The sequence below is a fragment of the Ursus arctos genome, unplaced genomic scaffold (assembly GCF_023065955.2).
Source record: "Ursus arctos isolate Adak ecotype North America unplaced genomic scaffold, UrsArc2.0 scaffold_21, whole genome shotgun sequence".
Taxonomy (NCBI): Eukaryota; Metazoa; Chordata; class Mammalia; order Carnivora; family Ursidae; genus Ursus; species Ursus arctos.
Window position 1 is genome coordinate 12,496,559 of NW_026622886.1, and position 69,180 is coordinate 12,565,738.

At 39.8% G+C, this 69,180-nt stretch overlaps 1 long non-coding RNA gene across 2 annotated transcripts; it reads right to left on the reverse strand.

Annotated features, from left to right (window-relative positions):
* Window positions 1-5,683: 5,683 nt before the first annotated feature.
* On the reverse strand, window positions 5,684-59,869 carry LOC125282667 (uncharacterized). 2 transcript variants are annotated; one of them, XR_008960790.1, is made up of 9 exons: window positions 53,825-59,869; window positions 53,632-53,699; window positions 50,922-52,787; window positions 50,132-50,218; window positions 38,155-38,256; window positions 18,870-21,337; window positions 14,479-14,726; window positions 12,730-12,823; window positions 5,684-6,308 (listed from the first exon to the last, which is right to left on the reverse strand). It is a non-coding gene; the product is annotated as an uncharacterized LOC125282667 (long non-coding RNA). The 2 variants fall into 2 exon arrangements; XR_008960789.1 differs by having other exon boundaries at window positions 50,922-59,869.
* Between the last annotated feature and the right edge of the window lie 9,311 nt (window positions 59,870-69,180).

Below are 69,180 nucleotides of genomic sequence, written 5' to 3' on the forward strand. Positions count from 1 at the left end.
CATATAACCTCCTCTTCATGTGACTGAAGCTGTCTGGAGATGTAGTGAATGATCTCAAAGACATTGTCATCCCCTTGCCTGGAGAGAAGGAAAAACATAGGCTGGACCACACATATTGAGGAAGAACACTAGCCCTGGGTGGTTGAGGAGGCCATGACTTCTGACTCTGAGAATCTGAGATTCCAGCTGACCGAATGAACTTCCAGTCACCCAAGCTGGAAAAAGCAGGAGGAAAAAGCAGACAAGCAACATTACTGTGAGCTGTTGTTCAAGCCTTCTCAAACTGTGGCCTTTTTCCCATTGGAAAGGGAGTCTTGGTTTTACGCTCAAAAGGACAACATGTGCTTGGCCTCACAGTCACCTATGAAGGCAAGTATCAGTTGACCTAAGTTCACACAGAGATTTATGTGTGGGAAAGTGCTGTGGGTACTGTATGAAGCCCACACTTCAGATTCACAGATGTTCAATGTGTAGTATCATTCTTCTGTGTGGTGGAAATTAAGAAAATGTTCCACTCCTAACTCAGGGTCTAAGTGGAGTCACCCAGCAGGAGGCACGGCCCAAAGAGAGCCCACGGACATGGGAGGTGGGCCAGGCCTGGACAGAATCACTCGTGCAAGGGAATGACAGCACAATTAATAAGGCTCTTCGTGCTGCACACAAGGTGCAGCAGATTGTAAATATTATTACTATTATTATTAGATGCCTTCATTTCTCCTCTCACTCCAGATTTTGTCTTTTTCAATAAAATATAATTTTTCTTCCATAGTACTTAAGATGAGGCAAGCAAGCAGGCAAGCAACAGGTTCCCATCTGCCTCTACTCCCTCCCATCCGTCAGGCACGGTGCTGAGCTGGAAAAGGGAAGCAACAGGGAAGATCCCAGGTGGACTTAAGAGGCTGTTTGCGCTCACTCAGAAACAGAGGACTGGGTTAAGGTGCCAAGAAGAATAAACCAGAATGTGCTTCCTTCCATGACCCCCGTCCTTTAAATCCAAGCTTCAGTTCAAATCAGTGTTTACTAAGCACCAATTCAATATCCTGACTGTTATGAACTTCGTGTTTGTGCCCCTCTAAAATTCATATGTTGATACCCCAATCTCCAATGTGATGGTATTTGGATATGGGGCCTTTGGGAGATAATCAGGTTTAGAGAAAATCATGAGGGTGGAGCTCCCATAATAGGATTAGTACCCCTATAAAAGAGGAAGAGACCAGAGCTCTCCCTCTCTTTCTGCTAAGCGAGGACAGAGCCCGAAGGTGGCTTGCCCGAACACCAAGCACCAAATCTACCAGTGCCTTGATCTTGTGCTTCCAGCTTCTAGTACTGTGAGAAATAAGTGTTTGTTATTTAACTCACCCAGTCTATGGTATTTTTTTACAGCAGCCTGATCAGACTCAAACAGGGACTGTACTAAAAAGCAAAAATCAAAAGATTAATTCATTTATTGATTGATTCTACAAATATTCATTGACTGCCTACTGTATGCTAGGCACTATGATGGACATTGGGAAGACAATGTTGAAACAAACAGATGTAGGATCTATGCTTTTCATGAATCTTTCCATCTGGTAGGTAATAGAGATACCATATTAAAAGTAATTTTAGCATTTTAAGAAATATCATTATACCGTTCTCTTTCTCATGAAAGTTCTGAATCAGAGAGGTGGAGGTCACAATGCCAGCTTTATGACTGATAAAATTGTTTGGAGCCTGTGGCTTACCTAGTCACGTAGCTTTCTAATATTCCCTTGAGCTGAATTTTCTCTATAAAACCACAGGACTTCTTCACAGTAGTTTAATCATCTGACTGAGAGTCCCTGTGGGAATACAGAGCCAAAAATCATTTAGGTCCTCTGCCAGTAGCATCCACTGCAAACAATCTACGACCACCTTCACCTTCTCCTATCTGCCCAGTAGCTAACCCAGGGTGGCCCTGCCAGTTGGCTGGTCTCCTCCATGGAAGGGGAGAGCCACACTCCCAGCTAAGCCCAGTGGTTAAGGGTACAAGAAGCTGGGAGGGAATAAGAGACCAAGGTTATCACCCTAATGGAGATCCCTCCACATAAAGCCAGAGAGTGAGGGCTACACATATTCCTTATAATTATGATGAGTTCTCAGACAGGGAAGCTCAGGGCATTATGGGAGAGCACAACATGGGGACCTAACTTATTTCAGGGATGGGCTGTGTGATTAAGGCAAGGTTCCTGTTCTCGGGTAATTTGTAGGTTCATTAACAGGGAGAGAGAATAATCATAAAATAATGAGGATAAATTCTGTACTAGCACCATAAGTTGGGTACACAAGGAGCACTGAGGGGGAAACAATTGATGTTTGCTAACCATTGTTTACTGTTCTTTTAAATACACCTCTTATCCCTATTCTCTCTAGTGTTAAGAGATAATGTCATGCATTATTTCAATGTGAGAATAAATCAGTTATAAACTAAGAGTTCAATTATATTAGGGACAAATTTCAAGTCTAAGTGTTTGGAGGTTTGGTTTTGTTTTGTTTTGTATTTTGCTATTAGATCTGTTGATTTGTCTAATAAACTACCAAATCAATTGAGCTTTATGATACCATGTAAACAAAATCCTAAATCCGCCACAAAGTGCAAACACATCTGAAAATACTTTTAAAAAACTGTTTTTTATTATGAAATTAGTGAATATTGGTTACATATTTTAGAAAAGCCAGAAATCCCATTATTCAAGCTCATCCATGGTTACCACCTTGATGTACTGCTTCCTTTGCTTTTATTAAGTTTTTTCTTCTACCGACTATTTATTTTGTTTTCTTAGTTTGTTTTGTTTTGTATGTATAACCAACTCTCAATTATCTGCAGTGGGTCAGCTAATTTGTGGATTGACTATCATTCAGTCTAAGACAAATAATCGTGAGAAAATATTAAGACTATTACAAATCAGCAAAAAAGCTTTATTCAACAGATATCTAATGAATGCTTATTCTGTGCCAAGCACGTAACTACAGAGCAATCAGCTGCTACGCATGGAGGTGACTGTAACACAGAAAGCCCCATCTCCTCCTTCTCCTACCAGAAAAGGAGCCACTCCAGAGCAGGGCCCCTCTGCCCCTACACTCCCACAGAACATGGGTTGGTGGCTCAACAAAGAAAACACGGGAGGATTATATAACCTCAAGGCTAGAAATGGAAGGATTATGTAAAAAAGAAGAGAGAGGAAACACACCTCAAACCCACTCCAATATTTGAAAAAAGGCAAAGCAGACCTTTATTTTTATTTTATTTTTTTAAAGATTTTATTTATTTATTCGACAGAGATAGAGACAGCCAGTGAGAGAGGGAACACAAGCAGGGGGAGTGGGAGAGGAAGAAGCAGGCTCATAGTGGAGGAACCTGATGTGGGGCTCGATCCCGTAACGCCGGGATCACGCCCTGGGCCGAAGGCAGACGCTTAACCGCTGTGCCACCAAGGTGCCCCCAAAGCAGGACTTTAAATGGAATTTAATGGGATCCAAAAACAGAGAAGTTAGAGTTTTTACTACTTTGTCATCAGTTAATGAGTTGATTACACAATTATTTTAACAACTATTTTAATTACAATTAAAATAAATGCAGTATTGAATTGGATACCTCAACTGGTTATTTTTACTAATTTTGGGCGTCAAGCTTATGAAACTTTACAGATCAGTTAGGAAACCTTTCACTTTTTCATATGCACAACACTTTGTTACTAGTATAGGCATTATCTTTTCTTTAAAAGCCTGAAGGAAATTACCAATAAAATTATTTGGCCTTTTAGCCTTTTGTGGCAATTCTTTGATAACTTCTCAAAGCCTTCACAGGTATTAATCTTTTGATGTTTTCTCTGTCATCTTGAATTAATTGTATTAATTGATGTTTTTGTAAAAAATGTTTATATTTCATTGAGGTACGTAATCAGACATTGCGTTTATTTTAATTGTATTTGAAATAGTTATGTAAAATAATATCTAGGTCAAACTCCCTGTTTAACTGATCTTAATGCTTATCTCCAGAGTTTATATTATATTTAATTCATGATTATGTTTTTGATTTTGACTCATTTTTAGTCACCTAGCAAAAATCATTTGGGATTTTTTTTTAAGACGTGCACAGAGATCGTATATTTTCTAAGCCCTTATATACTGGAAAATTTTTTAGCTGTGGAAAATTTCTTTTGTTGCTTCTCATATGAATTATGACCTCATTATGTATAAAATTATGGGTTACACTTTTCGCCTCCAAAATGTACTGTCCCATGAACTGCTATTATTTCACACCCAAAGCAGAAGCCAAATAGCAGTCTAACTTTTGTAGATTTAAATGTGGCAGATACTGACTCAATATGCATTCTCCTTCCTTACTAACCTTTCTTATTAACTAAACCCTAAGTCAGTTGGGTGTAGAAATAAGCACAGCGAAAATTACACTTCCCAACCTACTTTGCGGAGAGGGTGGCCATGTAGCTTGGTGCTGGCCAATGAACTAATTATAGGAGTAAGTCCCCAAATGGGGGCTTCTCAGAAAGGTCCCTAAAGAGGAATCAGCTGAACCCTCTCCTTTGCCTTTTCTAGTCTTCCTGCCTCCACACAGTTGCTGGAGTCCTGGCAGCCTTTCTGAGAGGATAACTTTAAAGCTTTCAGAGAGGAAAGTTAAAAGGAGACTGGGTCCTTGCATGGTCTCACCAAACTTTCTGGCATTACATGCCAGAAAAATAAACCTTATCTTGTTTAGTCATCACTGTTTGGATTTTCTGTCTTAGGTAGCCAAACAAGTCCCCAACTAATCAGTGGATAATTGTTTTTATTGTCACATTCTTTGTCAGATTCTCATTTATACTTGTGTGTATATATATATATATATATATATATTTTTTTTTTTTCTTAAATATTGACAAGCATACATTATACAATGCCAGAACCAAAATACTAGAGTAGCTCCCCACTTTCTCCTAAGCCTGAGGATCTTTACCTAGGGTACTAGTTCCCTCTGGCACGCTGGTTCTTTTGCTTATCAAAGTCAACTTTCAGGAAGAGAGCCAAGGGTAACTGTCATAGATGTGACAATGACTGAGAGTTGATAGTTAATCTTTCCACTCCTACTTACATTTGCATTTTAATAGGAACAATGTTTTTAAACAAAGGGATTAGAATTTTTATCCTGGAATTTTAAATCTTCTTGGAGAGTTTGTGAGGAGTTCCTAGATGGGGCACAGATTCTTTCCGGCCCCCTTTCCTTAAGCCTTCCCTCTTTTCTACTGAATTCATATTACGTGGACGTCCATCAATAATGCAGACAACTAAATGTGGATCCTGCTTAAGTCGTTTGCTAGAAATATGTTTTAGGACAAATTATGTAACCCATCTCCGAATTTCACTTTGATCACCTGCAAAAGTAGTAAGGACTAAATTAAGTAACATATAAGATGGTCTATCTGGCCCCTGATGTTAGTTCTTCATCATTCACGACAAGCATTTATTTTCTAGCAATGACTTGAGTGATTCTAATATCTACCCTACAGCCAAAATAAAACTGTGTCCACGGTCATTAATTCATTCTCCCACCAGCATATACCAACAGTTTGCAACGTATCTTGTGTTAACTATGGCGAGAAATGCCAAGCAAATTCATGTTTGGGATATTAGGCATGACTTAAAAAAAGAGGTTCACAATCTTGGAGTAAGTTTTTATATTTGTTTACTTGGAATTTAGAGGGCCTTTGGAACAATGTGCTGAAGAGATTTTCTAGGCCAAGAAAGTTCTAAGTATTTTTGGTTTGACCTCTGTTCTCTGCCTTCTGTATCCATCAGCTTCCCTCGAAAGCATAACTGGAATGCGATCAATTTGCACAGCTTCCGGCCAGTGTCTACCAGGAACTCACCTAGATCAGTTCTTCCGGCCCACAGTGAAACGGTTGCTACCTTTGTTACTCAGGTCTCTGAAACTTGGAACTGCCTAAGTTGTGCTTTTACCCAAGCTGCTGGTTACCTGTTGCTGAATTCCCGACAACGCTTTGCTTGAGGGAACTCTACCCCCAGAACGCACAGGCACCGTGGTAACACGCTTACCACCACCGCTATCACCACCATCCCATAGCTGACTCTCCTGCTTTCTGGAAGGAACACTCTGCAAAATGAGATTGAAAGATGGATCAGAGATACAACGGTGTCTTCACTCAGGCTCCTGTAACAACTACCATAGACCAGGAGTCCTAAACAGCATTCATTTCTCACAGTTCTGGTGGCTGGAAGTCCAAGATCAAGGTGCCAGTGGTGTCTGGTGAGGGACTGCTTCCTTGTATCCTCACCTGGTGAACAGCAAAAAGAGGAAGCAAACTCACTCAGCTCTCTTTCATAAAGGCCCTAATCCCATCGTGGGGGTTCTACCTTCATGACCTAACTATTTCCCAGAAGCCCACTTCCAAATACCATCCTATTAGGGCTTCACCAGATACATTTTGAGGGGACACGAACATTCAGTCCATAGCAGATGGGGAGTAAGACAACTATGGCTTCCTCAAAACATAGCACTTACCTAATTGAAGCATGGCTACCTGTTTTTTTGATATGTAAAAATCTTGAGTCAATGAGCCAGAGGGCAAACAGTGAGGAAGAAATGAAATATCATTCTATCTGTCCCAGCAGTCTAGGATTTCTTAGCCTTATGCGTGTTGCATTGGTAGGCTACTGATTGATTTTTCTCAATCCAACTCCACTGACCAGAAAATCTATGGAAAATTATCACAGATTCTGGCACTACGTTGTGTCAGTAGCCATGTTCAATGTTGTGATTTTCTTTTTTCTCCAAGCACAACTCCACATATTTTTATACTGTTTTTCCTTGTAAAAAATATACCCCCACTTTAATGTTGTGATTTCAAATACATTGTATAAGGTGTCATTGTGCTTTTAAAGTTGGAAGAGACTTCAGCAGGGGCTGTAGAATTATAAACCCATAAAAAGAACCCTGTAATAATTCACAAAGTAGCATCCTATTTTATTTAGTCATTTAGTTAAACATTCAGATTATTTATAATTTTTGTTACCACAAAATAATCCTAAATAGTACCATATTGTTTTTTTAAGAAAGATTACCCAGAGTGAGAAAATTGGGTAGAGTTCAGACTATGTTTCAGGCTCTCAACATATGTTAAAGACAATTGATTAAGCATGTATAAAACTTATTATTTCTTATCACCTAAATTCTTCTTGATTTTTTGCAAAACTTAGGGGAAGATGAAGTCTTTCTTGGCTAGTTTATAATTCTCCTTTACTTAATTTAATGTTCTTAGTAGTGTCATATGATTTCTACGTACTACTCTCAGATAAAGAAATTGTGGTTCAGAGGGGCCATTCGTCCAAGATCACAGAATAAATAATAGCAAGTTAGAGACAACTGCGTTAGAATTATCTTGGGAAACCCAATCTCTTAACCTCAAATCCAATGCTCTTCCACCCCTCTATCCCAAGTTTTCCAATATCCTTATTTCAGAAGTGAAGAAACGAGATAATAGAGTAGATTCAGTTCCTCAATTCTTTATCAAGAACATGATACTATATTCAGGGTCAATTTGTAATAGCAAACAATTAGAAATCCTCTGAAGAATGAGTCAAATACAGTTCAAATACAATCCGCTGAAACTTTGTGAATTACGATGGCGTAACTATGATTGTGGTTCTGTAGCCCTCAGTGCAGTTCCAACCCCTCCCAGGGCACTTCCGACTTCACCTTTCTTCTCTCAACAGAACATCACAGAGTTTTAATTTATCCTCCATCAGAGTTCAGAGTTAAAGGATGGGGCAATCAAGAAAACAGTTTTCAATGACAAAAGAATGCCGAAAAGGAGAGCATCTTTCCTGTGCACCGTGTGATGGGCCAGTCCCACAGCTTTGTCAGTGAAATATCTGTTCTTGGAACATCCCCTCCTACAACAATGACTGGCTTTCTCATCTTCTATTCAAAACTCATTTACTTGTCATTTTTATATGACTATGGCTGGGGTTGGGGGGTGGGCCTCAAGGCATTTCTCTCTTTATCTTTGGACTCTTTCTGTGTTGTCCACACCGTGCTTTGAAAAATTAGATTCCTGTTGTAACGAATGGCCATCAATTCCAGAGGAGTTTTCATAGTTTCCCAATCATAAAACATAATAACTTTGCTATGCAAACATCTTTACAAAGACATAAATTAGAAGGCTAATGTCACGATGACCGGATCCACCCCCACTCCTTTTCCCATCTTTACATGGTTAAAGATAAAGAGTATCAGTTGTACAAAAAAAAAAAAAAAAAAAAGTCATCCAGGAGGCCACAGCAGTTCTGATCAAGGCTACAAGGTAGAAAGGGGATTCCCACGTCATAGTTAAGAGTTTGGGTTTTTTTTTTTCTCTCTCTCTAGGACCCGCCCACCACTAGCCTAACGTACTCCTTCTGTCCCCCCCACACAACAGATGCTGCAGCCACACTGGGCAACTTACTGAGTGATTCCCATGCTTTCTGCTTACTTTCCTGACTCCTCTGATCCTACTAAATCTCCCTCTGAAATACCCTGTGGTATCCACCGAGCAAAATCTTACCGGCCGTGATGCTCAATCTCAGTGTCATCTCCTCTTCCAAGTCTTTCTTGAAACTGTCATAGAAAGAACTAATCATTTCCTCCTTTATAATCTTGTTCTCATGGTTCACACAAAGAGACATTTGTGCACTCTACTTGCTTTTGGGTTTTTCCCCCATTCCCCACCCTAGTCTGTAAACTCTTTGAGAACAGGAACAAAGATGTGTGCCTCTTGGTACCTTGCACACCTAGCGTAGCAAACTTTTCTGTAAAGGCCACATAGTAAATATTATATGTTCTATGGGCCGTATGATTTCTGTTACAACTACTCAACTCTGCTGTTACAGTGAGAAAGCTGCCAGCACATAAGCAGGCACGATACACAATATTTTGTAGCAACCTGGAAAATCAACCCAACCTATCGTCGTCCTTCTTTAGAATTGTGAGTTGTAAATCAGACTACCGCATCCAAACTGGGGCGGATAAAAATTAATTTGAAAATGGTATTCTGTTAGGGTAGCAATTCTAAGACAGATGATTGACATTTGTAAGGATGCTGTGAAGACCGACATCCATTCCTGCTTGAGTTGAAAGATGGTTGTGACCCCCCGACACTGGGTAGTATGGGGCAAAATTCCCAACCACAGTGGGGTGGAAGCCATGGCTGGGAAGCCAGCTCTCACATCATGGAATAACTAATGATAATGACGATGATGATAAAAACAGTAGCAATAATGATTACAGCCATAGCAAACTCTTCCCGAGGGCTTACTACGAGCCAGGCTCTCTTCTAAGCACTTCACGTGCATTAATTCATTGAATCTTCACAAGAATCCTTTGTAAAAGTTATTACTTTTACCTCCATTTTATAGATGAAACTGAGGCTCAGAGAGGTTAAGTAAATTATTCAGGGTAATACGGTTAGCAAGTGGTGACACTGGCGATCTAAAATTGAAGGGCCGTGCGTGCGACATACTGTGGTGCGTAAACGCGGGTCCATGGCCGAGATGTACAAGAACCACCTATGGATATAGACTTCTAGATACCACCCTCAGAATGCCCAAGGAAATCTCTCTCTCTCTCCTTTTTTTAAAGAGCTGCTCTTATGATTCAGATGTAGCTGCAGTGAGTGGAATGGTGTTTCCCAAAAAGATATGCCCACGTTCTAGTCCCCAAAACTGTTGGTATTACCTTATTTGGGAAAAGTTTTTTCAGATGTATGAAGTTAAGAATTTTGAGATAAGGAGGGCCCCATATTATCAAGCGGGCCCTAACTCCTACTTCAAGTGTCCTTAAAAGAGGCACATGGAAGAGACAGAGAAGAAGAGGTAGCAGTGTGACCCTGAGGCAGAGATTTGACTGATGACAGCTGTTAAGTCAAGAAATGCTGACACGCACCGGGACTGGAAGAGGCAAATGATGGATTTTCCCTAGAGCGTCCATAAGCGTGGACTGCCAGCATCTTGATTTTAGACTTTGAGACTCCAGCACTGTAAGAGGACAAATCGCTCTTGTAAGCTACCCAGTTTGTGGCCCATCCCTATGGCAGCCCTAGGAAACGAACTCAGAGCCACTCTCCGTTCCTCTCCCTAATTCCTGAACCCATGGTTGGGGACAGTGGGGACGATAACACATGTCACCGTTCCTGATTTGAAGTGTGTATCACACCATGTAAAACAGAACTCCATCCTTCCAGGGCTTGTCTCTCGGCTGGTGCTGTGATCAGTAAGCCAAAGACTTTTCGGTTACACCAGCGGGTTCCAGATGATGGAAGTGTGCCGTAAGCCCAGTTAATTTCATGGGTAGAAGCTATTGCTGCGTAATTTTTTTGGTGTGAAATGACCTGCTTAGTCAGACATCATACTACACAGGATACTATGATGGTGGTAGATGAGACACTCTGTTAGCCCATGATTAGTGTGGTGGTAGAAGGCATAGGAAGGTAGAAGGGCATGGAAAGCAAATCCATACCCAGAATATACATCTATTCCAGTGCAGTAAATCTCTGCCCTTCCCATGAGAGAAGTTCAGTGGAAGAAATCCAGAAGAAGTAGCTGTGTCTAGTTCTGTCTTACAAAGCAGCTGGTCAGTGGTCTCAGCCAGTGTGGCCAAGGAGCTAGCTCTCCAGGACTGGACCCCTTTCTTCTATGTGGTATTGCTAGAAGAAAGCTTTGCTTCTTGTCTTAGGGTCCTTATAATAGTTTCCAATTGATTCTTTAATAATTAACACAAATTTATTGGCTTAAAAACACAAATTTATTATGTACAGATCTGTAAGAAGTTGAAAATCAGTTTCACTGGGCTAAGGGTAAGGTTTCAACCTCTCTCCACCTGATTTCTCACTACTTTCTTTCACACACCCTTTGCCTCAATACATAGTCATGCAGTCTGGCCCCTTTACAATTTGTCACACTATGCTCTTTTTCGAAGACCATCCTTTGTGCTCACATTCCATATGTCCCAATTCTTCATCCACCTTAATGCCCAATTCGAATGCTACAACCCCCCAGCTGAAAAGAATCTTCCACTCCTTCCAGCTGCCATTTAAGTCCTCTCTAGGTCCTGGACTCTGAATCTCTTGAGAACAGGAACTATATCTTGTTCATATCTTTTGTCCAAAGCAGGACTGCCATGGATGGTTGTGCAGGTTGTACATTGTGGCTTTTTTACATAGGAAGCACTTGATCATAACTCCCAATGAATGAGAGTTCTTTGATACTGGTATTGTGCTCAGTTTCTTTTCTTTTCTTTTTTTTTTTTTTTTTTTAAGATTTTATTTATTTATTTGACAGAGAGGGCACAAGCAGGGGAAGCAGTAGAGGGAGAGGGAGAAGCAGGCTTCCCACTGAGCAGGGAGCCTGCTGTGGGGCTCAATCCCAGGACCCTGAGATTGATGAGGTTGTGGGATATCGGTGAGTTTCAGTGGGGTGGGGTGAGGTGGAGTCTGGAGGCGACGACCAAAGACGTCTTTGGTGCAAAATGGTGGTTTATTAAAGCACGGGGTCAGGACCCCGTGGGCAGAAAGAGCCGCTGCCCCAAGTTGTGAGGGGTGGCTGATTATATACTATGGGGTTGGGGGGCGGAGGTTTCAAGAAAGTACTTTCATATGTTAAAGAAGACTCACAGGATACAAGAGGCCTTGCTATTGTCAAGCTAAGGTTGTTTACCCCCCTAACAAGGCCTTAACAAGAAGATACCTGGGAACTTTCCGGATACATTACACTCTGCCAGCTTCAAGTATCTGTGGGCTGCAGGTTATAAAGACATTTAATTGTATTTACATTCCCTTCTGGAAGCTAGGTTATTGATAGAAATGCTTTGTTCTCGTAGACTGCTAAAATGTTTGTAAACTGAGGGAGACTCAAGTCTTGCAAGATTGTGGTCTCTATAAGGTTAACTATTTCTTTTTCCTTTAGGGCAGCCAGGGGTGCTTGAGGAATATCACATACATTCCATGGCGGGGGAGGGGCTGCGGGGTGTCAGTTTCTGCTTTGTCCTCAGCCTGCCTTTTGTTCCCTCATCAATATCATGACCCGAGCCAAAGGTCACCTAGGCACTCCAATGCTCAGTTTCTAATGTAACGAACTCAGATCTTAAGATGCTGAAAAGTTTGAAGTCAGAACTTAAGGAGGAATATAAAAGAGAGACAACACTAAATAGGACTTAAATCCTTCATCAGATGAACTCTGAGGTCTGGACCCCCCTTTTAAAAGAGAATCTGCCTGGGTGGCTCGGTGGGTTAAACGTCTGCCTTTGGCTCAGGTCATGATCCTGGGACCCTGGGATCCAGCCCTGCATCTGCTCCCTGCTCAGCGGGGAGACTGCTTGCTTCTCCCTTTCCCTCTGCCTGCTGCTCCCCCTGCTTGTGCTCTCTCAAATAAATAAATAAAATCCTAAACAAACAAATAAATAAGAATCTGATGAGAGCACACCTCCATCATTCTCTCTCTCTCTCTCTCTCACACACACACACACACACACACACACACACACACACACACGACACAGTTTCTCCTAACTTTGCCTTCGAGGACTACTGTGTAGGGTCATGATAGTCGCGCATTGTTTATGTGTCTGGGACAGGCCTGGGACTGGCCCCTCGGTTACGCCTTTCCCTACTCCATCCCATCCCATCCCCCCGCCAGGCAGGATCCCTTTACATGAGTACATCTTACCACTCAGTTCCTGAAGCCAGTGCCAGGAAAAATGCTACTAGAAATGACATCCAATGCCAACCACGGGATTTCTTTTCATGGGAACCTACCCTGCCTTGTGAAGAAAGAATTAGAATATATTGTAATAACAATAGTGCTTCATTGCCCAGAGCTCAGATTCTCAATAGATGGACTGTTTAGCTGGATGGCTGCCCTGAAGGACAGCTTGCTTATTCAACAGAACTTTGCCCCTGAATAGGTATCACACTCAGCAGACAGGGAAAACCTAGGTAGATAACAAGCCAGTGCTTTCCAAATGAAACCAGGCCCCGGCCACTTTTGTTACCACTTACGTAGCCAACTGAGATGAGTAAACAAACCAGGAGTCCTGATGGGTATGGGTGTCAATTCACATCCAGATAGCCTGAACAGTTAGTTCCCCACCTCACTGTTCTCTTCCTGACCTCAGGGCCAGAATTAGGACTGCATCTACCCATGCAGACAAGTTACACAGCACCCAGGATGAGAGCAATATTGCTTAGCGTCATGGATTACCAGGTGTTGTAGGTTACCGACTTGGGTTTGAATTCTGATACGTTGCTCACAGGGAAAGTTAATTTCACTTTCTTACACTCCACCGTTTGGGAATGTGCAGTCATGTGATGGGAGGGACGGAGCCAAATTTTCCTTTGTGCTCACAGGAGAGAGTAATGGTTACAAGTAGTGATTCTGGAGCCAGACAGGCCCAAGCTCCACCCCCAGCCCTGTGACTTTCTACTTAACTTCTCTAAGCTTCAGTTTTCCCATCTGTAAAATGGGATTGCTTATCATGGCACTGAATTCAAAGGGTTGAATATAATTTTGGTAAAATTATAGTACAGAGTAAGTCCTCAATAAGTAATAGCTATTATTAAGGAGGGGGAAAAAATTACATGCAATGTTACCAAATTAGAACCCATGTTAATTGTCTTTTACCCTTCCTGACTAGCTTTTTTAAATAATTATTTTAAAAGGTAAATAGATCCTGTCTTTCTAAAAATTTTTATTCAGCTCACATGGTTTGGGTACCTACTGTGGGTCCGACCAGGTAACACACTTAACACATGGAAGCTCTTTTATCCTTACTACGGTTATATATTGGTGAGGCAGATATTATTATCCCCACTTCACAGTTGGAGAAATTGAGGCTCTGGGGGTCTAGTTGACTTGCCAAATTCATTAAGTAGATATATTTGAACCTGGGAGTCTAATTCTGAAGTTTCCTTAGTCTAAGACAAATTTATGCTCTAGTAGCCAAACGGAAACCAAAATATCAACTTTATCAATGACCTAATAAAGCAGAAATTGAGATTATCTAGTAAATGGCATTGGAGAACACAAAATGAGACTTTCTACTTTATTTCTAAATACAGACCTGGGAGCCCTGTAGAAAGAAGTGGGTCCTCAGATAGCCCTTCAGTCTACATAACCAGCCAGTCACTAGCCCACCTTAACTCCCAGCTGACCACAGGAGACAGCAGCCAAAAGAGGCTGGTGAAATCCCCACCTCCCCTGGAGAGAGAGGAAACAAGGATCAAAGGTTGAGAGTGCTTCCTGCAACAACAGTAGGAGGAGGCGTGGTCAAGGACCTTTGACAGTGACTCCACCCATTAGCAAAAACAAGATGGCCTAGCTTCTTTTCAACCAAATTTGCTACTCCTCCCCAAAGGACTAGGGGGTGTATGAGTAAGCAAGTACAGAAAACAACTGAAAAGTTCAGCCATGACTCACCATTTTTATGGAAACCTGTTGAAGAAGTAAGGGAAGGTGAATAAGGACACTTTCCTAATGATTCCATTTCCAAAGCTCATTTCAAGCCGTCCGTCACATCTGCCTATTATAGGATTGCATTCTTCTCAACGGATAAACCCCTTCCTTACTGCAATTTATACAGTTATCAGTGCAGCTGTCAAAGTAAACAAAGTCTTCTCTTGGTCAATCTGCCCCATGGGAATGCCATCAGGATCTTGAAGAAACCTCTGAAGAGAAGAAAGGGAAAAGGTGACTTAGAAATACGCACTAAATAGTGTTTTTATACCCCTGGATTCACCAGATGGGAGCCCTGTTATCTTTTTTTTTTTTTTTAATTTCTTATTTAAATTCAATTTAGGTAATATATATTGTATTATTAGTTTCAGGGGTAGAATTTAGTGATTCATCAGTTGCATACAATACCCAGTGCTCATTACATCAAGCACCCTCCTTAATGCCGATCATTCAATTACCCCCCCCTCCCCCCCCCCCCCAGCAATCCTCTGTTTGTTTCCTACAGTTAAGAGTCTCTTATGGTTTGCCTCCCTCTCTATTTTTGTCTTATTTTATTTTTCCTTCCCCTAAGTTCATCTGTTTTGTTTCTTAAATTCCATATATGAGTGAAATCATATGGTATTTGTCTTTCTCTGACTGACTTATTTTGCTTAGCATAATACCCTCTAGTCCATCCACGTCATTGTAAACGGCAAGATTTCATTCTTTTTGATGGCTAAGAAACATTCCATTATAAATATATTATGAGCCCTGTTATCTTAAAAATTGGGGAACTAGATTCCTCGCTGCAAATTATGAGGCTTTCAGTGTTGTCGCTAAAAGTATTGATGTCATTGTTAGAGAGATCTGGTTTTGAATTCTGATTCTACCTCTTAGATGTGCAGAATCATTCTTTTTGACTGGCTAATATCCTAAATCTCTTCCGATGTTTGGAAAATGCCCTTCCATATATGAATCTTCATGGGAGGTAAGGCCCACCTCCCAGTATGGAAGCCAGATCCCATCTCTCCAACCCTCCTTACAACTACAGTATAAGCAGAAGTTCTAGGATTTGTGTCATCTTCAATTTCTTTCAGCAATATCTCACAGTTTTCAGTGTATAACTCTTTCACTTCCTTGGTTAAGTTTATTCCTTAGTGCTGCATTGTTTATTGCTGTTTTTAATTGGATTGTTTTCTTTATTTCTTTTTTAGGTAATTCATTGTCAGTGTATAGAAATGCAACTGATTTTTTTTTAAGATTTATTTATTTTAGAGAGAGAAAGAACAGGGGGAGGAGCAGAGGGTGAGGGAGAGAGAATCTCAAGCAAACTCTATGCTGAGCACAGACCTCAACACAGGGCTCAATCTTACGACCCCAGATCACAACCTGGGCCAAAACCAAGAGCTGGATCACCTACTGCACCACCCCGGCACCCCAAAATGCAACTGATTATATATATATACTAGTCATGTATATATATGTGACTAATATTCAGCCATAACAAAAAGGAAATCCTGCCATTCGTGACAACATGAATGGACTTTAAAGGCATTATTTTACATGAAATAAGTCAGAAAAAGACAAATACTGTATTAGCTCACTTATATGTGGAGTCTAAAAAAAACGGAACTTATAGAAACAGAGAAGAGATTGGTGACTGCCAGGAATGGTGCATCAGGAAGGGGGTGGTGAGAAGAAATAAGTGAAAATGATCAAAGAGTACAAACTTCTAGTTTTAAGAATAATTTCTAGGGGTGTAATGTATAGCATGGTGACTATAGTTAACACTTTATTGTACATTTGGAAGTTGCTAAGAGAGTAAATCTTGAAAGTTCTCACCACACCCACAAACACTGTGTGAGGTGATGGCTATATTAACTAACATTATTGTGGCAATTATTTTGCACTGTATACATATAGCAAATCATTATTTTATGCACCTTACACTTATACTATGTTATATGAAAACTTATCTCAATCATGATAGAAAAAATAAAATAAAATAAGTTATAAAAGTTAAAAAAGAACCAATGGTTATTTTCTAGTATCATATGGAGTGATCCTTGTGTTTTATAAGTTTTGGGGAAAGAAATTAAAAGACTTCTTTCACTACTACTATGTTCTGGGAATATACCTCTTACCAGTAGATTATAAATATATATTTTTTCACTTTTCATTCACATTTATAAAGCGTTCAGATTTATAGAAAGATTTCCATATAAATAAAAATAGTATATCATTTCAAAATGCTTTCCTTCTAATTAAAGGAGACAACAAACCAGATTCTTAAATAGAGAACAAGCTAGTGGCTACCCAGAGGTGAGGTGGGTGGAGAAATGACTGAAACAGATAAAAATTAAGAGTGCATTTATCTTAATGAGCACTGAGAAATTCCTAAAACTGTTGAATTATTATATTGTACACCTGAAACTAATATAGCACTGTATGTTAATTATACTTGAATTGAGAAATAATAAAAAATTCAAAAAAATAAAAAATAGAATGCTTTCTCTTCCCTGCAAGCAAGAGAAAACAGCAATTTCAACAGCTCGGCATTGTTTCTTCCACCTATCAAGAAGTCTGTCTAGGGCGATGGAGGTGTCCAACTACACTGTTGTGGATTTGACAGGTTTTTATCATTCTGCTGCACTTTTCTTAAAGTGATGGTATCATGGTTGTTGCCTCATAATCAAAAGTTTGCTGTTGCACCAACAGGAATAAAATCTATCTGCATTTCAGATGGTAAGTAGAAGGTAGGAAGAACTAAATGCCAAAGAACCATGGTTTTTGAGTATAGTCCTTTGAAATAGTTTTTCCTGGTGTTCCATCCAGTGTTTCCTCCTAGAGCTCATGGAGTCACACAGGCATACCTAATCAAACCTCTGAAAGCTTCTAGGAGAGAGCAAGTTGCAGATGGGGTTGTGTCCAGCACACTACAGTGTCTGCCACAGGTAATAATATAGCCAAAACTGAGCTATATGAAAATATGCCATAAAAAAAGAAGGGTTGGAACCTGCATTTATAACAAAGCTGAAGACAATGTGTGAGGAATAATAACAATAACGTAATGTAGCTAGCAATGACTACTATTTATCTGGGACTTCCTATACACCAAGCACTGTTCAAAATACTTATATACACTACTTCATTTAATGCCTCCAACAACCTTATAAGGTAAGTGTTATTATTATTCCTATTTACTTATGGGGAAACCAAGGCACAAAGAAATCGTACAACGTGGAGGAGGTCCCTCAGTGAGTAAGCGCTCAAGCTGCAATGGAAACACAGCGAGCAAAAACTCTAACCCAGGTTTGCTAAGAAATAAGAAAGGGATCTTTTGCTTCCTTTGCCTTGTCTTTATAATAAGATTTTTCTTAGGAAATCAGCAAATGTTTAGCCAATGTAAGACTGAGACTTAAATTTCTGAGTCTCATGACCAAAAATATCAGAATAAGAGTATCAGTCAGTGCATTATTTAGCATAGAACATACCTGATTTAGTATTGATTATCCTAAATGATGGCCCAGGGGGTGAACTTTGCCTTGACGATGAAATTACTACTGCTACTAACGTTAGCAATGTTCTAGGTGTAGGCCTTGTACACCTATAGATAAGAGTACATTTTAGAGCATAGCAGATACGGCAAAGGAAGGGATCCCATCTATGAAAGTGGCCTGAGTGTAGGCATCATCTCCTCACTACCAGAAGAAACAATCCATATGGGCTAGGGAGCCATAACTCCCATTAAACAACACCAGCAACAAAAAGTCCAGATATAAGCTCACCTCTCATTGGTTTAAAGGAGTGTTTCTCAACCTTTTTTCATTATTGATTCCTAGGGAGCCTGTATATATATATATATATATATATATATATATATATATATATATATATATTTTTTTTTTTTTTTTTTTCCCTAATTACCCCCACTATGACATTTAAATACCACAAATATACTGTGTATCTATCCATGTAGTGTGACCCTTAGGAGAGCTTAGAGATCTAATCTTTTTCAGCCCCCAAGAACCAATTTGCAACCCCTTGGCATGATACTGCTCTTGCTTAAAGTGCCTGAATTATGACTTTAAAGGTCATTCTGAGAAATAGAGCTGGCTCATGGCCTCACTAACATTCTAACAATGGACGAGTTACTCTAAAATACTTCAACTATAGCCTTGCTGCTCTTGATGTAGTAGTTATCATTGCTATCAATACTTTCGTAGCACATAGGAAGACTGCACACATACTCCCGTGTCCCTGTGTGGTTTGAGGAGGGCCACCTGTCTGCACAAAGAGTTGTAAGTGAAAGGATCCCATATCACTTTCAAATCAGAATGTTCTATTGCATTTTGGAAACTTAGAGCTCTTGTTACCTCTATGCAGTGAGAAGCAACTTTCAAGATGGTAACTGACTTGTCAGCCTGCGTTCCAAAGTGAGAAGGTGTGGAGTAGAGCTTCCAGCTGACCTGTGATGCATAAGAAATAAACACGAATATGTGAACATTATTTGTTATTACAGCACAGCCCAATCTACCCTGACCGATACACTGGGTCATTCATTTACTCATTTAAATGAATGAGAGCCCACTATGTGCCAATGTCCTAGGCACTCATGATACAACAATAAACTAGACAAGTCCTTGCCTTCCTGGAACTTATATTCTAGTGAGATCAAACTCAGCAACTCTTCAGCCCAGAAAGGAAGACATCTACTGTAGAAGAAAATTAACCCTTCTCTTTGAAGACAAGGCTAAATTTAGGAAATTCCATCCTCTGATACACTCTCAACAATCTTTTCTGAAATGAAAGTAAGTCTGGAGGGCGTTGGTCCCTCTGCTTTTCCCCCAGGACAACAAAGGGATGTTAAAATCCTATTTTAATTTTGGATTTTGAAGTTCAATGATTTGGGAAGGTTACAGAAGGGAATCCTTGGAGAAAGAGCAGCATTTAATAAAGTGTGAAGGTGTGGAGGAGTTTTCTAGATTGCAGAAAATAGCAGGCACAGAGATGTCAAAGTGCAGATACTTCTCACTCAAACCAAGTGGACCACAGAAGCACCAAGATATAGGATGAATTAACTCACCAAAACATCAACTTGAGCTCTTGAAAAAAGTAATTTTATTTTGTCTAAGACCCTATATTACTTACAGAGAGATGTTCATTTCCCACAGGATGAAGCCCATTCTTCCTTGAGAGGAATCCTGGACAGATACACAAATAATTAAACTGAAATAGACCATTTTAACCCCACTGCAGTTCAAACGCCCCAGCCATCAAAGCTGGCCAGCCCAAACCAGCTGCTTGGGTTCATCCTTTGAGGTTCAATGAACTAGGGCTTTGTTAGACCAAGAGTGAGAAAGGATTTCAAAGACAAGGGCCCTCCTTGGGAAATGATTTCCTGATGACCTCGTCGAATTACATGCTTTTTCTCATAATACAGTTAGCCCCCTAATCCTTATTCCCTCCACTGTGAATCACTCCTAAGCTCCTCAGCCGGGCTAGAAGAAAATAATGGGAAGAGTGGCTACATCTCCCCAACTCATGGCAAAATTTCCCTGATTAATCTTACACTCCATAATATAAAATGAACAGGAGACAAGTTTTCCTCTGTTTCTAACTGCAAGTTCTGGATAACTTGAGTTTGGGTCTTTATATAATGGTTCACTTCCAAAAATGAAAAGATATTAAATTTTAAGCCTTGCAATTACCTCCTTTTCAGATACCAACATCATTGCCACTGTCTACTTTAATAGCTCCATCTACAGCTATTTCTGAAGATTTTTAATACTTTGGTAATTCTGGATTTTTCAGCTAGAAACAAACACAAATTTTTTGAGTTTTATATCAGATACTGCTTTTTTTCTTCTAAGTTAATAATAATTTTTAAAGGATACATACCATAAATTCAACCGTTCAGCTTTGAGCTAGGATGATTACTATTGTTCAGAAATTTATCAAAGGGTTTTTTACCTAAGGAGTTAATATTACAATACTAGACGGGGCGCCTGGGTGGCACAGCGGTTAAGTGTCTGCCTTCGGCTCAGGGCGTGATTCTGGCGTTACAGGATCAAGCCCCACATCAGGCTCCTCTACTAGGAGCCTGCTTCTTCCTCTCCCACTCCCCCTGCTTGTGTTCCCTCTCTCACTGGCTGTCTCCCTCTCTGTCAAATAAATAAATAAAATCTTTTTAAAAAAAATTACAATACCAGAAGGAAAAAGAATAAGAGTAAATGAATATGAATCAGTTCGTAGAAGCAAACACACACCCTGAGACTCAAATATCAATTATATCAAGAGTGTTCATAATAATCTGTTGTTGAAAAAAAATGCTTGCCCAGAAAACAGGATTGGGAGAGAATTCTGTTTTTTGCCATTAGCTGGTTAAATGGTCTCAGGGAAATAACTTTTGCACTGTCTTCCAGGCATCATACACAGCATTTTTTATGAGTTAACTCATTCATTCTTTATGTCATAACCTTTGTGACAAGTATTATTATTATTATCCCCATTTATGAGATAAGGCATCTGGTGCACAGAGAAGTTAAATAACTTTCCCAAGTTCACAAGTTTCCAAAGCAGAGCCTTGCCCTTAACTCTTTCATCTACATAAGTTCTTAAATTCGTCAAAAATATTTTCTTTTGAAGACTTCAGTCTAAAACCTTAAATGAAATCTTGGGTTTGGGTTAAAATTTTAAAAGAGAGGATGAAGAATGAAGAAGGGGCAAACCTCACTATTTCTTGAACATTTGGCCACAAGGGGATCACTTTTAGGTCTATGCAAGGTTTTACTTACTGATTGTCCTTAAGGGGATTGGGGCGACATCTATCCATTGGAAGAAGCTTGAAGAGATGGAAACCAAGAATTTGACATACAAATATTTATTCATTCACTTATATTATATTGTGTTTTCAAATAGCCCCATTAAACCAAGAATGACCTAGGACCCAACACATCTCATTTTCATTTTAAAACTTAAAAACCGGAGGCATTCTATCATGGTGACTCAGCTCGAGGACTCTGGAGGCAAATGCCTAGTTTAAAACCTGTCTCTCCTTCTTCGAGTGTGGGGATGTTATTTAACCTTTCTGAGCCTCAATGCACTCATGTGAAATGGAGACATTAACGTGTTCTTCTCAAGGTTGTTTTGAGGAGAGAATGCTACAGGATACATATTAGGCACACAATATTTAAGTGATGGCTATTATTCTAATTATTTTATAATTATGAAAACCCATTGAGAGGCTCTAAAATCATAAACTTGTAACTCTCTTGAAGCAAGTATTTTCTTTCATTAACTCTACATACAGGAAAATTAATTATGTAAGAACGATTTTTGAGCATTTTCCCTAACCCAGACAGACACTATTCTAAGTACTTTAAAAGTATTGTCTCAGGGGTGCCTGGGTGACTCAGTCAGTTAAGTGTCTGCCTTCTGCTCAGGTCATGATTCCAGGGTTCTGGGATCGAGCCCTGCGCCAGGCTCCCCGCATAGTGGAGAGCCTGCTTCTCCCTCTTCCGCTGCTGCTGCTCCCCCTGCTTGTGCTCTCTCTCGCTCTCTCCCTCTATCCCAAATAAATAAATAAAATTTTTTAAAAAAAGTATTACCTCAGATAATCTTCCTTCCAACCCCACCAGGTGGGTACTGTTGTTATACCCATTTTATAAAAAAAGTAATTAAAACACAAGAAGATTAAGAAATCTACCTAACATCACAAAAGCAGTAATTAATTAAACTAGGGGTCAAATCCAAGCCCTTGGTCCCACAGCCCCAGCCCTTCTCTGCTCTGCTCTGAACACCCAATGCCTTCTTTGTACCTACCCGCCACCTGACCCCCATTCAGGACCTTTGCATAACCTGCTTCTCCTGCCTGGATAATTCTACCCTTACCCTCCCCCCAGGACTCAGCTGCTTCCTGTACCACCTCTTCCTCCCTACCAGGTGCTCAGGAGCCCTTTTATACCTCTCCTAATGCTCATTTCTAATCTAGCAGTCACTTTCCAATATAACTGCTGTGCTGCTTGCCATGGTCCCCTGTAGGTCTGTGATCTCCACAAGGGCTGGAGCTGGGCCTTAGTTTTCTTGGCGTTTAGTACCATAATACCTAGGAGCACAGGGTAGGTGCTGAATAAACATGACTGATACCAAATTCATTCATTTATCTCTTTACTGAGCATCTACTAGGCACCTAGTCTTGTACTAGGTCCAGGGAATATATTAGTAAACAAAACATAACGCACAGAATAGTAAAGAAAGGCTTTTAGAGAAGTGGTAGACTATGTATTTTATAACTTCCCCCCGCGGCTTCCACACACACATGCACACACACACAGTGGATTTTAAAGCCAGATTGCTTGGGCTCAAATCCAAGCTCTACCACGTTTTGAGAGTTTGAGCAAGTTATTTAGCTTCTGTGGGCCTCAGTTTCCTCATATATACATATATGACTTTCGTAGGGTTGCTCTGAGGATTAAAAGACTAATTTCATGTCAAGTGTGTAGAACAATCCTGGTCCTTAGTAAGGCCTCAGAAGGTTAGCTTTTACTATGGTTAACTGTCATAGACTTAAAGTTTCACGGGTAGGGCAGGGGAGAACAGACACATCCTGTCCCCAGCTATAATATAATGGGATAAGGAGATATTTGGTTAAATGATATAAAGTTGTAATTTTTGTAGATCAAAAATGGTTAAAAAGAGGCAATTTTACAGGATACAAATTAAAACGCTCACAGAACATAGAGAAGAGAGAAATTAATTTTGCTTGGAGAAGTAAAGGAAAGACTCACAAAGAGGTTAGACCCCGATGGAGCCCCTCTGGGTGGATAAACAGTCACTGAACAGAGAGAAGGAGAGATGATATTTTAAGGAGAGAAATAGCAGGACCAAAAGTAGTGGACATGAGAAAGCATAACCAATAGATTCTTATGGCTGGAATTCAGAATCCATTGTAGGGATGTCGGAATTGAGACTAGCAGGAGCCTGATTATGGCTACCGTACTTAGCTTGTTCACATTCTGGCCTCAATGTTTTAAGAGATATTAGTGGGTTTTAAAGAGTTAAGAAGGCACTGTGGCATAAGGAAAAGAATATACATAAATTTTGGTGCCAGATAGACCTGCCAGATAGACCTTACCACTTACTGAATGAATGAGCTTGGCCAAGCCGCTTAACTTCCACGAGCCTCAATTTCCCTATCTGTAAAATGGGTTCAATGGAACTTGCCCTGCGGGATGGTTGGAAACATTACAGATGATGTATATAAAGCACTTAGTGGATTATCTGACACATTAATAGTTTTCAATTAGGAATGACCCTTATTAGCAGCATTAATAGTATTCATGTCTGATAGGAACAGATTCACTGGCAACCTGCAGGAACTAATTGCACTAATCATAGTATTCCGGGCAATTAAAAGTAAATACTACAATTCTTCAACCAGAAGACTTTTAAAAAGCCAGGCATTATTGTTCTGAGAAGATGCCTAATCCAAAAATTAACAACATTAACTAATATTTGCATTAACAAATTTCCAGATGTGAAGCACTCTCTTATGCATTCACTCATCTGCTAATCTCAGCAGCCCCATGAGAGAAGTTGACATTAACGTCTCCATGTTAGGAGAAATAAATTTTAGAGAAGTCCTTGCTCAAGGTCCCATGATGACAAGTGGCAGAGCAGAGAGGCTCAATATAATTGAAAAAGTAGACTGTGTCTTTGTCTTCCTTATAAGACTGAACACAGAATTTGTTTTGAAGGCTTAGGAAGTTGTAACCTGATGGACTCAGTTAAAAATGATAATGTGGAAGATTACACAACCATAAAATATTGTGTGGGGTCCATCAACAACCCTCCCTCCTAGTCTTCTCATTTTACAAAAGAGAAAATTGAGAGAAAAGCAATTAAATGACTCTTCTGGAGTCACTTTGAAAATTCATGGCTGTGCTTCTAGTTAGAGATGGCAGATTAACATATGCTTTACATTATACCCCATCTCCAAAACCCACTAAAAAGACAGTAAAGAGATTGATTTGAAAGACATTAACCCATAAGGACAAAAAGAGTAAGAAAGAAAACAACAACAACAACATTTCAGAAGACAGAAAGCAGATGGTTGAGTGGTAACTGGCTTAGCAGAACCATGAAGCTGAAATTTAAGTTGCGGGTGGAGGGCGGGGGGCGAAGCCCAGAAGCAACCCTGATTTGTGCTGCAAAACCCCTAAAAGGTTCAGAAATTGGCAGCAAGAAGCACCTCTGAAAGTGGGGATGCAGCTGAAGATGATACAGGATTTTCTGATAGTCTATTTGGGAAGAAGCCTCCTCCCACTCCTGGCAGAAGACTGAAGACTTATTCTCCAGAGAGGCTGTATCAGAAAAATCTTTGACAGAGGGATGACAGCCATTACTGAAGACAGAGATATTCTATTGAAAACAAAGAGATTCCTTGAAAGTACGAATTCTGAATGACGAACACAGCAACGTCCTGTCCCACCTCAGCTCCCAGAACACTAACAACCATGCTTTCAGTCCTTGGCTGAAGACTGAATGATTTGGGTCTGGGACTCTGACCAGCCCTGCAGTGAAGACCTAAAGATACAAATGCTCAGGCGTCCCCTAATGAAATGGTTCAGCCACATCACCTTGGTGACACCCAGGAGTCAATGAGCTCCGCCCTTGCACACAGAGTTTTCTGCAGCTGCTTTGTGCTCCTCATTTAAGATAGCCAAATTTAGAAAATACAAATATAATATTTGTGACATATTTATGTTAAAAATGTATTCATTGTTTCATAAAATTCAAATTTAACTGAGTGTTAACTTATCTGGCAACTTTATCCTCTCTTACATAAGAATGGACATCCAAGAATCACCAAACATTTGAGGAAAGCCTCAACATGAAAGACAGTGACTAACACATACTAATGGGAAAAAAGGAACATAGACTAAAGACCAAAGAATGCAAAGAAAAAAACAACCTTCAGAAATAGTGCCATTTGTTTTCTTAGGAAGTTAAGAAAGGACATTGTACCTTTGAAACAAGATCAGTTTGTTTTAAAAAGAAATAGTCAAAGAACATTATAAAGAGTTATCATTAATGTGATGATAGCAGAAATGAAAAATTAAACAGTCTGAAGGGAAAGCAGAATTGTAGAAAAATAAAACAATGGGAATGGAGAATAAGAAATGATCAAAGAAATAATTCAAGAAAATGTCCCAGAACTGAAGAGCATGCATTTCCAGAAGGAAAATACCCTCTGAACACAAGGATGACAAAATGCCCTCAGTAGGGGAAAAGTAAAAAAGGAAAGACAGAAGGAAGGAGAGAGGGAAGGAGGAAAGAACTTGAACAGAGATACACGTCTGTTTAATTCCAGGACACTGGGGTGAAAGATGCCTGAGAAGTATTAAGCAATTTGTTTATAGTTGCTTTAGTCTGGAATTAACACAGCAGTTCAGTAAACCTACCAAACTAAGAAATGAGGTCTTGGCACTCCTGGCTGGCTCAATCAGAAAAGCATGTGGCTCTTGATTTGGGGTAGTGGGTTTGAGCCCCATATTACTTAAATAAATAAATCGACTTAAAAAAATTGTTTCTAAACTAAAAAAAAAAAATGAGGTCTTATAGTAATAACGGTGAACGTGAATATACACGAGGTAGTGAGAAGAACTGAATCAGAGGCACACGTTCTAGTCCTGTATCTGTCCGGTGTGACTTTAGATACATCACTTCACATCTCTGGATGGAAGTTTTATCATTTCCAAATAGTTTAGATATAAAATTATATAATTCTATTTAATTACACGGTCATGAAATATACGATATTAACATGATTGAGTACATAACTAAAATAATTTTTAAAGCCCATATCCCAATAATACTTGTCAAGCACACCAACCTCTTCTTTCTCAAACTGCATTTCCTCCTTTTTCCTTAGATATTATATATTATTTTATTTTTAGATAATAATGAATTCACATTTCCCTTAACACTCCACAAGATTCATTCATCCAGACAGTCTCAAAATTCTAATTGATGCTATTTACAGGTGTGGGGTATATATTAATGAATTATACAGTCATGGTACCTGTGCTCACGAAGCTTTCATTCTAGTGCAGAGTGAAAAAATACGTAAAGTAAAAAAATAAAATAAACAAATACATTTCTATATGGGATAAATGAAGGGAAATAGCTTCTATGAAAGAACATAATAAAGGGAACCATTTTTAGAGTTGGTGATTGGCAGAAGAATTTCTGAGAAAGTGTCTTCCAAATGAGGATGAATAAAAGGCAGGTGAAGAGTGGGAGGAAGAGCTTACCAGGAAGAGGAGGAAGTACATATGAAGGTCTTGAGGGAGAAATCACACCTTCAAGGAAATGGAAGTTTGGCCAGTATGGAGGCATGAGATTCTCCAGCAGATGAATGGTGTGAGATGAAATTGGTAAAGATGCGGAGTCTAGATTATACTGAATCCATGAATCCATGAAATATGGTTGGATTTTATTCCAAGGGCAAGAAAAAGAGATTGAATTATTTTTAGCATTAAAGTGACTTCATCTAATTTACAACACATGATCCTTCGTGCTGTTATTTCATCTTTTTTGATCTTGGATACTATGCTTGGAGGTAAGCAGTGAAGATATACACTTCTTTATTAAGAAAATGAAGGACAGGGGCGCCTGGGTGGCACAGCGGTTAAGCGTCTGCCTTCGGCTCAGGGCGTGATCCCGGCGTTACCTCCGCTATGAGCCTGCTTCTTCCTCTCCCACTCCCCCTGCTTGTGTTCCCTCTCTCACTGGCTGTCTCTATCTCTGTCAAATAAATAAATAAAATCTTTAAAAAAAAAAAAAAGAAAATGAAGGACAAGGAGTTTAGGCGCCTGCCTGGTGATCAGGCCCAGTGGTTAGTATGTAGCAGACCCAGAGCAAGACCCTGGGTTTTCCAACTCTAGTTACCTTTGTACATTGCCTGACATATAATAAGAACTCAATTAATATTTGTTCGATGAATGCACATCACACTAGGACACTCAAGGTACTGAGATCCATGGGTGTTTTGGTAAAGACAAATGTGTTAAATCAGCCACCAGAGGGAGTGTATACTTCCCCCATGTAATAGAAACATTGACCTTGGCAAAGACAACTGGCTGAAAAAAAAAAATCTTTAACTGAACAAAGTGCTTTCTCCAGTTTATACCAAAAAAGATTTCATGAAATAGAATTGGCAACATCACAACAGACCCTTTGTTATGTGTTTGAGCCGGCCATCTGTCCGTGAGGCTCAGCTATGGACAGCCTCCTGACTTAGAGTTCTCCTGACTTTGTTAAAAAAAAAAAAAAGTTCCTCCAAAGTAAAGTGTAATGAAATGGAAGTAGCAATATTTCCTGACACGATTCAAACTGTACATGCTGAACAAAAGACTTACTTTTTCTACCCAACTCTGCTGTTTTGAATTTCCTTGAATTTGCTTCAAAATAAAGTTTGGGAAGAAGAAAACTTTGCCTGTAGCACAGAAATGGTCTGAGATGGCTAGAGGAGTTTACCTGTTGAAGAGGGCTCCAATTGCCCCAAGTGAGATAGGACTGCTTGTTTCCACTCTGCAGGCAGGGAAAAACATACAAGTGCATCTGGAAACACACACACACACACACACACACACACACAGTAAAAAACAATGCTTTGAAAAAGACTTGGATCCCATCTGCCAACTACTTTTTATTCTCATTTAACAAAGCTTGAATTTTGTCAACAACCACTTATTTGACAACATTTTGTCTGGTTAGTTCTCAGACAATATATGGCTCTAGACACAGGTTTGGTCTACACATGTCAGCTTTCACTTGGATTGAGGGATCAAGGAAAGTTTCCGAAAGAGTCTCTTAGAAGTAAATCAACTGTCTATAATTGATCGATGAGAACTGGTCATTCACTATGTGCTCAGAACTGGATTTAATCCTGTGGGAGAAATAAACAAGGTACTAACGCATGGTCCCTGCACTCAATAACCAATTCTTTTTGTTGTTGTTGTTGTTGTTAGTTATTAAGGGTATTTTCCAGTTATTATTATTATTTTTTAATTTGGAGGGCTAATATCCAGGTAGTTGACTAAGTTTAATTTTTTCCTCTGGATGTATAGGATCATGAGGTAATATGCAAAGACCAGTAGGTCTAAATTATTTAAATAGGAATTTATGATCACTCTAAAAATGTTGGTAAGAGTAGTAATCTTTGAGCAGAAATGAGTTTGTTGTGAAAATGTTTATGTGGCATAGTTTCTAGTATTTTCCAGTTAATAATTAAAATAAAAAATAAATAGAAGAAAAATGTTAAGATCTTTCCAAAACAAAATACAAGAAATTAATTATAAAGTTTCTAAGAATATAATTTTTTTAATTCAACATTCAACAAATATACATTGGGCCAACTATGTAAAAGGTACTAGCCCAGGTACTGTATGAGATTCTAAAGATGTCTACGATATACTCTTTTCCCACAAAGGTCTTACAAACTGGAAAGGAAAGAAGTAGTGAGGCCAAGCTCTCAAAACAGGTACTCTTAAGCTGACAAAGGTCAGCTCAAAACAAGGAAGCTCAAACTAAGTTGTGCAAGGATTCAGAGAAGTGATAGGTTCTACAGCATTTGAACAAAAGTACTTTTGGGGGTATTAAGCAAAAGAAAGAGTAGGGACAAAAAGACAAAAATTGGAAAGCATTGGGCATAACTAGGAAATGCCATCTGGTTTGACTAGAAAATAGGTTAATTATAGGACAGTATTGAGAATTAAGCTCGAAAAAATCTTTTAGGACCAACATATGGAAAGCCTTGAATAACATTTTTAAGAGTACAAATTTAATTGAGCAGAGAGGTGGAATGATGAAAGACTTTCATTGGAAGTGGGCTTCAGGAAGATTGACGTATGTAAGACAAATAGAAAAGAACACAAAGTCAAGGACACAACCACCCGAGAGATTACCGCAGCAGTCCTTATGAGGAAGAGAATGCGTAAACTTGGGTGATAACAATTGCAACAGAAAGGAGGGAGAGAGGCCAAGATACAATTCAGGAAACAACAGAACATAAAAAGTGAGTTAAATAAACAGAGTGAGGCAGAGCAAAGAGTCAAATATTTTTAGTTTGCATGACTAAGGTAATATTCGCACTGTTTACAAAAATAAAGAAGCAGAAGGTTGAGTAGGTTTCGAGGAGAACAGGATGGTTTAGGTATTGAAAACTCTGTGCTGAGATGCCAGCAGGACACATAAAAGGAGACATCCAGCAGATTCTTAGAATTATGGGTCTGGAACCCAGGAGGCAATTGAGTTTTTTGGAGGAAAGGATTTGGGAATTGATTCTACAGATAAGTGTCAGTCACTGAGTCCATAGCAGTGGCTGACCCTGCTGAGAGAGAAAAGGGGTGGAGTGGGGTGGGGCAGGGAAGGGAGGGAAGAGGAGAAGGGAGGGGAGGGATGGTGCAAAAGAATGGGAGTAGAGGTTAGGAATCCTGGGAATGCTTTTCTTTCTCAGCCAAGGAGAAGCCATTTAGGAAATGAGAAAACTTCGTTGCTGCAAGAGTAGAACTACCACCAGAGTGTACAGGGAGTGTTTTAACAAGAAAGGGGATGTCAACAGGGTCGTATGCCCTGGAGGGGGGAAGGGTGAGGCTGAGATGGAGAAAGAAAAAAAGAAAAACAGCTGACTTTAATGTTTGAGAGTCAAAGGTGAAATAGTTACTTCACCAACTCTTGTAAGGCTTTCAATAACATCGCTCCAGCAGAAGTCAGCTTGCAAGGGTATAAGGAATAAGGAATGAAAGGGCTGAGAAAGTGGAGCCAGTCAGTGGAGGCACTAGTTCAACAATGCCCACGAGGACAGGGAGGAGAAAGACGTGTTTGATGATTTGACATGTTGGTTAAGGACTTTCTTACAACATGGGGAAAGATAACTGTTAGAAAGGATGAAGTGGCCCCCAAATGGAGAGATTAACCAAGAGATAAGATCATGGTGGTGGGGGGGGTGTTTATATTTGATCATCAGCCCTAAGGGGGGGCATTCGGTTTGGTGAGGAGGACAAACCCTTCCTCTGAGGGCAAAGGAAAAGAAGAGAGAGTGCTATCAACAAAGGGACAAAGGAACAAAGCTTAGAGGTAGAGCGTAGCGGTGAGTGGGAACCACAGATCTTAATTCAGTGGGTGAGCCTGGGGCTTTTTTGAGAGTCAGGTGAGAAGGGTGGGTCTGAGGATTGAGACTCATAAAGAGGTTTTAATGCAGCCACTAGGGTGGGGTCAGGGGGCACTGTGGGAGTAAAAAGTGGGGAGTTAAAGGACTGCTAAGCAGCAGTAGATTTCTTTCTCTCTTGGTTCCTGGACTGTTGGCCTCCTGTGAGCTTTGACTTTCAGACCTGTGACTGCCTACCCCTTGCCTCCAAAGCCACAGGGTTGGAACTCATAGCTTGGTAATTCCGGGCAGTGAAACCATGCCACCTGAGACTCCTGTGAGAGGCTTTTCTAGGCCCCTCCTGAAAGAAAAGAGAGGCCAAGAAACAAGGCAAAAAAGTACCACTGAAAAACAGGATTGCACACCCACCATCTTTTTACCCTTCAGTGAACTAACACGTCGGAATCAGGGAAATGCCAGGCCTCCCTTCTTGGGAAGTGTGAGGTGTATATCAAAATACGTAAATCCTAAAGAGCTCATTGTGAAGAGCAGAATCCTAATAATTTGCATTTTGATCACTTTTAAATATTTTTAAAGTGAGCACTTCCAAGGATAAAATAAATAGTCCCATTTTGTGGGGCATTTGATTAAATTCCAAACATATCAATGTTCTGGGGTGTGCCTGGTGACTCTGATACCTTTTGGCAGGTCTGCCAAGAAGGTCAAATCTAAGGGGAGCCCCAGGGAAACAAGGAAACTATTCTCCCAGGAGCAGGTTGCAGGGCTGTGCAAGGGAGAAAAGCTCGGACTCTTGTCTCCCCCGTGACGAGGAGATTAGAATGGAATAAGTTAGCAATGTGGGCAAGAGCTGTTATTATATAACAATAACACTTTGTGCTCCATTCAAGGGACTCCAAGCCCTTTAACAGGACTCTTTGGACTCTAAGAAGGCACTTGCTAAGCACATCCCAGGTCCAGAAAGAAGTGTGTCTCCCATAATATTTTTGCTCTCTGCTTTTTTTCAACCAACTTCTTGCCTTCTTTCCTTTCTGCTCACCTCTGTCCATCCTTCATAACTACGATATCTGCTTTTGTCTGGGAGGAAGCAAAACTGTACTGAGTATCCACTTATAGTAGCAATAGAGACATTCATTTATTGAGATCAGTGTGTGATCATCACAAATACTGTACGATATCCAAGCAATGGTCAAGGAAGAGAAGAATGAAGGGGTGGTAAACAGAAGGGGGAATGAACCACGAGAGACCATGGACTCTGGGAAACAAACCGAGGACTTCAGAGGGGAGGAGGAGTGGGGGACTGGGATAGGACGGTGATGGGTATTAAGGAGGGCACGTATTGCATGGATCACTGGGTGTTATATGCAAATAATGGATCATGGAACACTACATCAAACATTAAGGATGTACTGTATGGTGACTAACATGACACAATAAAAAATTTTTATAAAAATATATTTACCAATAGATTTCATTCAGCTGCCAACCAATCAGAAGTGATATGGAAGTTGCACTGGATCCAGCATCAGAGGTACCCACTGTGCCAAGCATTACCTCCTAGGTGCTGGAGTAGGGAAACATCCAGGGGTCCCAGGACTGGGTGGGGCCTGGATGCACAGCTTAGCAGAAATGGGGGACACTTGAGTGGCATAAACTTATATCAACTGGTACAGAAGTATGTCAATGTTTAGACAACTAGTACTGTTGAATCTTAGCCCCAGCTTATCTCCTTGGGACAGATAAAAATGGAACCATAGAGGCTTTAAATACCTCACCCAAGGCTGTCCATTGAGTATAAGGATTGGGACCCAGTGACCCTACTGCAAGGCCTTTTCCACCCTTCTTGCTGGCTCTCTGACTACTTTCCTTCATGTGTCACTGGTGCTTAGACATGAGAGTACATAATATTCTGGAGAGGGCATGCAAGGGCACCCAAGGACTCCCAAGAAACCTTTAAAGCTGCATCTATTAACTCTCTGTTCATCCCATTAAAAGTTTTCTCAGTAGTGTCAAGGTCAGGAGGGGAGGGAGTGAGAAAAAAATTGCCTGAAAAGAAAGCCTGTTATTTCCTCTTTTCCCCACAGAGAGCAAGAACCTTGTTTATTTTGTTCCTTGGGATACCAACAAAGCCCAACATATGGTTGACACCCAGTACAACTTTGTTGAATGAGTGAATGGATGAATGAATGAATGATTTCTTTCCTTTCTATAATACTTTATATTCTGTTATTTCCAATATTTTCCTTTTTTCCCCATAGAAAGCAAGAACCTTGTTTATTTTTTCCTTGGGTTACCAACAGAGCCTAGCATGTGGTTGACACCCAATACAACTTTGTTGACTGAATTAATGAATCAATGAATGATTTCTTCCCTTTCTATTATACTTTATATTCTTTTTTAAAAAAGATTTTATTTATTTGTTTATTTGAGAAAGAGAGAGACAGAGAGAGCACAAGCTGAGGGGAGAGGCAGAGCAAGAGGGAGAAGCAGACTCCCCGCCAAGCAGGGAATCTGACCAGAGGCTTGATCCCAGGACCCCAGGATCAAGACCTGAGCTGAAGGCAGACGCTTAACTGACTGAACCACCCAGGTGCCCCATATAACACTTTATATTCTTGTAAAGTGCCTTTACACCTGATCTCATTGGACCCTTAGAGAGTTCAGCAGAATTATAGGGTAAATAATGTGATTTCCGCAGATGAAGCAGCTAAGATGCAAATAGCTGAAGTGGTCTGCCCATATCACAAAACTAACCAAGGTAGAGCCAAGCTTGGGCCCTGCCAACTCCTGGTCTGGGGCTTTTTCTCCCACATCACGGGATTTGCTAAATATGAATAAAAGTTAACATAACTGGAAAGACAAAAGAACTTATAATTTACAACCTATCATACACTTGGTGATACCATGAAGGAGCAATTGGTCTTGTTGTCTTTCCTGCTTGCCCAATGCACACCCCAGTTCACCAGATTATCAGACCCAAGGAAGTCCTGTCACTCTTTCTAGAGCTTAGCCACATCAACTGCATGTAGCACCCAGCTTTATCTTTTTATGTTTTTCTTAAGTGGATTCCCCCGGGGAGTTATATTTGTTTTTGTTTTTTTTAAGATTTTATTTATTTATTCGACAGAGATAGAGACAGCCAGCGAGAGAGGGAACACAAGCAGGGGGAGTGGGAGAGGAAGAGGCAGGCTCATAGCGGAAGAGCCTGATGTGGGGCTCGATCCCATAACACTGGGATCACGCCCTGAGCCGAAGGCAAACGCTTAACCGCTGTGCCACCCAGGCGCCCCGGGGAGTTATATTTGTGACCTATACCAGCTGGCACAGGCCTCCCTTCCTCACTAATTTCAAATATGACATTTAGTGGACAGAAAAGACTAATGTTCATCTAACTGTGAAGAATGCCTGCTCTTACACTTCCCTCTCTGAGGCCTCCAGAAGGTGAGGGAACTGGATGACTTTGGGTAGTTGCTATCTTCTTTTTCCTTTTTGCCTATTACAAAAGTTCCCCAAGCATGGTTCCTGGACCAGAAGCATCGGGATCACCTGAAAACTTCTTAGAAATTCTCAAGTCCCAGACCTACTAGAATCAGAGACTCTGAGGTGAGGTCCAGTGATTTATGTTTTAATAGCCCTCCAGGTGATTCTGGCACATGCAAATGTTTGAGGGCTACTATCTTATTAAATCCTTTTTTTTTTTTTTTCCACCAGAGGCAGGGAGTCACCTCCTGTTTCCATGAGGTTCTCTGGGGACTGCTTAACTCACTGTTTTCTAATCCCTTCTCTCTCCACATGAAAGCCTGTAGTATAGTCTTGTTAATGACAATATTAATTTACCTCCCTGGAGAAAGGGCTGGACTAGATGATCCACTGGGATTTTTTTCAAATTGAGAGGCTCTATTTCTTCAAGGGAACCACAGCTAAGCAGATGCCTTCAAGAAGGCAGAGGAGGACTCCTGCCTAGTAAGCTTCCTCTTGCTTCGGGCCCAGGGTTGGAGTGAAGTGAGGACATAGGCCAGTTGCCAGCTCTTAGTTACAGCCCCAGGAGATCTTTGATGTTCTCCCCTTGCAGTCTGGGGTCCCTGTTTTCAAGAATTTATCAGAATGACCCAGACTTAGCAAACTTGTTCTATGTACCTTGGACGAAATAACCGCTGAGTCAATTCTGTGAGGAGTCTTGGATTGTCAGACTAAAAACCTGTTTATAGTTGACTTCCTCTGGCAAACTGCTATCAGATGCAAAAACTGGTGTCATTGGTTTAGAGTATAGTGGATTATTCTCAGCATTTGCATTAAGTAGATAGTCAATGCAAGAGCATTTAGCAAATATAAAAAAGAAAGTCCAGTCCTGCCTCCACATCTCACTCATTCCACCCTTCCCTTCTTTCCAAATCCCCACCCCTGAAAAGACAGCTTGAGGACTCAAAAGGAGGATAATTTATCCACATTCTGGAAATTCTGAAATAGTTAAGACAGAAAGAACCTAATCCCTGTTCATTTGCTGGGTTCTGATATGCTTTTCCTTTTTAAGCCTCTACAATCTACTTCTCATTGATTCATCTTGCCAACCAGAAAAATTACTTGACTCCTAAACTTTGTATATTTCCCTTCCTCCCTCTTCTGGGTTCTTCAAGTTATGAAAGAACAATTAGTGAATGGAGAGATGGTCGAATGGGATAAGACCTAAATACTACAGTCTTCATTGAAGGCAAGAGGTGGAGGTCTTGGAATTGGATTCATGAGACTTGGGTTCCAAGCAGGGCCTTGCCGTTGGTGACCTGAGAGATTGTGGCAGATCACTGCTCCACTCTGGGCCACTGCAAAAACAAAGGGATTGAGCAAAAACAGATCTCTAGTCTGTTTTCCAACTTTCTGATACTGTGAGTAGACACATATGACATAGGTACATCCTATTTAGGGGTTTTATTGTCCTTGTCTGAGAACCCAGGCTCGGGGGCAGGAGATAGACTTTAATTTGTTTGCCAATTTGATCAATTGGTACAACTGTCTGGAATGTGGGACAGGCTGTCACGATTGACTGAAAGGTCAGCCCTGGGTGTGAATGGAGGAAATGGGAGGACCAGGTGTTTATATTCCCAGTGCTTTGTTTCTTTCATAGCTCTTTTGCAACTAGCAGTCATTTTATGTATGTGTTTGTTTAACTGCATCTTAGTTGCCTAAATATAAATACCATCATATCATAAAGTTTAGTGCCTGACACAGAGCCTGTTACCTAATAGGTGCTCATTAATATTTTTTGAATGGATGAATGAGATTAAGTAACTTAAGGGCATGTCCAGAGCAATAGAGCAGCAGCAAAAAAGGACTTCACCAGCACTAGATATGTAGAGAGAAGAGCTCCATTCCATGTATACCCCAAGGGTCCTTACCAACTCTGATTTTTATTTTCTCTAAGACTGAACATCAATTTTCAACTTCGTGGAGAAGAGGATAAATGTGGTGGGAGGAGGAATTTTACTAGGATTCAATGAATACTTCTTGTGGATATTGTTTCCTTTCTGGATGTTCTCATTGAGAGTTTGAATAGGTAGCAGTTATGTTGAGAAAAGATTCAAAAAGGAGTGTAGCTACTCTGTATGGCTCTGATTTTCCGACTACCAGGTGAATTTTCCTTGAGTTTTGAAGACCTCACTCTGCTCCCCTTTACTCTTCATTTGTGTTGGAGGGTGCATATTATTATAGTTGGGTATTAGACTTTACCGAAGGCTGGAGAGAGGGAGGCTTTCTTGGTAAGCTTGGCTCTGTGGCTTGGCAGCTGCACAATAAAATGACTTTATCCCCAAACCAGATGTTCAAGTTGTTTTAATAATATCTTATGATCCCTCCTCTAAATCAAACAAAACTCACTCTATCAGTATATTCTCCAGGATTAGAAGTTCGATCTCTGCTCTCTGGTTTTACTCACCAGAGGGTAGCACCAAGACAAAATTGGAATAAATCCCTGGCAAAATTCAGACTTGGTTTGGGATAATTTGCTCTGGATTCTGTGTAAAATTACCTGAGCTTATCAAGATAACTCCCTAAATGTCTTGTAAATTTTCAAGGTAGACACTGGTCTCTGTTACCAGGAACAGTACTGGGACACAGAGCAAATCCTCCTAGACTGGGACTGATTCTCATTATCCTTGCACAATCAATTTACCTGGAACCTTAATTCCAAGTAAGCTTTTCTAGTGTATGTGAAGTTGGATTCAATGATTGCTGGGGACTCTTTAACTCAATGATTCTGAGACTGTTTAAAAAATAACTTACCGACTTGTTCAAACTTTCCAAATTTGCATTTAACTGGCTCACCATCATCAGTGGCTATTGACTCAAGGGTTTATCCTAAGGAGTCAAAGGATGCTCTACTTGAACCTTTAGTAGGATTATGGGTTTTCTCTGAGATTCAGGGATTCTTCTGTTCAGTTTTATGTTTTCATATAGCACCCTTTCTCTTTCTCCCATAGCAATATCCCAAATTGTGCTTAGACAATTCTAATTAATGTCTACACCCACACAGTAGATTGCAAGCCTCTTATAAAACAGGAACCATGTATGTTTTCTCACCTCAGCCTCCAGAAGAATGCTTACACAGACAGGCCCTCCCTCAATAAATATCTATTGAAAGAATGAACAAATCAGTGGATGCAATAAGCATTGCTAATAAGTATAGCATTAAGCAGTCTTATTAAAATGCTCTTGAGAAGTTGGAAGTAAATTGCAATTTTTTCTTAATTAATTAAACAAATATTTCTTGAGCAACAGGTCTAGGCACTGAGAGATGAAAATTTTTGTCCTTAATGTACAGGCTCAGGGGGGAAACAAACAAGAAATTAGACAATTATAATTGATGCCATATGAAAAAGAAGAGCAGTAGGTTTTGTAGAAATACAGAAAGCAATATCTGGCTCAGTCTGGAAAAGATCAAGTTCTCAGAGGGGGTGATACCCAGTCTTGAAGATTCAGCAAGGGCAATCAGTTCAAGAAATGCCTCTGTTAACAGATCCTCAACACAAGAGGTGACACATGTTTATCCCTTCTTGTGCATAAACTTCCTACAGGATCAGTAGTCAAAGAGGGGAGACAATATAACAAAGAAGTTAAGAGCCCAGTCCCTGGCAAGAATCTCGCTTCTATCCCACTCATAAGCTATGTGACCTTAAGCAAGTTAACCTTTTTATGTCTCAGGTTCTTTATTTTAGAATGAGAACAATTGTAGTATTAGCCTCATGGGATTTCATGATGAATAAATGAAGCAAAAACATACAAAACACTTAAAATAAACCTTGACACATGGAAGAACTCCATAAATATTGTTTATTATCACTGTCATTACGGATGAGTACTTCATGGATGTGGCACATGTTGAGGGCTTGGTTTTGAACAATAAGAGAGAGAACAATGAGTTAGGAAAGGACCACACTGTTTTAAAAAAATAACTGTATCAACTATGTCTAAATAATGACCACTAGTTTTAGGCCACTCACCAATTCTCCATGGGATAGTTCTGACACCGTTGATTCTCTGAAGAACAAAATAGGAAATCCATGGATCTCAACATATCACTTTCAAACCTGTCTCCTCAGTTCCTGGAACAGATTAAGAAATTAAATCCACAACAACATCATATTTATAAATATGTGAAGAGCAGTCTACATGTCCAAGTTAAATATTAATTCAAGTCCATTTAATGACCCTTTACTGAGCACCTTCCATATGCATGAGTGTCAAGGATGACTATGACATGATCCCTATTTGCAGAGCTCAGAGCCTCGTGAGGCAGGTGGATGTGAACACAGAAAATTAGAATATAACAAATGTAGTAAGCGCCAGAAGAGAAGTCTGCATAAAGGGCTACTGAGGAATCGAGAAGAGAGCAATACCTTCATCCAGGAGTCAGGAAAGTGTCCACAGAAGAGACGTAGGGTAAAGTTAAGCAAAATATGAGAAAGGCAAAGCCTCTCTGATTCACTTTGCTATATCAACCAGGCTTAGGAAAGTACTTTGGCATAAAGATGCCCAAGAAATAGCTATCACATTGCTGAATGGATGAATAAAGAGGTTAATTTTCCTTACTACCCCATTCTTTTCTACCCCCTCCTCCCAACAACATCTTCCCACATGCTCTCTTCAACCCCAGGGGGAACCTCCATTTCATTACTCATCCCTTTCACTGCCTGGTCTTTTGTAAACCTCTCAAAGGCCTCCTCTAGTATTGCTCAACAAACACAGGTGTCCTGGGTGAAGCATGCAACATTTAAATCATGAGGAAAGCCTGACACAAATGAGCATTTTCCACTAATTTTTCACTGGAGAATGTGAAGAGAATGTGAAGTGCTGAATTGAGGGAGGACAGTGTGTGCTGTGTGGTCATTGTAATAACCATGCCATGTCCCACCTGGCCTTTTCCCCTGAACTCCCCTGCAGAGACAAGTGTCAGGTCTGCTAAGTTTCATACATGTCTACATACAAAGACACAAAACACAGGCTCCCCCTGGAGCTAAGAGGGCTGAACCCAACATACCCTGTGCTTCCTCATCACCTCATCAGAAAAATAGGAAACATTAAGGGAATCTAGGAAATGGGACCCCCAAACCATCCCATGGCTGCAAGCAATGTAATGCTTCACTCAGGACCAAACCCTGCGTTCTGTCCAATCTGTCCTTCCACTCTGCATCAGCCCCACCCCCTCCTCATCCTTTCTGCACCCAGATTTTATTCTCTGCAGTAGATGGCCAACAGTCCAAAAGGTCTTCCAAACAAAATTACATTTCCTTCTCTTTTCATCCCCAGAGCATGGTGTATCCAAACCACGTGGCAACTTCACTCCTCATAAATCAATTGTTTAATTGACAAAGAGGAGATTTGTTCAGAGGCTCCCAAAACTCAAAATTTCATATGACCCATCTTTCCCAAATGCCCAGAAGACCTTGATGTCTATTGTTTTTCCAGGAACTTTGCAACTTCCACAGTCTGGAGAAGGGTCAAGTTCCTGCACTCCAATTTTCTCCCCATTTTTCTTGTCTGAGAAGACAAGAATATCATCTGGGATTTATGGCAAACTATAATCTGTGTGGCCTCTTTGCATGAGGATGAGATGGAATGCTTGGATGAAGAATTTTTTCTTATCCATAGATTACCCACAACACTATGCAGAGAACTCTCTGAGTTTTGGAACTAAAAAACTAAAAACTTCCAAATATTTAAGGAAACATTTTAGAGAGTTCTGGGGAAATAAACAGTGCTAAGGTTATAGGGGAAAAGAAATGGAGAGAGGAAGAGAATTGAAGCAGAAGGAAAAAGAAGAGGACAAGTACAATTATGAGAGGAGGCTTATATCCAGGATCTTCTTCCTTTGAGCAGAACTTCCACTTAGATGCAATTCGAAATTCCCAGAGAGGGGGTAGTCAAAGTCTGTGCACAGATTTCGGTAGGGTGTTTTAGAATATCATGGAAGGAGCGGCCAAGAAGTGAGAGGCAACATGTTCCCAGATGAGCTCTGCTATTTTTAATCAGAGAATGTTGGTCATTGTCTCAGTTCTGCTAATAAACAGATGTTGGGCACATCTTCACCTGGCCAGTTTCAGCTGCACATCTTAAATCTTCACCCAAGTCCAACCACATCTTACCACCGTCCCTATGACTACTATTGTCCTTATCACCATAGTCTTCCTCCTGGGGAATTGTAACTGCATCAGAAATGTCTGAAAAGACTATCAGCCTTGGATACCCAGTTGTGGACACATATTAGAATCACCTGGGCAACTTTTAAAAATGCCAAGCCTAGGCCAGCCTGTTAAACGGTTAAATAGACATCTAAGAAGGGTGGCCCTGGGCAGTGTATTTTTTAAAAGCCCTCCAGATGATTCTAATGAGCCTGCCTGGACTGAGAATCACTGTTCTAGCCTCATCTCTGGGAAATTAATTATTTATGTATTCAAAAGACATTCCTGAGTGCCTACAGAGTATCTGGAGCTGTGCTGGGTATTTAGCAGTGAACATGACAAAATTTTTTATGTTCAACTGGGAAGAGGAAGACAATAGATAAACAAATAAATAAATCACATAGTTCCAGATAGTAATACGTGCTGTAAAGAATATAAGATGTGGTGTAATAGAAAGTAACTGGAAGAGTACCTGCATAGTCAGAAAAGATTGCTCTAGAATATGATTTGGGGACTATGAAAAGGATTCTACCAGAGGATTAGGAAAAGAGCATTCCCAGGCAGAGAAATAGCAAGTGCAAAGGCCCTGGGGTACTTGGCAAAGATATTGAAAGGCCAGCACTGCTGGAGCAAAGACCTTCAGTAAAACCGGATGGTGATATCTGCCCCCAAATTATCACACTGCTATGTTGCAAAGATATGTGAGGTGTCAGGAAGCACCTGAGAAAGAAAAGCCCAATAAAAACACCAGGGTGTACTGTTTCATTGTTATCACACCTTTCTAATATAACTCAATGACCCGGATACCAGATGACAGCCCCATGACATCCCACTGACTTAGCTGTGGAACCCAATCATTGCACTGTGATGCAATTCTAGAATCCAGGCCTGGAATTTTCTGGGAAGTCCTGGATAGATTTTGTAGAGATACAGCTATGTTCCAGAAATCTGTGATGAAATGCTGAGACAGGTGTCCATTTATTAGGCTCTACTCCCCTGATGCAAGAGACAAAGTTCAAAGTAAAAATTAAAGTTATTAAAATGCACTGTAGGAGGACAGGTTACCATGTTGCTAAATTGGGTAATGGACTACCCAGATGGCCTCCTCCCTGGGCTACCTGACAGCTTGCCTTTTGCAACATTCCATACCTCCACCCAGCGATGGGAATACAGAAAGTCCAATCATATTACCACTTTCTACTATCCCTGAGAAAGGTATTTTGGTAAAAGGACATTCTTTCTTTCTTTTTTTTTTTGGTTAAAATTTGTTTCATTGGTGTTTCTAATCATCTTTAATCTTGTAAGTAACACACACTTGCATTTTCCTTATTATAAAACCGAAATAGAGAAGGCAGAATTGTCTTTGAACATGACCCCTGATCTCCAGATGCAGCTACTATTAACAGACATAGCCGTGCATTCATGTACCTACGTACATGACTGTTCAATGGAAGACGTGCAGAATCTTTTTCTTTTTATGTAAATGGCATCACAGTGAATGTCTCCAAGGGATCTGCACAAGGATACTTACTGTGAACAGTGGCTGTCAGTAGGGAAATAGTTGAATGCATTGTGGTATATTCGAATTTGGGAATTCTATGAAGCTCTTTAGAGAAATAATGTAACTCTAAGTGAACAGTTAAAGCTTCAAGAGACACTGCTAAATTTCCTTAACCTTTTTTTGGACTTGATTTCATTGTTCGTTTAGTCATGTCTCAGAAGTCAGGGAGGTTTAGCCAGTTACATACAGAAAGTTGAGGCATCTGGAGGAAGCAACAGGAACAAGCCTCAGACCTTCCAAGAGAGGTGATATGGGGAGACACAGTGAGAGAGAAGGTTCAGTTTGGTAAGCCAAGCATAGCCAAGGGTATACAGCAATCTTGTCATAAGTCAGGCAATTTAGTACCAATTGGGAAAGAGCAAAAGCAGGTGAGTTCCAGGAGGTGGGTGAAGTTCAGAAGCAGAGAATCAAAGCAGATGCTATTTTAACATGCTTAGCTGTGGACGGTCCTATTAGTGGTAGCTGGGTTCTAGGGAATATGCTGGAATTCAAGCTAAGGACTGTCAGTCCTCAGAGCGAAGCAAGGAAGAATAAGGTAGGGTCACTGTTCATTATTCTGTGTGTGTATGTATGTATGTATCACCAAACATCTCCTATGTGTTAATCACTATTCTAGGTGCTGCAGATACAGCTCTTGATAAGACAAGCTCAGTTCCTGCCATTATATAAGCACGCAAATAATGTATTTTCAAAGAGTGATAAATATATAAAGACTTAGAGAGGGTCAAGTGCAGACCACATGAGATGGGGTCAGGGAAGGCCTTTCTGATGAATAGACATTTAAACAGACACATGAGTGAAGCGAGGGTTAGAGCCAGATAAATATAAGAAGATACATGGTATGCTTAAATGTATACTCAAAAGGAATCAGAAGGAGATAGATACTTCAATCACCTTGCTTCATTCATTCATTCATTCATTCATTCATTCATCTGTCAAGTATTTGTTGAGGGCCCATTGTGTAAAGCACTCTGATAGGCCTCAGGGACACAATAATAAACAAAGTAGACAGGGTCCTGCCCTCATGGAATTTATATTCTACTAGGGGGAGAAAGAAATAGGCATAAGAAATGTCATGTGCAAATCCAAAGATACGAAAGAGCTTAAGTGTTGAGGAACTGAAAGAAGGCTACTGTAGTTGGAGTCAAGTGAAATGGCTCTGGGAAAGCAACACTGGAGATCAGAGAAGTTGGTAAGAGCAGGGTCTTATAGGATCTTATAAATCAGGACAAGGACTTTGTATAAATTCAAAATTTAATTGGAAGACATTGAAGATTTCAAGCAGGAAATGGAGTGAGGGGATGACATGATCTGGTTCATATTTTAACTCCTATTAAATACAGAGAATGGATTGGAGAGAGGCAATGTGGCAGCAGGGATATGAGTTGGGATGTTGTTGGGATAGCCTGGGCTACAGTGATGGCAGTGGAGACAAAAAGAAGATGGCATATTTAAGAGATGTCTCAGACATGGAATCCAAAACCTTGGGGTATAGATTGGGATCAAGGAGGAAAGAGAGACAAAAAGGCTGACTCCTACGTAGGTAATCTGACAGAGGTGGATGCTTGTTCCACATCTGAAATGGACAAGGTTGTGGGGGACTCAATTGATTTACACACATCTCTCCTTCTGCCTCTCTGAGCTACCTACCCCTTTAGATGGTGCCTTTTCAATAACTAATAAGCTACCCAGTAACATTCTACAGTCCTTTCAGATATTTTATGTTAATTTCATTCTTTATTAGTAATATATTACCTGGTTCAAAAAATTAAATGATACAAGTCTTACAGAATAAGGTATACACCAAGAAGTCTAGCTACTAGCGATTAGCCCTCCCCATGCAACAAGCTTAGTGGCTTAAAACAATACTTTATTTAGCTTGTGAATCTGTGGTGGGCTGAATAAGTTTTCTAGTCTGGGTGATCTCGATTGAACTCTGCTGACTGTACTCCATGTTTCTGGGGTTAGTTGGCCACTTGGCTGGAGGCTGGTGATCTAGGATTGGTGTGATGATTACCTTACCAAGTACATTTCCCTTCCCTATATAATTCTGGATTAGGGTAGGCAACATGAGATACTTGCATGATGTTTGGAGGGTAGAAGGAAGCGACTGACATTATGCTTGGAATGTTGGTTTAGGGCCCCAGGCACCACTACTGTAGCTCCTGCAGTTGGTTGTTGACCAACTGGGTCACCCTTTGCCATGGGGCAGTGGTAAGATCCACGCTCCTTCAGCTCCCACGGATTTCCTCCTTCTGTTTTCCGAGTCCTGAACCAGGCACAGGTACATCTTGGCAGCAAAGAAACGTGATGCAATTGGAGACAGACACAGGTTCCAGTTTGTCCTCAATCTCTCTTGCTTTGTGTTCACCTTTTCTTTTTGACTACCTGCCCCACCGACCTTCAGTGACTTCAGGAACAGCATCAGATAAAAAAGAAGCCTTCCATAGATTTCTTTAGCACCTCTTCTTTGTGGTCTCTGGCTAATGTCTTTTAATTGTACAAGGTCTAATCCCTCTAATACAGCCCTTATTCCATATCACTCTGCAGTTGATAAGCTGCAGATTGGTTGTGGGGGTAGGAAGTGGGTGAACAGTTGGATCATGTGTCTCTGATCATCTATCAGGCTAGCCTGGCCTTCTTCACATGGCATTCAGAGGGTTCCAAGAGCAGCAAGACAAGGCAATTCCCCAATTCTGCTTGCCTCACATTGGCCAAAGAAAATTATATCGTCAAGCCCAGAGACAGTGTGGCAAGACACTATCCAAAAAGAGTGGAGAAAGAGAAGTGTGAGCCAGTGAAGTTATTACTGTAAACAAGTCACATCACTTGTGTTGGTTTCTTCTGTATCCCTCCAGCATTTCCTTACAGGAACACAAGCAAATATGAATATGTAGTTTAGCTTCTTCCCCTAGAAAGTACTTTCCTCTTTCTCATGTAAAAGACAGTACATCACATGTACTACTTAGACTTTTTTTTCATTTACTAACATATCTTAGCAGTATATAGTGTTCTATTTTTTTATATAGCTGCATAGTATTTCTTTGTTTGAATGTATTAGAGTTTACTTAATTACTACGTCATACGTGGACACTTTTGCTACTTCAACAATGTTGTAAAGAATCAATTTGTTACTTGGTCATTTTTATTCATGCTGTCAACCTTTTAGTTTAGCATAGTTTATAGTTTTCTCCAGTGATTGCCTTATAAGCTGAGATCTTTCCCTGCCTTTGTCATATTGGTGTCATACAGTCTGAGCCTCCAACTTACCTCTTGATGCTGGACACTGGAAAGGTCATCTATGTACTATCCTTAGTGGAGACATTCTCAAACTTTAAGGTACAGAACATTCACTAGGGAGTGGGGCTAAATAAACATTCAGATTCCCAGGTCTCAGTCTCCAGATCCTCTGAGAATTAGTTTCAGAGTGGAGCTTGAAATCTGTATTTTTAAATAAGCACCTCAGATCATTAGGAAGTAGATGACCTGCTACACACCCAGAAGCAGGTTTTCCAATACTGGTTACCTGGAAGTATAGGGTGGCAAACATACCAACAGCTCACAGGAGGATGATACATTCTCAGGAAAACACAACCCACAACTTAAGGCAAATGTTACATTTGTTCATTCAATTCATCTTCTCTTGATATTGCCCACCTCCCTACCCCACTGCGTATTATGGGGTAAAAGACGTTATGGTGATGGGATAAAGGTGCAGAATTAGAAGGTAGTGGAGAAACATTGCTTAATTTGGACAGAAGCCCAGCCTATGTACAAGTAGGATCTGAAATGCCAAGAGGCAGCTTGAGTTCAATGGAGTTTTCTAAGATTCAAGCCAGACTGAGTTCTCTCCTTGCTGTGTTCCAGGAAAACAACACTCCAGGAAAACAACACGGCTGGCAGAGCAGCATAGATGCCAGTAGTGGTAACAGAGCCTGAGAACAGGCACTAAGAAGAATTCCCAATACCAGGTGCACAGAGAGAAATGAGATTCTGGAAAGTGGGCAGGCTCTAAGATGTTATTCAACCAAGGGCTTTAAGATAGAGTCAGACAGGCTTCCTCTGACTACAGCCACATCACCTGGACCTTTGTTTTATTAATCCATATCTACTATAAAATAATTACTGATGAGGTTCCTTTCTTATGCACTCTTACAGAGCAATGCTCCTTTCCTCCAGAAATCTTACCTCACACCTTTTTAGTGTGGTTAATTGATTTGCATTTGTTTCTACATAGAAGGCCAAAAGCTCCACAAAAGCAGTCTGACTGAATTTTGCCTCTACTGCTTACCAGATTAACTCACCGGAGTTCCAATGATAGGGTACAAAGCAAAGATTGTATCTAGATGTGAATGTGTCACACTACGCCTAGGTAAAAAGAGACCAGATTTGAACGATACAGAATCAGAAACAAGTTTGTTGAAAGCTTTTCTAATTGTTACACATGTAAGACCGTGAGCAGAGGATTTATTCATTTCTCATAGAATCCTACTTACAACAAACTTGAAAATGCAGTCTTTAGAATTGTAAATGCCACACACATTTATTATATTTCTTTTTTTAATTGGAAAACAAAGGAATGGAATTTATCGTTATACCTATGCTCATAGGGCACAAATTTACATCCGTACTATAAAGTTTGATCAACAAAAATACTATATTTTTTCATTCTCTTTGCAGAAAATATTTAAGAAGGAATAAAAGAATATTCGATCAAAAATTTGTTAGAAAATATATCAATGTGCCAGACAGCTAACAAAAAATGTTGTTTTGTGATATATGTGTGTTATTTGTCAGCTTTAAAAAATCTGTAGTTTATTGTGATTTCTTTTTCTATAATCACAATTTTATACTATTTTTCTGAGTGAGCATCCCCCCCAAATTAGGATCTGCCTGTGAGCACTCCCATGATTTTTCTGTAGGCATTTAGGTAACAAACAATTGTATAATTACTTTAAATTGAAATCATAGTCTCAATTTAGAAAGTTTAATGAGATTCTAAAATGTTAAAAAAAAAATCCCAGAATTGATTTAGAGTTAATTCTTTCCTTCTTACTTAGGGTGCATCTCAGGTTGGAAAACTGCAGTCAGGAAGGGGAAGGTTGGTGGATTTCTTCTATATTTTCCTATCCTATCTTCTCTTCCCTCTCCATCCACTTCCTTCCTGGCCAGCAGTTTCTGACCCCTCAGAGGTAAGAAGGGAGTGGTAGAGAAAGGTCTTAGTGGAACCACATCATCTAGTTTCTTGTTCTTTGAGCCTGGCTGATACTGTCTCAATAGGGATATTTTGATAGGCTCTCAGGCTCTCCACTGGGTTCCTCTCTCCTCAGATCCCTTGATCCAGAAAGATGCAAAACATGTCTCTTTTGAGTGGTTGCTATTGATTCCTTCTTACCAAAGGTGTTCACCTCCAGATTATTTGTGCTGGGCCCTTCTACCTCAAGGATCAGAAATAACCCATCTCTCTCTCTCTCTCTCAATTGGTCCACGTTTGATTCTTAAGAAATCTTGCATCCCTTGCTCCAAAATGTCCTGACTCCAGTGCCAAAACATTGGGCAACCTTCTTTGTCTTACAGGTTTCCCAGGTAAGGGGTCAGATTACTCCTAATTGCGTAGTGGTTTCCTCAAAATCTCCTCTCACTAGACTAGAGGTGATGTATAGTAGATCACCTTCTGTCTCTCCCTTTTTACTGTCTTAACCTGGCTAAGGGGTCAAAAACTAATCTATCAGTTCCTCAGGATCATTTCCATTGATCAATATGCAATTGGCAATTTGCCACTTCGTTTTGGAATTTCCAATCAATTATATTTTGGGACCTAATTATAAGTTCAATTTTAACATCCTGTTATAGGTTTCATTGCCTTTGCTTCATTTCATGGTATGCAGCTCCTTTGTGTTTTTGACCACTAAATTCATTAGCTGTAAAGAAAGGCATGGTCTTTTTAAAATGTTAGATATTGTATGTTCAAATTAGATCACTCTTTTGCTCTCACATTTGCTCATTTTTAAGTACTTTGGAAGGAATCAAAATGTGCCAAAAAAAATTTTTGCCCAATGGATGCACCCACATACATACAAAATTGATTAATCAATTCCTTCAACATCAGGTATATATTGAGTTTTTGTGCGAAGCACTCTACTAGGCACAAAAAATCAATACAATATAAAACAGGTGAGAGGAGTTTCTCACCTTCTCAAACATCTTTTTTTTTTTTGGTCTAAACTCTTCCCAAAATCCAGAGAAGCTATAGCCAGAATGGTAGGAGGATGTTGCTAATGACACATCAATACTTTCCTTCACTACAGTATTAAACTCTCAGTAGATTAGAACTGAGAATCTCTCTCCCTCATGTTCCCAAAAGAGAGTTACCCTCTTAGAATCTTTTGTTCATCATCTCACAGGTGCTAGATTCCAATGTGGTGCCTTTCTTCCCAAGAGTGCACTATATATCCAATGTGAATTTCCATTGCTCTCTGGCACTGGAATTTTCTCCTTTATATCCCACTCGGACACTAATTTTGAAAATTAGGTCCCTGAGGCTGAATGATTTGATAGAATTCTTTACAGGTCCGACTGCTAATACAAGTTGGTGACGAATTCTCAAGTCTTAGAAAAAGAACTTTTTCTATCTTGGGGTTGGGTTTGGCAAGGATCCTTTTCAAGAGCCCTGAAAGAAGACAGAATCCTTTTCTTGAAGTGTTAACTTTCTCAATCAAGACAGGCTCTGTTGAGAGTTGGATCTCTCCCCAGTGCTCTTTGCTTTAGATGGGGGGTGGAGGGGTAAATTGCTTTCCTGGAACCCAGGAGAATAAGGAGTGACCTTACATGTCTCCTCCCAGAGACTTCTGGGAAGGAGTTGCAGCTGCCATTTTAGTTTTCATACAGACAGTATCCTGTGTCTTTTTTCTTTTTCTTTTCTTTCTTTCTTTTTTTTTTTTTTTTTATGGCTTCAAGGAGTAAAATCAAATATATCTTCTTTATGACCATGCCAGGTTCTGCATTTTGCTAAGCACATAAAGGTTTTTTTAGGTCTTAAAACAAGTGTCAGGGGTTTTAATTCTATAAAAAAGAAAGAACTGGATGTTCCAAAGGCAGACCACATGGTCGCCACTTAAAAGTACAAGTTTATAGCATATGGCTGAAACTTTCTAGTAATGCTGAAATGATTTTGTATAAGTGTACTGTTTCCAAATATTTTTCAGGATTCATTTGGGAATGATTAAGCTAATGTTACATCTTTTCAGTGTTATGAAAAAGATGACTTTCAATCGGAGAGAGATTTCAGCAGATCACTAAGGAAATAAAACCGACCTGGTCCTCTTCTCCTGGTATGTGGAGGGAATGGGCTTTTGTTATTAGGGCACCTCAGGACATTCTGGGTGTCTGCTATGTATCCAAAAGAATGAAGAGCATGCACCCTCTGGAACTCCCTGGAGAGTTTAGAACTGACTTTTAGTTAAAGCAGGGTATTGCTATCATGCCCATGACAACCTTGGAACTCTCAGAAGGCATGCCACCAATTTGCTCTGCAGTCCCAGCAAGGATATGCTTCATTGCATTATACAAATATACAAATGAAATGAAAAGGACTGGTCAGAACCATCTGGGAATAGGTCAAGAGAGGAATCTGCAAGGACTAGCTAGCCAAGAGCTGAATGGGTGTTGTGAGGACAGTGTGCCTATTGGGGTGACCCCTGCATGCATTTGGACAACTCCATGCTGACAGGGAGGTCTCCTGGATGTTTTATGTACTGGATACAGTCCCATGAATGCTGGCCTGAAATCATTGATACATGATGGAGAGAGACATAGCTTACCCAAGGTAAATCCAAGAAAGGAAAAAGCAAAGCAGATGTAGATAAAAAATAATTTATAAGTCTCTGGGTTAGTGCCCTCATTGGTTTAAGGAGGGAAGGAGGCAGGGCTGGAGAGGAAAGTCCAGGATTGCTAGAAGACATTTATAGACTAGTCTTATTGACTGTATTAATCCAATTCCAACTTAATACAGTCACATAAATCTTAAGGATATGCTACTTTATGGATTCATCTAAAGTGTGTGTATGTGTGTCTAAGTAAAGAGATTTATGTATTTATTTATTTACTTTTTTTTTTTTAAGTAATCTCTACACCCAGTGTGAGGCTCGAACTCACAACCCTGAGATCAAGAGTCACATGCTCCACTGACTGAACCAGCCAGGCACCCCTAAAGAGTTTTATTAAAAGAAATTGGCTCACATGATTACAGAGACAGACAAATCCCAAGATCTGCAGGGTAAGTCGGCAACCAGGAGACCCAAGAAGAGCCAATGCTTCCATTTGTGTCTAAAGGCAGAAAGAAAGCCAATGTTTTAGTTCGAGGGTAATCAGTAAGGAAGAATTCTCTCTTACTCAGAGGATCAGTATTTTTGTTCTATTTAGGTTCTCAACTAATTGGACGAGGCCCACCCACAACTTGCTTTACTCAGTCTACCAATTTAGATATTAATATAACCCTAAAACACCCTCACAGAAACAATCAAAAGAATGTTTAACCAAATATCTGGGCACCCTGTGGTCCAGTCAAATTGACACAAAATTAAATATCACAACTCTACCCCTTATCAGTTTGGCACCCACAGGAATCTCCTTAAACTGTCCTTAATGTCCACATGAAGACAATAATAAGGTCATAATTCTACCTAACATGATACAACTATCCTGCACACAACCAAAAATGCACTAATCCCTTCCCCAGAAGAGAAAGTAGAATACTTGAGTGGTATTTACTCTTCTTCTTGGTATCCTATTACTTAAATACTATGATGTAAAGTTAACAATACTTGAATACCACCATATAAAATCAATATATCTTATGTTACATGATAAAGGGATTAGACAGAAAGAAAATAAATATATTTAAATATAAACATACAAATATACATGCATATAAACATATTCATAACAAAATAAAGAAAAAATATTCATGACAATCACAATCCTCATTTCTGTAACTGGTTACATGGTTGTAATTGGTATTTATAACTACCTTCATCCACTGTCCATTCTGTATTTTCTTTGCCTTCAGCAAGTATCTCAGCTGGAAGTGGTTCCTTATCTGGTGAGGTGACCCAAACTTTTATTCATGAAGAGTTTGGGCCATCAGTAGTCTTACTTGGACTGGGTTGTTGTAGTTTTCCGTTGACCTTAATCACAGGGCATAGTAATAGTAAGAGATGCCCTGTATTCCAAATATACTCTGCCTTACCTTTATAGTGGAATAATAATCCAATTTCCCCTTGGTAATTGGGATCTATCACCAAATCAGCACAGTAACTCCATTCTTAGACTGTTGATTCAGAAGCATGAGGAGTCCAAGGTGGCAAGCCAGCAGTCTTAATTTCCAGTTCAACGCAATCATTGTTGTGCCTCCTGAGGGAAGAATTCCTCCCTTCGGAGCTGAGACTTCCAGGCCAGCAGAGCATAAGGTCACAGAAATAGGAAGCAAAAATTTGCTAGTGGGTCACTAGAGGTAATAGCACCACTCCTATTTCTACTCCTTAATTGCTAGACCTGTGAATCCTCGCTATATCAGAGAAATTGCACCATATTTAGATGCTGATTCAGAGCATATATGGCCCTCTAAAGAACTTTGCCTCAGCTCTGCAAGGCATTCCCACCTAGCTTGCACTGTGACTGAGTCTTCAAAGGCCATTCCACCATTCTCTCAAGACAGTTGCTTCATGATGGTGGGGAACATGGTAAGACCACTAAATTCTATGAGCATGGGTCCATTGTCACACTTCTCTTGCTGTGAAGTGAGTTCCTTGACCAGAAGTGCTGCTGTGTGTTGGGGCGCCTGGGTGGCTTGGTCGTTAAGCATCTGCCTTTGGCTCAGGTCATGATCCCGGAGTTCTGGGATCGAGCCCCACAGCGAGGTCCTAGCCTAGCAGGAAGCCTGCTTCTCCCTCTCCCACCCTCCTTGCTTGTGTTCCCTCTCTCACTGCCTCTCTCTCTGTCAAATAAATAAATAAAATCTTTAAAAAAAAAAAAGAAGTGCTGCTGTGTGGAATATCATAATGGTGGATGAGGCATTCTGTAAGTCCACAGATAGTAGTTTTAGCAAAAGCACTGCATGCAGGGAAGGCAAATTTATATCCAGAGTGTCTGAACAGTGTGAACAAAATGTTTCCCCTTTCATGATGGAAGGGACCAGACAGCTGGGTGATGATCCTGGGAAACAGTTCCACATCAGGTACTCAGTGTTGGTCTCTACTGTGGATACATGGGCATTTAGCAGCAGCAGTAGCCTGGTTGAGCTTGCTGAGTTTCGGAAGTGTATGTTGTTGAGTCCATGCATAACCTCCATCCCTGCCACCACATCACTTTCATAAGCCTATTGGGCAATTACAGGGGTGGCTGGGGAAAGAGTCTCACTGGTATAAACAGATTAGATAATTCTATCCACATTGTTAAAATCCTCCTCTGCTGAGGTCACCTTTTGGTGAGCCTTACACTAGTACACAAATTTCTTCATGTTCTTACCCATTCAGAGAAGTCTATTCGCTTATCTCTTCCCCAAATTTCCTTGTCATTGGTTTTCTAATCATATTCCTTCCAAGTCCTTCACCATCCAGCCAAACCATTGGCCACAGACCATAAATCAGTGTATAATCACATGTCTAGCCACTTCTTCCAAGTAAAGTGATCAACCAGGTACACTGCTTGTAATTCTTCCCACTGTTAGGATTTCTCTTCACCACTGTCCTTCAGGGATGTCCCAGAAAGGGACTATAGTGTTGCAGCTGTCCCCTTTCTGGTGGTGCCTGCATATAATACAGAACTACCCGTAAGCGAGGCCCGAGTCTTCTCTGTCGACTGATGGTAGAGGACTCTTCTGGGGTACTAGTACAGGCTGAGAGAGAAAAGGTATAGTAGAAGTAGAGACTATGGGCATTTGGCCGCTTCGTCATATAACTCATTTGTGTCTTCATGATCCCCTTGGTCCTGATCATGTATATAAGCACTTGCATCTGATGATGAAGTGCTGCTGTGCACACCCATGGGTCAGATAACACCCAGTTCGTGATTGGCATCCCAGGTCACATGGTAATGTTTTGATCTATAGTTAAGTGTCCAGTCTCTACAAAGGTAGCAGACCAGGACCTGTTTCTGAAAAAGAAAGTAGTTATCCACAGAAATGGTAGGACTGTGCAGCAGTTCACCTACAGAGACCTGCAAAAGGCTCCAAACAGCATCCCTATCTGCCACTGACATTCAAGCACCATTGGATCAGCTGGATTAGATGGCCCAAGTGGCAGAGCAGCTTGTACAGCCACCTGGACCCATTGCAGAGCCTTTTTTTTTGTTCTGGGCCCACTCAAAATTAGCAACTTTTCAGGTCACTCAGTAAATGCGCTGGAGTAATACACTCAAATGAGGAATATGTTGCCTCTAAAATCTAAAAAGGGCCGCCTATCTTCCACCTTAGAAGATATATCTTGATATACTTCACACCACTGGGGACCTAGAAATCTCACTGCAGTAAAAGAACCCTAAATTTTAGTCGGATTTATTTGCCATCCTCTGACATGTAACATCTTACCAATCAGCATAGAGTAGCTGATACTTCTTTCCCAATAGGTCCAATCAGCACAGCATCATCAATGTAATGGATCAGTATGATATCTTATAGAAGGGAAAGGGGATCAAGATTCCTGAAAACTAAAGTATGATGTAGGGTTGAAGAGTTGACATACCTCTGAGATAAGACAGTGAAAGTGTATTGCTGGCCATGCCAGATGAAAGCAAATTGCTTCTGGTGGGTCTGTGGACAGGGATGAACAAAAAGACATTTTTCAGATCAGTAGCTGCATAGGTACCAGGGGATGTGTTAATTTCCTCAAGCAATAACAACACATTTGATATAGCAGTTATAATGGGAGTCATCACCTGGTTAGGCTTATAATAGTGCACTGTCATTCTTCAAGGTCCATCTGTCTTCTGTGCAGGCCAAATAGGCAAGGTGAATAGGGATGTGGTAGGAATCACCATTTTTGCATCTTTCAAGTCAATGGTGGCACTAATCTCTGAAGTCTCTGCAAGAATGCTGTATTGCTTTTGGTTTACTATTTTTCTAGGAAGAGGCAGTACTAGTAGCTGTCACTTGGCTTTTTCCATGATAACAGCCTCACTCCACAGGTCAAGGACCAACGTGGGGATTCTGCCATCAGCTGAGTATGTCTATCCTTATCATGCGTTCTAGAACTGGGGAAATAACCACAAGGTGGGTTCAGGGATACACTGGGCCATACTGTTAGATAAACCTGAGCTAAAGTCTTACCAACCTGATCTCCATAAACCCCTACTCTGACCATACCATAGTGATATTTTGGAGCTCCTAAAATCAGTGTCAGTTCAGAGCCAGTGTCCAGCAGTCCACAAAAGTTCTGATTATTTATTTTCCCCCAATGCATGGTTATCCTGGAAAAAAGGCTATCGGCCCCTCTGGGGAAGATTAGGAGGAAGATTAACAGCATGAATTTTTGGCAGTGTACTAGTCCTCAATGGGACCCAGCTTCCTCCTTCATTCAAGGGGTTCTGTAAACTGACTCGAGTTTTGGGATTGATTGAGGGGCTGTGAGTCTGTTTTTATGATTCAAGTTGGGCTTTTGTTCACTTAACAAAGACATTGTCCTATTCTTGGTGAAACTGAGAGGTCTCCTTTCCGTATTGTAAAACTTAGCATCTTTCTTCCTATGAGTTGTGTTTGCTTTTAGTATCCGGTGAGCCTACCGGATTTCCTAGTATCACAGGAGCTAGCATTTATTCTGTGCCTACTATTGACAGGCACTGTTCTGAGTATTTTACCTATTATTTATTCCTTACCCACCTTAGTAGGTAGTGTTGTCTATTATATTAATTTTGCAGATGAAGCAGTTGTGACATACAAAAGTGAAGAAGTTGCCCAAGGTTGTATGGGCAATAAGTAATATAACTGTCGTGTGAACCCAGGGAGTCTAGCCCCAAAGCCCATGCTTTTATCCAGCCTTTGTAAGCTGGGCAGGAAAGAGGATGGAGAGAGACTTAGGAGTTTTGTAGTTTCTAGGATCTTTTCTCTCTTTTTTTTTTTTTTTCTGGATGGTGTCAGAAAGGCCATCTATTATAAGGCAAGTGGGCTGTTTTAATTTATGGTGCAGTTGCTTATTTGTATCTGCCCCCAACATACTCCATGTCCAAAGGAGGAAGGTTGCTCTTTCTACCCAAGATTAATTCCTCTCTCCTTAACTAAATCCCATTACCTCGTTTCATAAAAAAGGAGGAAAAATCCTTTTGCCTGTATCTTTACTCTTTCCGTCTCTCCAAATTATTGTCCCTTGCACAGGTCTGTTCTACTTTTGGAAACAAAATAAAACAAAAAACATGACAGCAAAAACTTTCCTCAAGCCTATGTATTTCTCTGAGTTCAATTCTACTACCTTTTCCTTTCCCCTTTGCCAATTGAATATCCATAAATAAGGGTCTACACTTGCTGTCTTCACTTTATAACTTCCCATTTCCTCTGTAACCCATTGGAACCTGTCCTAAACCCCTACTTTACCACCAAAATGCTCTCATCACCAAATACTCCCTTAGCACCAAAATGTTCCTATCACCTACAGTTTCTTAATTCCTGATCCAATGGTCTTTATTCATGTGGCAATATTGGGGCTGTCCTCATTCTTGAAACCCTCCTTTCCCTTGGTCTATGGCACCTCTCTTTCTTCTTTCTTCCCTCTTTCTTCCCTTCTCTCTTCCTGATGCTTGAATCTTGGTGTTTCCTGGGTTTTTGTTCACAGGCTTCTTCTCTTTCCGCTTTCCATGGTAAGCCTTGGTAATGTTCCCTCATCTCCTTGCCTGCAAATCACTTCCTTCCCATTGGTTGAGCTGCCCAAATCAGTAACCTCTTCAGAGAACCTCTTAGCTCTTCCTTCTTTTTTGAATCCAACTTATATATAAACTTTACTTCTTGAAAGTATATCAAGCCCATTCTTTTACCATCCCATTGCTCTGCCTTAGTCATCTCTCTTCTCTCAGTCTCTAATCCACTACAATGATCTTCTATGTCTTCCTGCCTCTGTCTTATTTTCTCAAATCTGTCTTCTGGAGAGACCACTGTAAAATATATTTTGTCACTTTCCTGCTTTCAACACTTTAGTGACTCACCTATTACCTGCAGGATAAAATCCAAACTCTTTAACAGGACATGGAAAATCATTCATGATCTGTCTTCTGACATCTTGCCAAATCGTTTCCTACCAACATCTGCCATCCCAAACTGTTTTCAATTCCTGGAATATACTATGCTATCTTACCTCTCTCTGCTTCATACACACTAGTTCCTCTGTCTGAAATTCCATCATGCATTCATTTGACAACTCTTGAACATCCTTCAAACCTAGCTCAAACTGCCTCTCCCCCCCGCCAATGATCCTTCCATGACTCCCTCAAGCTGGTTCAGGTCTTCCTTCTTCAATGCCTCCATTTCTATCATAGTGATTCATATACCTATAACCTGTAAGGGCTCTACAAGGCTCTCACTTGTTGTTTCCACAAAATTTTTTCAAACTAGTCACTGTTCAAAGCACTGGGACACAGCAATAGAACAATCACATGAATCCTGTCCTCAGAGTGCTTATGTTCTAGTGGGCTGGGTGGATTTATTTTTTAACAACTGTTTGCTGGATGAATGGCCCAAACATTTCCACAATTTCACTTAAAGCCTTCCACCAGGAAACATTATTAGATCTCAGTAATTCATCTAAGCACTTCTGTCTCCCTCAATCACAAGAGAAAGCCCTATGGAATCCTCAAGAACATTTTTTAGTTGGAAGTCTCCTGGCCTAGTCAGGAACCTAGTTACTTAATGATATCACTTAAGGTGATAAGGAGTGGTGATCCTGGTGATGAAACTAGCCAAATAGTTGTGAATGTTGTAATAGGAACTCAAAGCCACTCTGTCTGAAAGAGACAGGCAGTTTCAAAATTTCTCCAGAAAAGGTGAGGTGAAAGCAAGGACAGGGAGGATGACCCAGGTGATAAAACTGGCCAGTTGCAAAAATTAATAAATAATTGTGTAGCATACAAGTATAAGTGATACAGAAGGGTCTGTCTGGTTGTAGTACGACCTGCTACAGGCTTATATATGGGCCTGAAAGAACATGGTAAATCAAATAGCCAAAGAAAGACTTTAAAAAATAATCTTGGAGATATCTGACTGACTCAGTTGGTAGAGCATATGACTCTTAATCTCAGGGTTGTGATTTCAAGTCTCACATTGGGTATAGAGATCACTTAAAATCTTTTTTCAAAAAAAGTTTTAAAACATAATCTTGATCAAGTTACTATCGTGTGTCTACTATGAGTTTGCCCCACTGTAGCTCTGATGCTCTGAAGACAAGGAAGAGATGTTCCTGCATTGTGTCTGCCCAACTGGAGCCAGTGGGCCTCAATTAGCAAAAACAAAGATCCCAACACAAGCTATTTAGAACCTACATTCTACCTGGAGTGTGATACCTATGCCCTCCCTTGTCATTGGAATATGAGGTAGGGATAATTGTACTCATTTTATGTATGAGGAACTTGGATTTAAACCTAGGTTGGCCTGACTCTTAACACAATGCATATGCTGAGTCATCAGTAATGTCTGGATAACTTGAAGTGTTGCGCATTTCCAGACTTGAGACCATGGGCGTCCATCTTCTCTGAGCATGAATTTGAGACTTCTTTTCCCCCCAAAGGGAACTGATTGGGCAACTGCAAATTTCTGGAGATTAATCCATGACCAGAGTCTCTAGTTTGTTTAATTCACCTAATGAGCATTCAGTTCTGTTATAAAGGATTTGAACATGAAATGGCTTTTGAAAACAATAGCAACAAGAAAAAGTTCTCCAGCCCACACTTATACTTGGCAACCTGAGCCCTGGCCTGAGGCAGGATGTGAGAAAAAAATATAATTAGCATCCTCTTAGCCATAGACTCTCAGGCCACAATTTCTTACCCTGGTATTAATCAATGCACATTTAGCCCTAGCCAATGCACACAACCCCAAGGCTCACAGTTTCTCTGTCTTCTCCACCCATCCCCTGGCTTAGACACACAATAGAGTTAAAAAGAGCTTTCAGGTAGAGCCTTGGTCCCATTAGCTCACTCCATGGCAAAGGCAGAGGAAAGTGTTTGGGATGGCAGGTTTTCCAACCCTTGGGGAATCCAAATCCAGACAGACACCCAGAAAGCAGCCAAGCATTCTTTGGTGGGGAGGGTTCCAGCAGGCAGCTTCTTAGCTTGGTAATTGCTCATGCACCACGCAGGGCTCCTCTGGCTGAGCTGGGACTCCCTAGCTATAGCTGTACTGCGATCTCCTCCAGTCTAGACGAAGCAGACAGTCCCTCCCTTGGTGTGCTCCAGGAACGCCAGTACCCACAGACAGAGCCCAGGCACAGACAGAGGTCTTTAACTATTTGTCCCTTTTTGTTCATAATGTTTCTTAATACTTAAAGTGCTTATGATTACAAAGAAAGCTGGTTATATCAAAAGAATAAAATACTTGAAGAATGAAATTTGTCATGTAGTGATATACTTGTTTAATATATGTGTTTAATAGTGAATTACATAATAAGATCTCTCTCTCCCATTTTATTTAAATCAGGATTAAGTTTCAAGATCAAGAAAATTAATCTCTTTCAACATAACTACACCCAGCATTGTTTTTGCAGTGGTAAAATTTAAAGCATTTCACTTTCCTAATGTTATGTAGTTTTGGTCTTCATATTCATTCATTCATTTATTCATTCATTCTACTCAAAAATATGTCCTGAGCAAGGCATTATGATCATTTCTGACCAGGAGTCAGAAAATGATGCCTGTTGGCTAAAGCTGGCCATGCTTATTCATTTACATTTGGTCTGTAACTGCTTTCACACTTTATCAGTAGTGTTCCATAATTGTTTTTGAGGCAACATGACTTTCAAAGTCAAACATATGTACTATATAGCCCTTTACAGGAAACATTTGCCGACTCTTGAACTAGGCATAGCCCTTACCCTCAAGGATTTTTCACAGTCCACAGAACAGTAAAAACAATCAATTCTTTGTTATAAATACACCAACAAAAACGTGTCTAATGTGTAGAAATTCTTAAGAGAGGAATAAAGGGAGAGAAACATGGAAGGTTTCCTAAAAGAGGTAACATTTGAGTTGGTTTTGAAAGAATAGAGGTTTATCATAGGGACCAGCTTTCTGGGCAGAGGGTGGAACAAGTGCAAAGGCGTGATTGCATAAACTAGCAATGTTTCTGGAATTCATAAGCACTTCACTATCACTGAAGTATAGAGTTCTAAAAGGTAGTGACAAGAGATGACTGCAGAAAAAGGTAGGGATCAGACAATAAAACAGTGTATGTACCTATTGCTAACATAATATCCACCTACCACATGCAACTGAGCATTTGAAATATGGCTACTGCAATTGAGGCACAGAACCTTTAATTTCTTATTTTAATTAATTTAGATTTAAATAGCCACATCTGTCTGTGGCTACCATATTGAACATCTCTAAATGATGGAAACTGAATTGATTTTCACACACGGGTGTAGCGTGAAAGCAGTCACAGATCAAACGTAAAGGAATGGGCATGGCCAGTTTCAGGCAGCAAGCCTCATTTTCTGAACGCTGGTAAGAAATAATATTAATGCCTTGCTCAGTACATATTTTTTCGGTAGAATGAATGAATAAATGGATGCATGAGTACAGAAGAACGAAATTATACATCATTAGGAGGGTGAAATACTTAAAAATGTGGGTTGCCTGAGTGGCTCCCACAGTCCGTTAAGTGATCTACTCCTGGTTTGGGCTCAGGTCATGATCTCAATGTCACGAGATGGAGCCCCGTGCTCAGCTCAGAGCTTAAAATTTTCTCTCTTCCTCCCCACCCTTGCACTCTCTCAAAAAAAAAAAAAAAAAAAAGGAAATACTTAAAAATGTTACCACTACGAAAAATAATGATGGGTATAATTATGTTTAATGAGATTATTTTTCATGATTTTGAAATTTAGTCCTGGTTTAAAAAGGGGGGGAAGATCTTGTTATTAATTCACTATTAAAATCTACTATTTAGGGGCGCCTGGGTGGCGCAGGCGTTAAAGCATCTGCCTTCTGCTCAGGGCGTGATCCTGGTGCTCTGGGATCGAGCCCCACATCAGGCTCCTCTGCTAGGAGTCTGCTTCTTCCTCTCCCACTCCCCCTGCTTGTGTTCCCTCTCTCGCTGGCTGTCTCTCTCTGTCTCATAAATAAATAAAATCTTAAAAAAATAAAATAAATAAAATAAAATCTACTATTTAAGTAGACAAATGAGCCATTAAATCTCCCCTTTAGCAAGATTATTCACGTTGTGGATGAATTGAAGGAAAGGAAGTGGTTGAAATAGAAAAGAGGGTTAGTTATGAAGTATTTTAAGAAAAAACTGACAGGTCGTGATGATCAATTAAATATAGGCAATGGAGCACGAAAGAGTTGCTGCAAATGCCCCTTTGCTTCCTGAGTGGTGCCTGGACAGGGAGGTAGATGCTGAGATAGGTGAGAAGGATGGAGAGAAGTCAAGGTGGGGGGAAGTGTAGTTAAGGAGGATGATAAATTGAGCTTTACGTTGTCTGGGTAGCTAAGTCTAGTGAGAGATCTGGGTTGAAGATACAGAAGAGGCACATTAATCGGTGAAGAGAACAGTATCATGTGAGCTAAAAAAAAAAGCTAACTTCCAGGCCTAGTTCTCTTATCACCTCGCTGGATGCTTCGGGATGTCATTTCTTTCTGGCCTCCGTTTCATAATCTGTACAACGGGAGGGTGTCAGACAAGAGGAGTTGGGCAAATTTTTTCTCTAAAGGGACAGAGAGTCAATATTTCAGCCTCTGAAGGCCATACACAGTCCCTGTTGCATATTCTCCTCCTAGTATGTGCATAATCAGCTTTTTAGGCACTGCCAAATAATTTTATAAAGATGTTATGCCAATTTATAATGCCCCAAGCAATATACAAAAGACCGAGTTGTTCCATATTGTCACAACACTTGATAATGTCAGTCTTTCAAATTTTAGCCATTCTGGCAGATATATAGGAACATATCAATATAGATTTACCTGCATCTCACTGAAGAACAAGACTGATCGTCTTTTTATATATTCACTTGCATTCCCTCTTGTACATTTTTCTAGTGGAGGCCTGCTGTGGAAGCTCTTAACATAGTCTACGAGCGCTATACCCTATACTTGCATATTGCAAATTTCTCCCACTCCTTGACATGTCTGCTCACTCACTTAGTTATCTTTTGATGATAGAAATTCCTTATTTTAACGTAGTCCAATTTACCAATCTTTTCCTTTGTGGTTAGCACTTTTGGTGTTCTGTTTAAAAAATGTTCACTTTTTCCAAATGTCATAAAAATATACTTCTATGTTACCTTCTAGAAATTTCATTATTTTATTCTTCATAGTTAGATATGCACTGTGCCTGGAATTGGTATTTGTGTACAGTATGAGGTGGGGAGTCAAGATCTAGTTTTTCCATATGGATAACCAACTGACCCAGTGACATTTATTGAAAATATTCTTTTCTGCACTGCACACGGTATTACATTTGTTTTATGTTGTGGCAATATATGTGTGGGAACTTTTTCTGGAGTCTCCATCTTGTTCTACTTTTCTAGGTATCCACCCATAAATATAATATATCCCTCTACTTAGGTCTTCTTTAATTTCCCTTAAAAATTTTTGTTATTTTCGGGGTGCCTGGGTGACTCAGTCAGTTAGGTGTGTGACTTCAGCTCAGGTCATGATCTCAGGGTCCTGAGATGGAGCCCCATGTTGGGCTCTGCACCCATCAGGGAGTCTGCTTGTCCCTCTTCCCATCCCCGGCCTTGTGTGCTCTCTCAAGTAAAAGAATAAAATCTTTTAAAAATTTTTTGTAATTTCTCTGAAGAGATTTTACATATCTCTTGTTAGATTTAGTCTAAATATTTGATGTCATTTGATGCTATTGCAAATGGCATACTTTTAAACTTTTTATTTTTTAGCGGGTTATTTCTGAAATATAGAAATATAATTAATGCTTATATATTGACCTTGTATTTCATGATGTGCTAAATTCACCTACTAATTCTAATCCTAGTGATTTTTAAAAGTAGGCTTTTATCTTCTCCACAAGTTTTATAGCTACAATATATTAAGAAAGAGAAATTTTTCTCCGGGTAACTAAAATATGAACAAATTCCTGATTTTAATTTTCTTCCTGCTGTCATCAGCACAAGGGCTTGGCATTTGAAAGAACCACAACTGGATTTCAAGGACTCACCCAGCCCTGAGATGTTCTCAATGCCACTTCCTTAGTGTCAGCAATTGTGATAGCTGCTGTAATAATAAAACGGCTCCAATCCAACCTTAGTGTGACTAATTATTAATAATTATGCCTATGCCTGCAGGTATACTTAATTTTGGGGAAAAACCACTTTGCATGATCACGATATTTAATGATCAATAAAGCAAAGCATAGGATTTTTTTTTTTTTTTGGGGTTTGGTTTGGTTTAGCTTTTTTTAGTTTCTTAAGGAATTTCCTCAGTGGAGAACATCATCAAGTAAATGGCAATGACTACTAGTGAAATTTTATTTAGCTGGCATCGTCCATTAGACACTGTGATCATAAAAGCAGACAGTTAGTAAGATCAAAGAGACCTTAGAGATAATCCACTCTAATCCACTTCTTGTTTACAAATGAGGAAATAAACCCAAATAGGTTACTCAACGTTTCAGAGCTGGTTAGCAGTGGAGCCCGAACTGCAAGTCAGGTGTCCCAAGTTTTAGTTCAGTGTCATTCCATTAAACCACACTGTCTCCCAGTGTGGGGAGATCCATGATATACAATGGTGGGAGCAGGGCAAGGAGACTAACATTCATTAGGTATTTCCTACGTGCCAGGCAATTGTCAAGGCATTTTCCACACGGTATTTCACTTAATCCTCTCAGAAAATTATAAGGTAGGCATGGCTATTCTCCTTTTACAAATGAAGCAATGAGTCTCAGTAATGTGAAGTGGTTTGCACAAGAGCCCATGTCCAGAGAACCACAGCTCTAACCTAGAAATGCTTAATTCCAACCCTTGGGCTCTTTATACTCTTTGGAAGTGGAGATGTGGGAGTTTTACACTGTAAACATTTTTATTTTTTTAAATACTGTCAAGAATGACCAGAATTACAAGCCATGAAATTAGCCAGCATTCTTATTTCCAAAAAGTGACTCAGTTGGAGACTGAGAATTCTGGGTTTGAGTCTTACCCACTTCCATCACTACACTACCTACTCACCGGAGAGTCCACAGCAGCATCGCTGCAACATGTGGCAGGACTCCAACATGACTGATGACAACAGGACAGCAGCTAGTAGATGGGTGTGTTTAGCTTTGATTATTTATAGCTTCATAGTTAAGCTGTAAACAGAGATTTTAAATTCAGCTTGTCAAATGATCCCATAGACAAAATTATATCTTTATTTAAAATTTTTTTTTGAGTATAGTTGACAAGCAATGTTATGTTTATTTTAGGTGTACAATGTAGTGCTTTGTTATGCCACGCTCACAACTGTAATTACTTCTGTCACCATGTAACACTATTACAATACCATTGACTGTATTCCTTATTCTGTACCTTTTACTCCCACGATTTATTGATTCTATAACTGGAAGTCTGTTCCTCCTTCCTTCACCCATCCCCATCCCTCTTGCAACCATGAGGTTGTTCTCTGTATTTATAGGTCTGTTTCTGCTTCTTGTTTGTCTCTTTCTTCATTTGTTTTGTTTTTTAGACTCTACATATGAGTGAAATCATATTGTATTTGTCTTTCTCAGTCTGACTTATTTCACTTAGCATGATGCCTTCTAGATCTATCAATGTTGTCACAAATGGCAAGATTTCACTTTTTTTTTTAACCATGGTATAATATTCCATTGTGTATATATACCACATCTTCTTTACCTATTCATCTACTGATGGATACTTAGGTTGCTTCCATTTCTTGGGTACTGTAAATACTGCTGCAATAAACACAGGGGTGCATATATCTTTTTGACTTAGTGTTTTCATTTTCTTTAGGTAAATACCCAGCAGTGGAATTATTAGAATCATAGGTATTCCTATTTTTACTTATTTAAAGGAATCTCCATATTGTTTTCCATGGTGATTATACCAATTTACATTCCCATCAACAGTGCACGAGATGTTCTTTTTCTCTACATCCTCACCAACACGTGTTATTTCTTGTTATTTTTTATTTTAGCCATCCTGATAGATGTAAGGTGATATTTCATTATGGTTTTGATTTGCATTTCCCTGACGATGAGTGATGTTGAGCATCTTTTCATGTGTCTGTTGGCCATCTGTGTGTCTTCTTTCAGAATTATAAGCCATCCTGAGAAAGTAAAGCAAAGATGAAGGTATCACAATTCTAGATTTCAAGATATACTACAAAGCTCTACTCATCAAAACAGTATGGTACTAGTACAAAATAAACACGGAGATCAATGGAACAGAATTAAGAGCCCAGAAATAAACCCACACTCACATCGTCAATTAATCTATGACAAAGGAGGCAAGAATATGCAATGGGGAAAAGGCAGTCTTTTCAGTAAATGGTGCTAGGAAAACTGGAAAGCTACATGCAAAATAAGGAAACTGGACCACTTTTTTACACCATACACAAAAACAAACTCAAAATGGACTAAGGACCTAAATGTGAGACCTGAAATCATATAAATCTTAAAAGAGAACATTGGCAGTAATTTATTTGATATCAGCCATAGCAACATTTTTCTAGATATGTCTCCTAAGGAAGGGAAACAGAAGTGAAAACAAACTATTGGGACGATATAAAAATAAAAAGCTTTGGCACAGCAAAGGAAACTGTCAACAAAATAAAAAAGCAACCTACTGAATGGGAGAAGATATTTGCAAATGATGTATCTGATAAGGGGCTAATATCCAAAGTATATAAAGAACTTACACAACTCAACACCAAAAAAATAAACAATGTAATCAAAATTATATCTTTATAAAACATACATACCCATCTACTTGTGTAAATCACATTCTCATTATGCATGAATTAAATTAATAAGTTAATAAAAAACTTCCCTCAATCTGGAACTATCTACAAAGCATGTGCATTAAAATCAGCTATAGAGATTATGTCTGTAGAATACTGAGCACAGTGCCACTTCATTCATTCATTCATTCATTCACTCACTCACTCATGCATTTATTACTTTAAGACATTACTGAGCACTTACTATGAATCAGTCCCACTGCTAAGTGTTGGGGGAGGTTGGATAAAAAGGGAGATGGATAAAACACAATCTTTCTTTTGTAATGACTTATAAATTTACATGGAGAGATGCAAGCAAACATATCACTAATTATAACACAACTGATTGGTTCCCAAGAGAGGCTTGTGCAAAGGGCTATGGGGACACCAAGTACGTGTGATTCTGTGAAACAATTCGGACTGTGTCTTCTTTGCTCAATCTCTCCAACAGCTTCTCGGTGAAATTAGAGTAAAATCTAAAGTCCTTAGATAGTCTTCAAGATCCTGTATGATGTAGCTTTTGCTTACTTTTCTTCTCATTTCACTTGGGTCCCACCCACCTTCCCATCCCCCATTACTATTGTTCAGCTACTCTGGTTTTCTTTCTACTTATGTATGAGTTCTTTCTGGAGATCACATTTATACTAAAATAAATCTTTAGGCCTTCAAAATACTTACTGTTGAAAAGGGATACAACACCATAACATTAAAAATCAAAGAATGCTTTCCTGCTTCTTGTCTCAGGGCTCTTGTGCTTTCTGTTTCTTCTATTTGGACTACTCTGCCCCAAATCTCTGTAAAGCCATGCCTTTCTCTTCATCTTTCTCAATTACCGAGAGGTCTTCCTTAATCATTTTAGTGAAAATATGTCCCCCTGCAGTTACACCACACGTATATAGCCAAACTTCTCTCCACTTCATTACCTATTTTCTCTTCTTCAGTACTTTACTCAGTACCAGAATTATTTATTTGTATATAAATACCAGAATTGTATTTATTTGTTTTCTACACCCACTCATCTTTGCAATTAGAATGTGAGCCCTTTCAAGTTATGAGCCATGACTAATCCTCTTTGTTTTTCCCCAGGGCCTAGAACAGTGTTTGGCAAATAATAAATGATCAACAATAAAAGATCAAGCAGAGAAGGGGAAAGTTTACAGAGTTCTTAAAGATGCTCATCTTATTATCTAATTATGTCATATATTTGTAAGGTTGGTAGCAAAATTTTTAGGGAAATAGTGTTAAAAATATGCAAACTGTTGCGTAGTAACCCCTTGAGCCCTTCTTGTTTGAGATGACATCAGTCCACTGGAATGGTTGAGGGTACAGGAAAACATTTTCCCCATGTGGATCAGTAAAAATCTCAAAGTAAATTTGCCTTTTTTTATTCTGTTTTCATTGAAATTCCTTGATTTTAACAGCCAATTGTCCCACCTTCCTGTGAAGCATTTTAGGACATGAATATGATGTATTTAGGGAACTGTCAAAATGTAAATTGTTGTTGTCATAGGTTTTCATCAGTCAATCCCTATGAAGCAGTAAAAGTTGTGTTCATGGCTTAGGTGTCAGAAACTCCAACCGATACTCTGCTGTGTGCCTTTTAAACCATAAAAGGCCCTTTACCACCTTTAAGTACAAACATATGGTCTTATAACACTCCTATATGAGCCCCAAAGAAATCATAAACATGGAGAGCTTCCTCTCCAACTGCTGGGTTATCACAGAGATGTCCCCTAGTGCTGGTCCTTTTAAGGTTCCCAGAGTTGTTTATTATTCCCTTATGCCCCTATCCACAGTAGGAGAAGAGTGTGGTAACCTCCAACAGTCTGGGCAGCACATGTCTCTAAACTTGGGGTAAAGGCGAACAATCTGAACAAGGATTTTCATTTGAAGAGATCTTTCCAATGTGTATTTCCAGTCTTATTCACAGCATGGAAATGGAAAGGAATTAATAGATAAAGCCATTTACAAGACAATTAAATGAACTAAGCTATAGGAAGTTATCAGCAAAATCCTGATCATAGCAAGTGCTCAAAAAATGGTAGCAATTAGCTATGATAGGATCTGTATTCTATCACTTAATTCATGGTATGAAAATCTGATTATATGTCTGTCTCCCATCAGACAGAAGACTAGAGGTCAGGAGATTGATTTTTGCAGTGTCTGAAATATATTAGGCACACAATTTATGCTTTCTGACCTAGACAGAGCACTGGCTTCCGGGTCCCACTCTGTCACTGATTAGCTGTGAAACATTGGGTAATTTTGCACAGCCTTACCAGGTCTCACAGTCCTCATTTGTAAGAGGAAGAGATTGGGTTTTATGGTCTCTAAGGCCCTTTCCAATTCTAACATTCCATGGCTTTACTAAAGCAGTGCTATTAAGCTAAGGATGAGTATTAGGAATCGTTGGTGCCAAATTCCATTTCCCTTTGCCTGTCCTGACTATGTTCCCTACAATGATGAATTATCCAAGCTGATTTCCAAGCAATCCAAGTGATTGTTTTGTTGTTATTAAGATTCCACCCTGGACTTTCAGAGTTTATTTCAACCCAGAAAACATGGTGGAAGGTGGAGATGAATATGAACCAAATGTTACCCTGGTCCCATTGCCCAACTCTATTTCCAGCAACCGTATATGGTTCAGTCTCAGTTAGTAAATAATTACTTAATAGTTTAGTTAAACAATTGTTTAATTCTAAAAAATCGTTTAATTCAGTTCAGCAAATAATTGTTGCATGCCTACAGACACAGAATAAATGAGAAAAATCAAAATGTCTTATGACTAAAGTATGCTATCTGCAAGATTGGTATTTATTCACAGCCAAATTGAACATTCTTTTTCTTTTTTCCAGATAAAGAGAGCTAGATGCAGAGATCCAAAGCCAAACCAGTTAAGTCCTAAAATAAGTGAAATATAAGCAATACAGGTCTTCTAGGTTCCAGATGATCATATGTGTAAATTATTAGCACAGAGCCTAGAAATTAATAGATGTCATTTTCCTTTTCCACCTTGTTCAAGTTGATACCTAGAAGTCATTGTGCATTCCTTTGCCACTCACCTCCAAGTTTTCAAATCTGCCTTATTAATATTTCTAGATTTTAGCCAGTTTTCTACATTCCAACCTAAGATAATCTTCAATCTTCTAATATTTCTCTCCTTGCATTAACCTTCTAAATTTTTTCCTATTGCCAGTCTTGTCCCCAATAACCCACTTTCTACATTGAGACTGGAGTGGTTTTCCTGAAGTTCAGTTGTGTATATTCCAGCTGCTTAAAGCAAAGACGGTGAGGAGAGGACAGTCTATAAATATTTAGAAAGGTACCCATCAACAATTTGTGATTGGATACAATTGGAAGGAGGGGCAAAAGTTATGGGGAGGGAGTCAAGAATCACTTACACTTCACAATTTAATTGAATAAATGAATGATGATGTCCCCAAAAGAAAGAGGATGAGGGAGGAGCAGGTTTGGTGAGAGTGATGGTATAGTGAAGCTATTTTATACTGTCCAGGATTTATATTCTCATTCTCCAAGTTGCTGGGAGTGTGGCTGCTGATGGCTTAGTCTAAGACTCTCCCAGGAATGCCCATCATCAACTTCACTATTGCCTCTTGCTCAGCTCACACTATGCCTTCATGAGAGTTCCTTCTGATCAAGTGATGGAGGAAGAAAAATGTCAAAATGCCCAACTAAGTTCCTGGATAGGTCAACTCAGTATAGTGGTGCAAACTGTATGCTGTATTATAGCTCCACTCAGGAGTAGCCCTAAAAGATAGTGGTGAGAGAAAATCTTCCCAACAGATAGAACCTCAGGTGTTGCATCTGAGCATCCACGTTGTATGGAAAGAGAGGTGACTTGAGACTATGGATTCATGGGTAGTGGTAAATGGATTTTCTGGTTGGTCCAAGGTCTAAAAAAAAAAAAAAAAAAAATATCTGGGAGATTAAAAAAAAAGAAGTTTTGGATAAGAAGATTGATGGATTAATCAATATAGATTGATTTGTGAAAGTAAGCACAAAATATGAATAATTTGTATCATATCTAAAGGCCTATCAGAGAGTATCCACAGAGGTACTAAATAACCAATTAAACAGAATGACTCAGCAGTTGACATTAGTTATTGGCCACTCCAGTGATGGTACAATAA